The following is a 72,089-nucleotide window of genomic DNA, read 5'->3' as shown; positions in this document are numbered from 1 at the left end:
TAATAAATAGAATTTTTTTTAATTTATATATGATTTTGATATTTATTTCAGGAGAATGTTAAAAATTTGCATTCTAAAATAACACAATCAATTCAATATATAATTAATTTGCAGATATTGTGGGTTTTTTGTAATTATATATATGCATGCACTCTAATCTACCAAAACTTGTGGTTAATTTACAGGCATTCTAAACTATAAAGTTTGGCCATTTTTCAATCTGGATTAAGATTGATGAGGCACATGATGATCATCATGTCCTGTTTGTTTCGGTCAAACCTAGTTAATTTTAAGATACAAGCTGTGTCAGCCTTGATAGATTAGATCTTGAACATGTATGATGATGTAAAATACTTACTTTATCTTTTACGGTAGAAAATAAAATCTTATCTCGTCTTTGATTTTCAACCATTGCTACAGTAAATATATAGTACTGCTGAAGTTAATTTGCTACAAAGTTTCATCTGCCTCTATAGTACCACTACAGTAAAACTATCTATCACATTTTTAATATATACAATTATCTATTAGAATTTTTTTATTTTATTGTAATATATAATTAGAATATAATTTTATAAAATATAGTATAATAGATAGGCCATAATATAATAATATAAAAATATATTTTGAAAAATTCAAAATATTTATGAGTTTTTAAATTAATAATTGATATTACTTATTTTTAATATATTCATAATATTTTCTACCTAATAATTAAAAATAATTTTCAATAATTGGTAGGATCCACTATTTTATCAAATCTCTAAAAAATTAAAATTATTTTATCTCATCTTACTGTTTAAACACATACTTTTTTACAAAATATTTCATCTTATTTTAACTTAAAAATCTCAGTATTATTTAAAATATCACATCTTATTTCATGTGATCTTTATCGCACTACAAGAGAAGTGGGCTTTTGTGTCTAAGATTTAGTGACCAAAAGGACTATTTCCTACAAATCTTGGTCACAAAAGTCCACTTCTCTTGTAGTGTCGTATAGTCCAAGGCGCCCTTAATTGTGATGGCTACACGACATGGCCGGCAGTGTCAATAAGCAAACCAATTCAATAAATTAATTCAAAGAATGAGCTAGCTCCAGTACTTAGAGGTGGGGCTTACAAAATAGATGCACGATTTCATTGAATTGAGAACAAAAGAGTATGTCGTATGGTATGGTCTGTGCAAGCTGATCCATCCCATTAAATCCGACGACCCTACCTGGCCGGTCACTTCTCTTCTCAATCCTAGAAGTCGAAATATATAACAATAATTCTTAGCAACAGAGATGACATGATAAAGTGTAATTTTTACATGATTTTTATTATTCTTTTGTTTATTAAAATTGTTTGTTCACTTTTATTTCTTTTGATTTGATTTTATTTTATTTTATTATTTGCTTGTCTTTAAAGGGATGAGAATGTTTAATGCAAAATGAGAGCATTTTGATACATTCAAGAAAGGAAACAAAGGCACAATTGGAAAACTCAAAATTAAATCAAGATAAGGCTGAGATAGATTTTGAAATTTCTTAAATTGGGGTTAGTTTGGATACCCAAACTCAAACTATTTCATCTCATCTCATATAATCATTATAATTTTTATAAATTTTCACATAAAATATAATAAACAATTCAACTTTTTCAAATTTTAAAATAAAATTAATATTAAAAAATTATATTATAATAATATTTTATTTAACTTTTAATAAAATATCATATCTCATCTTATCTAAATTGTATAACCAAACGAGATTAAGATTCACATTGAGATTAGGCTAAAGATGGAGGAGATCGCTCAAAATTAATCCGCCACACAATTTGGGTAATGATACTCATCCTACCCCCTACTACTATTTTACTACCTAAGTACCCACGTGGCTTTATTTATTATTTTTCTCCTCCTTAGTCCTCGACCTTTTGCATTTCCTTTGCCTGAGATCCAAAAACTAGCAGAAGCTTTTGGTAGTAGTCTCTGATTCGCTCGCCCAAAATCCATGTCTCCCTCTCAGAAGCTTAGCTCAACCAAACGACCCTGAACTCCAACGGAAGCCCTCCCCTTAGACCAAAAGCCACCCAAATGGCATCGAAAAGGGTACTGGTCTAATCTCTCTCGCTCTCTCTCTCTCTCTCTCTCTCAAAAATCTCCATTGTCACGCGCCTCCCGCAGTGGTCAGCCATCGTTCAATGGCGGCTTCTCGAGACAGAGAGGCTTTAGTGGAAAAATTGGTGGCATGATAAAATTAAGAACTCTAAACTAAGTACTTGAGACTGTGTGTATCTTGTATCTTAAGATATGAGCATCATCTTTCTTGGAATTTGTCATTCTGCACTTAGAAATAGTAAGTGATGAGGGAATTTAATTTAATATTTCCAATATGATTCTAGTAGTTATTAAGGAAACTGTGAGTTAATACATTTGTTTAAGTGCGATCTGAATAGCACTTTTTACTCTCAGATATATTTGATTAAGATGGTATTGGTGAAAATTTCAAAATGCATTCATGGGAGTTTGGTTCCTTTATAGATTGCCATTCAGTTTTTCGTCAGCATTGCGACAAACCTATTTGGATATGTTGGTTCAACTACAATTCCATGCCCACTTGTATCTAGCCAAATTTCTGAAGATGGAAATGAGTTTAGGATTCTCCTTGAGAACAAAGTGATGGACACTTCTGAGCTGTTGTAGACATTTAGAAAGAAAGCTTCGCTACAAGAGATATGATTTTTTGAGACAAAAAATTTTGTCTCAAAAAATGGAAATTTCGTCCCTAAAAGTTTTGGGAGACGAAAAAATTTTGTCTCTATTTTGTCTCAAAAAGGCTGTCTCAGAAAGTTTTTGGACACGAAAATTGATTTTCGTCTCTGAAAAGTATTTTTAGGGACGAAATTGGACGGAACCGGTCGAAACCGTTCGAACGGGAAATTTTTTCTGAGAAAAAAATATCGTCTCAGAATCAAGTTTGAACGAGAATATTTTTGTTCAAACAACATGAAATGTTAATTCGAACCAATAACCATATCTGACCAAGTCCGTTCGAACAAAAAAGTTCGTAAGCGACTTTAGTTCGAAGAAAAATATTAACTGTTCGAACAAATAATCTATTTACAGAAATCTTCTGTTCGAACGGACTTTTAGAAATGAATTTATTCGAATGAGTATTTATTTGTTCGAACGAACGCAAGGATTGTATTTCCTGGTAAGTTCAAATGGGTATATTTTTGTTCGAATGGGAATTTATTGGTTCGAATGGATATGTTTTTGTTTGAATGTATGCAGAAATGGTAATTTACCATTCAAACGGCATTGATCAAACAAAATGAAATTGATACTAATACAAATTGTAATCTATATACATCAATTGTTCAAATGTTTACAAACATCGTAAATATTAAAGGCTATTAAAAAAACAAATGAATTATGATTGTGGTGGTGGTGGTATAGGGTTTTGGGACATCATTAATTGAAATTGTTCAAACATTTTTTGGTTATTTAATTGTAGCCTCTCTTCTAATCTTGCTTCTAAATCTGCTGCTTGATCTAATCGGGTCAACAACTCTTTTTCCTTCGATCTCAATCGTTCTATCTCAAGTGCAGCTTCCTCTAATTTTTTAGTGTTGTCGTCATTCAATCTGGCTTTAGAAGATGATGAAGATGTTGAGGATGGCTTCACGCAACGTCCTAAGCCCCTCAAATATCCAGAACATGATCCAAGAACTTGAGAAAAGATTTGAGCATCGTTGACAGATGATTCATCAGATGGATCCGCAACAGTGTTTTTAAGAGATATCATCTTGTCCTGGAAAAAGAAAAACATTAAAATTAGTATATGTAACAAAAATATATTTAGATAATGAAATTAAATAAACTTAAACTTACACTTGCATCCTCCCACAATGATCCAAAGTCTTCATTTCCCCTAAATGACTGGGTAGATGTTCCTTCTCCAACACTGGCACCAAATATGCCTGCGCCAAGATCTCCTAACATTTCAGTCATATCTTCTCCATTATCATAACCATCATCAGAAATATCAACATTTATGTCCTCTGTGTCGATCTCGTTACATTCATCCATCTGGTTGGTGTGACTGCCAAATATAACTCCTTGGGGAAATGGTTCTCCATGTAAAACCCAATGTGACTATTTACCATCAATTCCATTTACGAATAAATGATCCTTCACAGCCGTCATATTATAAGAACTAAGGTTTTTGCACTTCTTACATGGGCATCTTATAAATCCTCGACTATCAACACTCCCACAAGCAAATTCTAAGAAAGACTTCACCCCTTGTGCATATTGCTTATAGTCTCGACCAAGTCTATCTCCCAACAACATCCAACTTTTATCCATCTATAAAGAAAAACCACAATCATGGGATAAACACTATCATTCAACTATTACAATACATGTGTTTAATTACCCTGTACTTTTAAGGTAGTTGGTCCTATCCCATTCGAGAGACTATCATCTATATCGCATATATACTCAGTCTAAAACTCGTATGTTAGTAAAAATTTCGGCAGCATTTCCCTACAATTCTCCAAGTATGCTAGTCACGATAAGCCGTCGACCCTATTCATGAGCCGAGAAACTTATGAACTACATACTCGAAGAATGTAGAAAAATGCTAAACTAAAATTTAAATTGACTAACACAGGAGTTATAACTAAGTATATATGCCATATAGATGATAGAATCCCAAACTGTCCACTTTGGACAATTCAAGAGTTATACCCAAATATTATTTAAGAGAATATTTGGTCACAACTCTCGAACGGGTCTAAGGTTTAACTGCATGTAAAATAACTACAAAATCCAAACACTCAGTAGTAAACATAACAAGCATACATCACAAATACATGGGAAGATTACATTACAAGTATACATGATGGGCCATTAAAGATTTTGAAATATTTAATACTTGAGTACTTACTTATGTTCAAATATTTAATTATAATTTTTGCCATAAATATCTTATTATTATATTTGGAGTATTAAGCTATTTAATTAGTGTACTTAGATATAATTAATTATACATTATGTATTAATCATCTTATTACTTGAGTACTTAAATATCTTCACATATTCCATTATAATTTTTTAATTAAATATCTTATTATTATATTTGGAGTATTAAGCTATTTAATTAGTGTACTGCAAATAATAAGTATTTAATTCTGTGATACTGTTCGAACAAACACTCTATAAGTTCGAATGGAACGCTGGTCGAGTTATATTCTGTTCGAACAAATAAAAATTAATTCGAACGGTATTCAGAGCGTTCGAATTAAACCAACCCAGAAACCAATCATGAAACAGAGCACAAAACTGATAAACAAAACACAATTTCTGCATTCATGATGCCATATTTCAATACAACAAACTCAAAACTATATGAATATATCTAAATATGATTATTAAACAACTTAGAAAACTAACAAAACTTACCTCTTGTACTAGCAATTCAAACTTTAGTCAACCCACAATACCTATATATACATAAAACACATTAAACTGTTGTTCTATCCCAACAAATAAATGCAAAAACTCTATAGATATTTGTAAATGAAAATCGGAATGAAAAATACAAAAAAACACAACTTACCTCTTGTCCTTCTCCTTTCTCTCTCAAGAATCTCTTCTCTCTCAACGCTTTCAAGCTCTCTCTCTCCACAACACTCTCTCACAGCCTCTGCCACGCTCTCTCTCCTTTTCTCAATCTTCAATCCGAGTGAAAATGAAGTGAAAGGATCGGATTAATAATATGTGCATTTCAGTTCGAACTAAATTTTAATCAGTTCGAACGCGAAAATCCAAAATACCGCTAATTTTTTCCACAATTTTTTCCCGTTCGAATTAATATTTTTCCAGTTCGAACAGAAAAATGAATATTTTCCAGCATATACTGATAACTTGGCGCGAATTTTCCCTCCAAACATGAATTATCTCTATTCGAACTAACATTATATTAGTTCGAACAGATAATTAGATAAATATATAACTATACACATAATACACCCAATATTATTATGTGTATATGTAAAAATTATATAGACTATATAATACTAAGTGTCACTAATATCATAATACTAAGTTTCTTATCAATCTATAATATTATGTATTTAAAATAGTATAATATTTTATTTACAATCACTAATAGTGTTATACTTATAAGTTAGTATCACTATAAGTATAATACTAAGTATCACTAATAGTATAATACTAAGTGATATTAAAGTATAGATACCATCAAAATATGAAAACTAATAATACTGTAATACTTTATAATATAGTCCAAGTACTTGGTTTATTATTAATATACAAACTAAATATATTAGAAATATGTTTTTTATACATATAATTAATGCAATGTTTTACTATATACTTACTATATTTACTTTATAATGCAATGCTTTAGACAATACTATTTTATACTCATCTAATCCATAATATATATACTATTACATATATATACTAGATACTTACAATATATATAAGTAACTAGTATAAAACTCTATACTATCGATATATAATTATCTAATATATAGTATTATATATACTTGGAACTAAATTTTTTATTAGTACTAGTATACTCTGTATTATATACTATTATTACTAATACTTCTCAATTGTTTTACCTCTTGTACTTATATATATAAATATATATATATATATATTTTTATGAACTATTATATAATTCATTCGAACTTATACCCTTCTAATTCGAACTTATACCCTTTTAATTCGAACTAATTATACTTCCGTTCGAACAAAATCGCGATATTTAAGCCGCGAACCAGTTTCTTCTCCATTCATTTCGTGCCTCCTCTCATTCGAACTCTTCGATTCCTCCACCGTTAGCAACCACAACGCCGCCACCAACTCCGACCAACTCCTCAAATCTCCTAGAACAAGAGGTATGGGTTAAATGTGCTTTATTTTTATTAGTTTTTTAGTTAGTTTTGGGGGGGTTGGATTTTGAATCAATCCGGCCCCATTTTGTTGTTTTGGGGGCAAATGACACAACTATAATCGGTAGAAATGATAGGGATTTACTCCTAAATCATTTCTACCGATTAAAATATTGGATTCCTTCATAAAAATGAATGTGTTGGTTCGGTTCTAAGTCGACTCAGCCATGTCTGTTTGGCTCAAGTCCGTTCGAATGAATATAAATTCCATTCAAATTAAATTTATGTTCATTCGAATGGGATATAATTTTATTCGAATGGATTTTAGGCTAATTCGAATGGAGTTATCTAAGGTCATTCGAATTAATTTTATGTTCATTCGAGTGGCCTTTAATTTCATTCGAATGAATATAATTTAATTCGAATGGAATTAAAGGCCATTCGAATAAGCAGTTGTCAACCATGATAGCACAACATCATCATTCCTATAATTCAATTTAATTAGATCACATATATCTTTTATACATCAATAGTATACTAATGGCAAGTAGCAGCGGAAGAAAACGTTCCAGACCCCAGACAGTAGAAAGTACCTCCGCATCTCCTTCTCAGCCGGCCGTCAGGCCTATACTAGTTGAGCGGGAGATCATTCTAGGTGACTTCCGTGACCTCACTTGGGAGGGGCGGAGCATACATGACATCATCACCGATCGTGGATGGACCCCGATCTGTCGACAGAGGGGCACAGCATATCCTGAGATGGTCGGTGAGTTTTACCGTGCCATGGGTGAGCAGCCTGGTGATGCTCTATGCTATAACTTAGTGGTCCGGGGAGTGAGTATTATATTCTCTCCCCGCGTTATTGCTGAGTTTCTAGATTTGCGGCGAGAGCTTGGTGCCTATCCTGCAGCAGCAGCAGCGAGATCAGTGACTGCACCATCTGGAGAGGACACAACAGTCGCATCCTCATCGCCAGTGCTGGATGTACAGACCGCAGAGCTGGATGCTAGCTCGGATGATAGCGAGAGCGGTGATGAGGTACCTGATGATGGTCTCACAGACGATCAGGTTCGTAACCTAGTGCGAGACCCTGAGGCTCCTCCATATGATGGCAGTAAAGTGATCCGACAGGCCAACTGTATAGCATTTTTCAGAATCCTTAATTTGATTGTTGGGTATAACATTGATCCGAAAAAACACAAGACTGATTTCGGGATCGAGCGGGCCAGATTTTTGTTACGGTTAGCACGGGGGGAGCCGATTGATCTGGCATTATATTTCTTCCTCTGCATTCGCACAGAGTCACGCTATTCGGGTGGAGGTAGTCTACCATTTGGGCTTTTGATATCTAACCTCTTACTCCATTCAGGGGTTACAGTGACTTTGACTGAGCGGAGGTCGCCACAGATGGGGCCCGTTAACAAGATCACATTCAGTAAGAGCAAGGGTCACTTGTCGAAGACTCATCCAGTCCTACAGGATCAGCCTCCGCCTACTGATCTAGCTTCTACTGCTGCTGCCCCTATTGAGAGACACCCTGCTGGGGCTACTCTAGATGAGGTACGAGCTATATTGGCGGACCATCGCAACATTTTATTGAGGGACTTCATTCAGCCCATAATGGAGAAACTTAAGGACCTAGAAGGACGCTTGCAAACTTTACAGAAGGATTTTGATTTATATAATAAATAAATATTGTTAGTAATTTTTTTACTTTTTTATGTTGTATAGAACGTCTAACTCATTTTGGAATGTAATTAATGTAGTATAGTTTTTATTTTTAGTGTTTGCTAGCCTCTTTATTGTTAATAACACATTTCTTCTCATTATACTTAGTGTTCACGATAATTGAAAAAATGACACTATCTTTAAATTAATATTTAGTTAACTAAAATATTTTTAAATTAATTACATAAAATTAATTATTTATGAATTTGTAAATATTTTAATTCATTGTAAATCATAATATATAATATATAGAACTTTTTATTTACTTTGGAAATGATAAAAAAATTAATAGAAAAAATATGTATTCTTACAATTTTAACAATATATCTTTTCAATTAAATAATACCGTTCGAACACGTTAATACTAATTCGAATAAATAATATTGCATTCGAATTAATTAATTTTCTGTTCGAATTAAATTGAACGTTATAGATTTTTTGAGACGACCTAATTCGTCTCAGAATCTCAAGTTCAAACTAATTTGTTTTAGTTCGAACGGATTTATAAGGTTTTCCATGTTTTGAGACGAAATTAAAATTTCTTCTCAGAAAAGTACTTTTAGGGACGAAATTAATTTCGTCCCTAAGAAATTTCATCCCTAAAAATTAAATTTCTTGTAATGCTTAGATCATGAAGTTAAAGAAACTCAGGGTGATGAAGCTGTTCCATTTTCAATAGCCAGTGAGAACTCAGAGGGAGGGGGGGGGGGGAGAGAGAGTATGTGCCTTCTCTGTCTAAGGTGAGTGAATGGACCCAAAGGAGATGAAGACTTTTGCCACAAGTTTATGACAATTTTCGAATCTCGAGCAATGAAAATGTAGTAGCAAAGGAGGAGCAAAAAATAAATAAAGCCACGTGAGCGCATGGGTAGTAAAGGAATTGTAGTGAGTAGTAAGGGTATCATAACCCTCATAATTTATTTTGTGATTTGACCACTCAAAGACCGACACCCATTTTAATTTTCAAATTTGTTGCTGTTAATGCTTCGGTATTGAAGTTTAAAACCTTCGGTGATAGGACGGTGCTACTCCCACATCGTATGGGATAACTTTTTAACTTTGACTTTTCAATACCTACCTCTATTTTTCCTCTAAACAATAAAAAAGTGATGGAAAATGAAGGTGGCTGCTATCAAGTATCAATGAAGTGAGGTATTCAATAATTGTTTTTTTCCCAGCAAGTAAGACTTTATAGATAAATTAGCGGATACAAGATATAAATTTAATGGGATAAGAGTCCTATGATCTTTCCAAAATCAACACATTACAATATAAAAGAAAAAGAAAAAAAAAATGGTGATCGAAGCCAAAAGATTTGACTCCCACCCAATTCCCACAAAAGGGGATCGCTTGGTGACAGTTTTTAAATAGGCTAGTGAATAGACTATAAAGTTGAACCCAGAAGCCGCAATAAAGAAAAGTGTGCTGCAAGGTGTTGTTTTGGACTGGCTGGAAAAAACTTTCACTACCGCTTTCACTCAATCATTGGTTAGGGAAAGTGGGAAAATGATTGAGTGAAAGCGGGAACTTAACGTAGCAACCAAAAATTGTGACCAATCGCGGGTGAGGGATCGTTATTTGGAGTGGAAAGAACAGTCAAATCTAGAAGATCTTATGTCGCTAATCCCAAAACTGCCGCACGTGGCGGCAGAGAGTGCAGTAGCATACTAAGGTCACGCGCCGCATAAATGAGTAGATTTCTTCTGCCAGTTGAACAATTGGCACCTGGAGAAGCTGTAGGAGTGGCATGTGTTAGCCCTATGGCACCAAAAAGTAGCAGATTGGCAAAGTTAAACAATGCTAATAGCAAAACACAAGAAAAACTAGAAAAAAATAAGGTTAAACAGAAATATACAAGGTCATGGCTGATGAGGAGAGCAGGTGGGTAGAGCCGAAGCACCAGCCCCCCTCCCACTGGTGAATGAAAAAAAATTTCTGGTTGAGGCGATGAGAATTTGGAAAGAAAAAAAAAAATTGAGTGGTGGGTTTCAGCGCCTTATTCCATTTCTCAACTTTATGCATTTCTCAACTTTATCCCTTCCTCCATGTTCCACCGCCTTATTTGATTTCTAGAAGATCGATCCACCACCTTAGTGAGTTTCTCTAAATCATGTTTCTGGTCGCTGCTTTTCTCCGTCTGCATTTTGAATCTCACTGCATGTTCCTCTACTACTAGGCCTTTGGTAAGTACATCTCCTTACCATTAAAATTTATACATGTTAAATTCGACATATTATGGAGATATTCTTACACATTAAAATTAAACAAAGAAATCTTCATAAAATATGAGAGGCAGACACTAAGAAACAGAGCAACAAAGAACTTGAGAAACAACCGTATTGAACAGCCAAATCTTTGCAATACATCAAAGCCAAACACAGAGAAATAGAGGCATACACATTAGAATTGAAGAACTAGAGAAATAAAGGCATACACATTACAAGGAATCCAAAACATGATTAGGATTCTTTTTCAATTTCTTGATTAATTTAGTTGGTGACCGTGGCGGTGTGAGAAGCTAAGAAAGAGAGAGAAATGGAGAAATGGAGAGACAAAGAAGAAGAAGAAACGTTGAGAAAGAGAAAAGGAGAGAGAGCAGAGGAGACGAAGAAATCGAGGGGGGGGGGGGAGAAAGAGCATTTGAGAAATAGAAGATTTCAATGCAAGAGGTAAAGAAGAATGTAATGAACCCTAGCTAAGGAGGAGGACAGTGGTGCAGAAAACCCTAGTTGGGAAGACGATGGACTGAGAGGAAGATGTTGGAAGTGTTTGGAAGCAATGGAAGTGAAGTACTTTAATTTAAGTCCAATAACTCAGAACGGTGTTATTATGAGATTGAGTCCAGTGTGCATTTTGATGTCCATTCAAACGCCACGTTTAGTTTAGTTGGTTTAAACAGTGCGTCAGACATGGATGGAACGATGCATTTCACTTAACAGAAACGTCGCGTTTCGTGCTATCTTATTGGGTCTGTCAAACTACTCTCTCTTTTTTTATTTTTCTATTTTCATATGAATTTGGTTTTTTTTTTTTTAAAGGTACGAGTTTGTTAGAGAAGAGAATATATGTAAGAGGAAGGAAACAGAAAGGAAGGGTCTAGACTATTAAACTTTTGGAAATCCTTGAAGGTTGGGTTGCCTCGAAAACCCTAATAGTGAATGTATTTTTTCCCATTTTTATTTAATAATTTATTTAGGTATATCTTTTTGAACTGTAAATATTTTTTTATATTTGGATAAATTTATTCCTTTAATAAGAAATGTGATATTAATAACAACTTTCATATTTCCAAAATGTGATATTAATTGTTCAATAATAAATTTTATATTAATAACAAATTTGATATTCTTAATACTATTAATAGTACAGTTAAAAACACTGGTAATAAGATATTTCATTCGTTGCAATATTTTATTCCGTTCAATTTTGGATTCTATAAATATTGAGTTTATTTATTCGATCTATTATTATTCTTAGCATGTTCATATAGTTTTATTTAACAAATATGAGTATACAATTATTGTGTTCTCTTCTTCTAATGTATTCATTGTAACAGATTTGCTGCTTCTATTCTTATCTCACTCTTTTCCATCCGAATTTTGTTATGTATAAGTAAAGTCGCATACTAATCTGCATACTAATACTGATTCCTTTATATTTAAAATTTAAATTAGCACTATTTTTAATCAAATCTACTTTTTGATTAATCACATTAGATTAGTGCACAATTATATTTACAACTAGATTTTTTCTTCTCATCCCTCTTGTTGTCAATTTTCTCTACTTTCACTGTTCTTTTATTTCCTCTATTTTCTAGTACAATCTCTTTTTTCTCATATAAAAAATTCTATTCTATTTTTTTTTTTTATAACAATGTTATTATACATAGTAATCGTCCTTATTTTAGTTCTTTAAATATAATTTTTATAATACTGACAATAAAAATTTGATAAAACACATCTCTATCATGTTTTTCTTAAATATTTCTTCACAAGAAATTAGTAAAGTTGATCGTAAATCATATTTAAATATTTACAGTCAAAAAAACCCAACTATTAAAAAATTATTTTCTTTTATATTGATATAAATGCACTTGTATTTAGCATAGATGGTCGGCACCGTGCGTTTGATCTTCTGCCAATTATTTATCTCTCATAAAATTGAATTTTTTATAATATATTTATTTTATTCTTAGACAGTAATTAATTTAGATAAATCATGTGATATAGTCATTTCGTCGATCAAAAAAGTATATGAACTTCTAACTGATAGTTATAATAATTCTTTATTTTGTTATATGTCGAACGACTAAAGTTTTAGTTGTAAATAATTTAATGTTATATTAGTTCATTTAATGTATTCTGCATGAATTTATTTTGAATTAAATGTTTCTTTGTTCTACTTTGGATATTTTTCATATATATATATATATATATATATGCATGTCTAGTACTTATATGTTTGATATATTCTTAATTATTTTTTAGATTAACCTCCCAAATTCATGCATAATTTATAATCTTCCATAACTTTATGCTGATTGATAAGATAAAATTAATAGATGAAGAAATACATTTAAATATCATCAACATTGTCTCTTCTAAATTCTATCTAACTTTCTTTATAAATAAATGTTGAATAATCTGAAAAATATCCCATAAAAAAAAATGGCATGTTGCTCAATTAGAGGAAAAGAAGAAGAAGAAGAAATTCATAAGAAAATAAAAGAGAGATACGTTGAGTCGAAAAAATCTCGAAACAATAAAATTCGAAAACAAAGACAATCTCAGCATAGTTTCTCTTATACTTTGAAAGACAATAAAGTTCAATGTATAAGAGAAATTGGATCCTCTTTAAATGTCAGTTCCTCTAAAATTAACATACATAATGATTTATCTACTCTAGCGAGAATAACTCATGTTACTTTCAACAACATCGTCAAAACTTCAACGCATGATAAAAGAGATTCATGTATAGACAATATAACTACGTCTACTTCAGAGTTAAGTGATCAGGTTTATTCATTAAGATTTACTGTTACGAAATGTTTTCTTCCGATATTTTTCCCATCTTATTCAATAAATACTAAGAAAATGTCTTCCATAGGTTAATTATCTTGGTGAAGACAGAGCAACATGATAAGTGTTTGAAATCTCTTTTTGTCAAACTTTGCATTGTTGTAACTTTTTCCACGGGTCTGTTTGATTCCAATATTAATGCGTGTCGTGTATCGAGATCCTGAACACCTAGCTAAAAGCAACATGGTAGGTTTTAAGCTTGCGATTGATTTATTTCTTTATGAACAGGATCCTGCTATATGTACATATAAAAGTTATCAGCTTTGTTACATGCAGTCGTCACATACAGTCGGCGTGTAGTCGGCTGTATGGAATGAATAAAAAAAATTATAAAAAAAATTTTTTATATTTAAGGAGACCTACATGAATTATAAAAAGTTATAAAAATAATTTTTTTTTTCATGTTGGTCCCATATTAATTTTTTTTTACAACCGACTACACTCCGACTGCATCTCCCGACTGCAAAAAGTATTTCTCAAAAGTTATAGGTGGTGGCCAGGAATAGGCAATTCTATCTTTTTTATTTTTTTCATACATTTTTTTAAATCTTTAGAATTTTTTTTAAAAAAATCAGAATATCATTTAAAAATATTTCTTTAATTATTAAGTTAAAAATAAAAAAATCGGCAGCTTTTATACGTGGGAGTAGCATTATGCTCACTTGTTGATATGCACTTCCACGGTGGGAGTCTCATCGTGGAAGAGGGGAGAACATCGTTCGACGGTGAGCTAGGTCCAGCACAAATAGAGGCTTTGAGGAGGTGAGGCGTGGTGGAAAATTTGGGGAGCTTGTGCAAGGGCGGCAACGTACACTGGGATGCCGAAGGTTGCCATGTGGGTTGGAGGTTGGCTTCACTGTTAGGTGGTAGAGTGGTTCCGGGCTGTTGGGTTGGCTTGACTGATGGAGGCCAGGGAAGACTTGGTTGGGCAGTAGCTGTGGTTGCCGTGGCCTTGGGTAGAGTTTTGGCATGGAAGACGTTATGGTTTGCTGGTCTAGGTGATTCCATTTGCAACTTGAAGGAACACTGATAGAGATAGAGTTGATGAGAGAGAGAGAGAGAGAGAGAGAGAGAGAGAGAGAGAGAGAGAGACATAGAGTTGCTGAGGGAATTACAGAGAGAGTTTCAGTAGGGAAAAAAATAAAGGTGAAGGAGAATGCTTTGATCCATGCCTCAATCATCAAGAACTTTGAATTTTCAACCCCGAGAACCAATGATGCAAGAAGGCCGTGCGTGGTGAACTTGGGCTAAATAATAGAGAGAGGTCGTGCGTGGTGAACTTGGGTTGAATAATAGAGAGAGGGAAATATATAAGAGAGAGAGAGAGAGAGAGAGAGAGAGAGAGAGAGAGAGAGAGAGAGAGAGAGAGAGCAGACCAAGAGATGATCGATATGGAGAACGGAGAGTGAGAGAAACCAAGAGGAACTTACGGCTATTGAAAGCTGGCTACGATGTCAAGGGGCAGAGGTGAGCAACTATGTTCTAGACTGCATCGGTATTTTCTGTGCAACTGGAGGTGGAGTGGAGGCCTGGCAATGCTCAGTGGCTCACAAGCAATTGGAGTAGGTGCTCTGTTTTAATCAACAAAAACAGAGGTTGGTTGAGTATGGTTGCAACAAGTTGAGCATGGTGGCAGTGGTGAGTTTTCTTCGGCTGGCTTTCGGTAGTGAAGGCAGTGGGGGTCGCAGTGTGGATGTGGTTTGCAGAGATGGGTCATGGTGGTGCAAAGCAGTGACGTGGTGGTTTATTTGAAAGTTTGGCGATGAAGGTTTTCTGCATACTGGGTGTGAGATATGCTGCTGATATGTGCAAGGGAAGAAGAGAGAGAGAGAGAGAGAGAGAGAGAGAGAGAGAGGCGCATGTGAGAGTTTGATGAGTGAAAGATGGAGTGTTTCAACCCACTTGGGGAAAAGAACAAAAACTAAAGAATGCCAACTTGGAAAGATCCACGTCAAACGGGAAGAGAAAACGAGATCCCACAGCGGGATCCCTAGCATTTTCCCTAGGTTAAAATGGTGAGCATTGGCATGGGCGGGAGACGAAATATAAAGGGAAAAACTTGCAGGAAGATGGCTTTAAATGCAGCACATTTTGGGCACCCTTCTTTGGGAAATCATTCTTCAACAACGACCCTTCATTAACACTCGCATTAAGTGAAGACTAGATTACTCATAGATAAGCGTTGAGCAGCAAATCCATTGTCAAAGAACTTAGATGTGGTATGGTTGAAATTAAGATCATCATGAGCAAATGTTGAGCTTTGACTAAACTAAAACGTCTAATCAAGTGTTGTGTTGCTCATCTGAAGTGGAACAAAACTATTAAGGAGGGGAGGAAGTTGATTCGGCGGCGATGTGGGAAATGGGATCACGCATCCTTCACTAGAAATGGTATTGTTTGATGGAGTATATTGCTCATGATTTCTGTTTCCAACTTTTTGCACTTGCTCATACACCTTGCAGAGAATTCAATCATCCAACTCTACAAAAACAAAAGCATATCTTATTATTATAGCCTAGATTAATGGTTTTTTGCATTTCAATTTTCACCCGAGATGTTGCGCACTCCGATCTATCCAAAAATCACACAAGACGATATTTAAATGGTTCAGCAAATTACATACGTCTACTAGAGCCTCTTTTATAGAATTTGTACGAGATTTAAAAAAAACTCTACAAATTTCTATCTCTCTCTCATATACTCTCTTCCTCTCTATTTACTTCTCTCATTGCATTTTATGCACATTTAAGCTCTCCTATTTATAGAAGAGCAGGCCACTTACGGTGCAGCAATCTGCTGCAGAAATTATGGGGTGGGTGCCTAATAAAACAAAGCACCGAACGGTGCATGTGCAGAAGGCCACTTGGGTTGATTCAACAATCATCCCCTCTACCCAAGTGTGTCATACCAGGCTGCTTGCAAATTGATTCATTTTTCAAATGAATGCATATTTTTCTTTGACATGAGAGACTTCTGCTATCGAATACGCTCCAATGCACCCAAAGGTGCTTAGCAGTGTACAATACTTATCAAGTCCAAACAGTGTTGGAACTTGATCCCTGTGACGACTTTCGTCAACATATCTGTTGGATTATCTTCAGTACCAATCTTCTGAAGTTTGATATCATCTTCTTCCAATATTTCACGTACAAATTGAAATCGGACATCTATGTGTTTTGTTCAAGAGTGATATACTTGATTCTTGGCCAAATGAATTGCACTCTGACTGTCACAGTAAATGGTAACCTCTTGTTGCTTAAAACCCAAATCTGTTACCAATCCTTGTAACCAAATAGCTTCTTTCACGGTTTCTGTTACAGTCATGTATTCAGCTTCAGTTGATGATAGTGCAATTGTCGACAGCAAAGTTGATTGCCAACTAACTGGTCCTCCAGCCATAGTGAACACATATCTAGTTGTCGATCGGCGTTTGTCAAGATCAACTGTATAGTCTGAGTCAACATATCCAGTTACTAGACTATCTTCACTTTTCTCGAACTTCAAACCAACATCTACGGTCCCTGAAATATACCGTAGAAGCCACTTAGCCGCATGCCAATGAACCTTTCCAGGATTATGCATATAGCGACTAACTAAGCTAACAACCTAGGAAATATTAGGTCGTGTACACACTGTGACATACATTAAGCTTCCAACAATACTTGTATATGGGACATTCCTCATGTAGTCCCGCTCTTCATTAGTTTTAGGAGACTACAATGCACTGAGTTTGAAATATGGGGCCATAGGAGTACTCACCGGCTTCGTCTTCGAGTTGATGTTGAAGCGTTGCAGTATTCTCTTCAGATACTACATCTGAGTAAGGTGAACTGTACCTTTCACCCTATCTCTGTCGATCTCCATCCTCATTATTCTTTGTGCTTCTTTCAGATCTTTCATTTCAAACTCATGACTTAACTGAGTTTTTAAGCGATCTATCTCCCCCTTACTTTTACATGCAATTAACATATCATCTACATATAAAAACAAATAAATGAAAGATCCATTTGTAAGTTTTCTGAAATACACACAGTGATCGTATTAGCAATGAGTGTATTTCAGATCCATCATAAAACGGTCAAACCGTTTATACCATTGCCGATGTGACTGCTTCAAGACATAGAGAGACTTTTTCAGACTGCATACCCAATTTTCTTTTCCAGCTTCTTTAAACTCTTCTGGTTGAGACAAATAAATCTTCTCTTCCATATCATTATGTAAAAAAGCTGTCTTTACATCAAACTGTGCTAACTCAAGATCATACTGTGCAACCAAAGCTAGCAATATCCGAATGGATGAATGCTTCACAACATGAGAGAATACTTCACTGTAGTCAATTCCCTCTGTCTGAGAATAGCCCTTGGCTACCAACCTAATTTTGTATCGCACTCCATTTTTAGCAGCTTGATCATCTTTCTGGTTAAAGATCCACTTACAACCAATTGTCTTCTTTCATCTTGGAAGTGGCACAAGCTCCCAAGTCTGGTTCTGGTGAAGAGACTGCATCTCTTCATTCATCGCCTTTGTCCACTCAACTTGTTCACTGGACTGTATGGCTTCTCTATAAGTGGTTGGGATCTCACCCCCTTTAGCTGGTAATGCACATGTCACATAGTCTACAAAACGTGTCAGTACACGTTTCTCTCGTCTCGGTCTGTTGGTTGCTATTGATTTGGGTTGACATGGAGGTACTGTGACTGGATTATCAACCTTATCTTGTCCATGCTTTCCTAACTTCTTTGAAGTAATAAACTTCACACTCTGCGAATCATCTGATGTTTCGCCATCACTGCTGCCTTTACTGGAATCTTTATGCTTATGTGACTTAAGTATCTCAGATTAGTTGAATGTTACATATCTACTGATGATCAACTTTTTGGACTCTATGCACCAGAGTCTATACCCTAGGGGTGTAAAAAAAACCCAAAAAATCGGAAAATCGGACCGCTTGTGCCGGTTTTGTACCGGTCTGGTCTGGAACCAGTTTTTATAAATAGGAAACCGGTCGGGACCGGTCCGGTTCTGGTTTCGATTAATATTGGACCGGACCGGTACTGTTTATATATATATATATTTATTTATTAATATTATATATAATATGTTTAATATTGTATATACTTTTTATATAAAATAATATAAATTATAATTATATATAAGATAATGTTATTATAATTTATAAAATAAATGTTTAATTTTGAACATAAAAATTTAATTCATCATATGCTTTTAATATATAATATTATAAATATATATTATTAATAACATTTTATTATAAGAAGTAAGAACTAAGAAAAAAAAAATTACTCAAATAGTCAAATATTATTACTAAATTTTGAAATAATAACTAATACTAAATAGTCAAATATTATGACCTAATACTAAATACTAATAGGCTAATATTATATTACTAATTTACTATTAATATTATACTTTCAGTCTATGTATAAACTATAATAAACTAATACTAAAGTTTAAACTACTATACTAATTTTAGTAACTAAATCACTACACAAAATAATCACATATAAAATAATCACTATAGTCTATTAATAATATAGTTATAATAATCACTAATATTTATAATCACTATAATTAATACTAATATTTATAATGATACTAATAGTCTAATACTATAGTACTATTCGTAATATACTTTAAGTCTATATAATCATTAATTACATAAAAAATAATCACATATGTACTAATAGTCTAATGCTAATATTCTAATATAGGCTATAGTTATACTCATACTAATATAGTTATACTAAATCACCAAAACTAATACTAATATATAGCTATACTAACAGTCTAATATAGACTTATAGACTTATAGTATTAATACTATATTGTTATATTCTTTAATTTATTATGTATAACTATGTAGTCTATTATATATATATATAGTCTATTATATTAATACAATTTAAATTGTATGACCTAATATTAAATACTAATAATCTAAAACTATATTACTATTAGTATTATACTTTAAGTCTATGTATAATACTATAAATTAGTATATAAATCATTATACTAAATAATCATATATAAAATAATGATATAGTAACACTAATACTAAATTAATATACTAATACTATCAATATAGTCTATCAGTAATATAGTTATAATAAAACAAACTCACTATAACAATTAACAAATATTAATATCATTATATGGTAATTATAAGCACTATAATGAATACTAATATTTATAATGATACTAATAGTCTAATATAGACTATAGTTATACTCATACTGATATAGTTATACTAAATCACAAATTCACCATAAGGTCCATAACTAATACTAAGATATAACTATACTAATAGTTTACCAATAATACTATTATATTGTCTAATATATTATATAACTATAATTAAGACTAATATATATACACTAATACTAATAGTTTAATATAGACTTATAGTATTAATACTAATATCTTATTATATATATACTAATATTAATAGTCATTAATAATTATATTATTTAATGTATAACTATATAGCCTATATATAGACTTATAGTATTAATATCATTATATGTAGTAGTAACACTAATACTATAATAGTTTTAGTCATTGTTTTGTATTTAATAATATAATTGTTATAGTGTTTTTAATTGTCTTATATTTATTTTATTGTACTATTTTTATTTTATTGGACACTTATTTTAACCATTTAAGTGTATTTTTTCTCTATTTTAAACCCAGCCCATTGCAATGATTGTACTGCCACCACAGCCCAGCGACCCGGCCCGGCCTGGCCCAACCAGCAGCCCAGTTCAAATTAGGTTAAACTAAAGAGTAAAGACTAAAGTAGACTTTTTTTTTTGGCTTCCAGTTTTCTACTGCACCGACTCCTCTTCTTCTTCTTCTTCTTCTTCTTCTTCTTTTCTGCTTTGACGCTGGCGGCTGGACCAAGCACGCTACAAGGCTCTCTCTTGATAGTTGCCGTTGGTACGTTTATCATTTATTGCATCAATTATTTGTAGTTTTGTTAATTTGATGCAAATTGAAGCCTTGGGAAATGGTTACACAGGGACGCCTAAGAAGTCCCTCAATTGATTTCCAAATTTTCCGTTTAACCAAAATAGCTAGTTAGAGGCTTAGAGCACTTCATTAGCTGTAGTTAGACTAATCAACTTTTGTACATAATTACGTTGAGGGGCTTGTAGTTAGACTAATCAGAAAGCTTGTAGTTTTGTACATTTATTTAATTTATTATTTGTAGTTTTGTATATTTATCATTTATGGCCGTGTATGTTAACTGCTAGTTCACTAATATTTTTTTTTAGTTTATTTATTTGATGAATATTATTTTGGTAGTAACCGTAGTATATTCTTGGTTAGTGAAAAAAGAAATCTATTGGAATTTAACACGATCTGACAATATGATATATTTTTTCTTTGTTAGTTTATTTATTTGATGAACATTATTTTGGTAATTTGCTAAATTACTACTTGTACATGCGTGTGGCTTAAATAATATTAATATGTTTTTTAAATTGCTTGGTCTATTATTTTATAAAGCGTGTGATTGCTAAATTGCTTGATCTATTATTTTATAAAGTGTGTGATTGTAATCTAATATTAATGCTATTTATTGTTGTTACTATAGATGGATCAATCAATTGAAACACCCGGCGATGTAAGACCTTCAAAGGAAATGAGCCAAAAGACCATGGAATCAACGGCGACTAATAATCCACTTTCTCTACCCTCCAATGTAAGTAAGCCATCTAATGGTCCTGAGAGTGGTAGGAAAAGATCTGTAGTTTGGGACTATTTTAAAAAGATTAAATCTAAAGATAATTCAAGACCTAGAGCTGCATGTAATTTTTGCGGGACTACTTATGCTTGTGATCCTAATATAAATGGCACAAAATCAATGTTACAATACTTGGAAAAAACCTGTAAGAAGTCTCCACTTAGGAAAGTAGATAGAAATCAATCTGTATTAGGTTTCCAGTCTGGAGAAAGCAGTGGGGGGCTTGTATCTATTGCTTTTAGTGTTGAGACTTGTAGAACAGTCTTAGCTCAAATGTTGGTTATTGATGAGTTTCCTTTTAAATTTGTGGAAGGGGAAGGGTTTAAGAAATTTATGCTTGTTTTGCAACCTAGATGGAATGGGATTCCATCACGTGTAACGGTTACAAAAGATATTTTTAAACTTTATTTGAGAGAGAAAGACAAGTTGAAAAGTGCTCTTGAGGGGCAGCGCATTTGTTTAACCATGGATACATGGACATATATGCAAAATTTTAACTACATGTGTCTCACCGCACATTTTATTGATGAAGATTGGAAAATGAACAAAAGAATTATCAATTTTTGTAAGGTGGAAAACCATAAGGGTGAGATACTGGGAAAAAAATTGAAATGTGTTTGCTTGAATGGGAAAGGCCCAAAATATTTACAATTACACTTGATAATGCAAGTTCAAATAATGGGATAGTTTCGTATATCAAAAGAAAGACAAGGAATAAAAAAGATACGATTTTGGAACATGAGTTCTTGCATATGAGATGTTGTGCTCGTATCTTGAACTTAATTGTTCGGGATGGGTTGAAAGAATATGATCAATCAATTGCACGAATTCGAGCGGCTGTGAAGTATGTGAAATCATATCCACAAAGGTAGAACACATTTAAGCAATGTTGTGATAGTGAGGATATTACTTATAAAAGTAGTGTATGCTTAGATGTACCAACTCATTGGAACTCCACTTTTATGATGTTGGATAGGGCTGAAAAGTTTCAAAAAGCATTTCAACGGTTAGAGGATGAAGATTCAGGATATGTTAAGAGCCTTGGGGAGGATGACAGTGAGGATGACAGTGAGGATGATGATGTTGTTAGTGAGTTGGGTAAAGGAGGGGCATCCAAGTTAGGGCCTCCAACCATGGATGATTGGGATAAGAGTAGGTTGTTTGTAAAATTTCTAAAACTTTTTTATGATGCAACCTTACGTTTCTCTAGGGCCAATTATGTCACTTGCAACTGTTTTGCATTTGAGCTTGCGACAATTCATGCTGCAATTAATTTGGAGTGTATGGAAGGGGCTCATAAATTGAGGACAATGGCATTTAATATGAAATCTAAATTTGAAAAGTATTGGGAAAATATTGAAAAAATGAATTTTTTGTTGTATATTGCATTGATTCTTGATCCTCGATATAAAATGCGATGTCTAAATATTCTTTTTGAAGGATTCTATGAGGATAACACTTCAAAAGTTCTTATGTTGTTGGATTTGGTTAAAGATGCTTTGACTCATTTATATGATAGTTATTGTGTAAATGAGGAAAGTAATGTTGGGGCACAATATCAAACTATGAGCCAATCAAGTGAGGGATGGGCTACTACTACAAGTTCAAATCCTGAGGTAGGTGAAGGTAATTTTGGATCAATGGGATCATATATCCGTTTAAAAGTTCAGATGCGGTTGGAGTCGGAGAACTCTTTAGAGAGTAAATCTGAATTGGAGAGGTATTTAATTGAAAAATGTGAAAAGAGTGATCCAAAATTTGACTTGTTGAATTGGTGGAAGGTTAACAGCATTAGATACATTGTGCTTTTAAAAGTTGCGCGGGATGTTCTTGCAGTTCCGATATCTACAGTGACTTCTGAGTCGGCTTTTAGCATAGTAGGTCGAGTACTTGATCCTTTCTGCAGTAGCCTATTTCCACTTATGATTGAAGCCCTTATCTGTATACAAAATTGGCTTCGCTCATCTTCTACCCCGTTAAACATTCAAACTTTAATGGATGATGTTGAGGAGTTTGAGAAATTTGATACAGGTATGTAGCATCATTCACCTTTTCTTTAAGTGTTTTTAAAATGTATATCATATTAGTAATTTGTTTTAATTATTATGCTTTATTTTTTCCTTTTGGTGTAGAGCTTATGGAAGATTTAGGGAGTTCTTCAAGACCCACTTCTTTGGTTGGAGATAATTAAATTTAAGGTAGGACAACTTGTATAACATATTTCTTAAAGTTTTTTTTTTTTTATTTAATGTAATTACTAAATTTTTATTGAAATTAACTGCTTAATTTATTTTAATACAATTGCAAGGTTTGTTGAATGGACTATTGGATTTGGTGGTTACATGCGTAGCTATTATTATTAACTATTTGTTCTAGTTGTAAGGTTTTTTATTGGATATTCTTGTAATTTGAACTTCTAATTTAGATTTGTAATTTGGACTTATAATTTGTTGGATTTTTGGACTTGTAATTTGTTAGACTTTTTGATTTGTATTTTAGAATTTTGGTATTTGGATTTGTAATTTGTTAGACTTTTGGACTTGTAATTTAGACATTTGGAATTTAGACTCATAATTTATTGGACTTTTAGACTTGTAATTTAGACTTTTGGACTTATTTTATTTTATAGCAGAATTTTTTTTTTTTTATTGTAGATTTTATTTTTTTTGTAGCAGTTTTATTTAAAGGCTTATAAGTTTAGAACATATTTTTTTAACACTAGATTTCTTATTTCAGTTTTTGTGTTGTAACAGTTTTTTATATAGTAGAATTTTGTTTAGATAGCATATTAACAATTTATAAGGCAAATTTTTTGTAACAGATTTTTTTTATATAACAGATTTTTTTTATAAAGCAGATTTTTTTTTACATAGCAGATTTTTAAAACAGAATTTTTAAATCAGTTTTTTAAAAAAAAAATAGAATTTTTTAATGACAAATTTATATTTTATTAAAACTGAAAAACCGGACCAAACCGGACCGAAAATCGGTAAAACTGGAATACCGGTTTATAAGGAAAATAGGTGCGTAATCGGTTTTGAAAAATACAAAACTGGTACCTACCGGTTTGGTCCTAGATTTTGTTTAAAACCGGACCAAACTGGATCGGTTACACCCCTACTATACCCTTTTACACTAGTACTAAAGCCCAAAAATTTTGCTTTCTTGGCTTTAGGATCAAGCTTACTTTCTTTAGTATGATAGTAAGCAGGACATCTGAAAACGTGTAAAGAGTCATAATCAGTAACATGTGTACTTCTCCACATTTCAGTATGTGTCTTCCCTTTATTGGCAGCTGCGCGTAGTCAGTTGATGAGGTGGCAGACATATGTCATAGCTTCAGCCCAAAATTATTTACTGAATCCAGCATTCAGCAACATACATCGCACTTTCTCTAGTAAAGTACGATTTATTCGTTCTGCCACACCGTTCTGCTGCAGTGTACCTCGTATCTTAAAGTGTTTGACAATTCCCTCTCTCCAGCATACTTCCATGAAGGGGTCAAGTGTACTCACCTCCATTATCAGATCTGAGCCGCTTGATCTTTCTGCCGGTCTGAGTCTCAACCATTTTCTTCCAATCAAGAAAGATTTTCAGCACTTCATCTTTATTTTTCATCATATACACCCACACACGACGAGAATAATCATCAACAAAAGTTACATACCAATGCTTACCTCCCAAAGATGTATTTGGATAGGTCCCCAAACATCGGAGTGCACATAGTCAAGTATCCCCTGTGTATTGTGTACAACAGTTCTAAACTTGATCCGCCTCTGCTTCCCCAATACACAGTACTCACAGAAAGACAGTTTACCAATCTTGGCACCTTTGAGTAAGCCTTGCTTCACCAGTGTTTGTAAAACTTTTTCTCCTGCGTGTCTCATACGCATATGCCAAAGAATGGTGATGTCAGCATCAGTCTCATCTAGCTTCTCACAGCATGTGGAAGCTCTTCCATCAACAATACTACCTTGCAAGAAGTACAAGTTTCCTCGCCTCAAAGCATTCATTGCCACCTGAACTCCCATTAGTACTTTGAGAGTTCCATCTTCAATGGTGATTCTGAATCCCTTTGAATCTAGAGATCCTAGTGAGATGAGATTCTTCCGCAAGTCCAGAACTTACCGAACTTCTGTCAGAGTCTTGACGCTGTCATCGTAGCTTTAACCGAATGCTACCTATTCCCTGAGTCTTACAGGCACTGTCATTGCCCATAAGTACTATCCACCCTCAATTTTTGTGAAGTTAGTAAACCAATCCCTATTGGGACACATGTGATAGGTACATCCGGAATCATAATCCATTCATCGGAACGACAAATGGATGATGAACTTGTCAAGGCAAGGAAACTGTTGTCCCTTCAGCTTGGGACAATCTTTCTTCCAGTGTCCTTTGTTGCGACAAAAGGAACACTCGTCTCTGACGAGTTTTCTGCCGATTGATGAACCACGTGATGTGGCCCGGATTTTCTATTGAAAACCGTTCTTCTTTATGGGATTCCATAACTGTGGTCTCTCTCTTGCTGTTAACGCTTCACTTGATGTATCTTGCTGTACCTGCTTATCCTTTTTGCGGTACTCAATGCTAATTAAAGAACTAGATACATCTTCAAAACTAATCTTTTCCTTCCCATACAATAAATTAGTAATTAAATGCTCATATGTATCAGGCAAGGAATTTAACAAAAGTAAAACTTTATCTTCATCTTCGATTTCAACATCTAAGTTTATCAAATCAGCAAGAATTTGGTTGTAATTATTTAGATGTTCAGACATAGAAATACTTTCACGAAATTGGAATCTGAAGAGCTTCTTCTTCAAGTGCAAACGGCTCTCAATGCTCTTCTTCATGAACTTATCTTCCAATTTCTGCCAAAATTTCTTAGCATTTGTCTTTCTCATGACAAAATACTTCTGTTCTTTGGTAAGACATAACCGGATTGTATTACAAGCTTGGGTATTAAGCTTCCTCAATCCTGATCAGTCATATCATCTGACTTTCCGTCCAATGTAATATCAAACTCTTGTTGGATCAAAACATCCATGACTTCACACTGCCACATACCGAAGTTACTTGTTCTATCGAACTTCTCAACTTCAAACTTGGCATTTGACACTGTGGATCGACGTCCATAGCTACTGGTATTTTCAGAGCTCCTATCTCTTCCAAATCTTTCCATTTGAATTTAGAAAATTTAGATAGAAAATTTCAAAATTCTAACCATACGGATGAGTCTGGAATGATCCAAATAGTTGGAAAGCACTATTTGATCGTTGAAATCGGACTCCAAATGGCTTAGATCAAGCTTGACAAGAATCTAGAAAAATGGACGATCCTGATCGTCAGGCGCGTGAGATGCACGTGTGGTAGTGGCGTCTTTGGCACGTGTGGTACACGCGCTGCTGCTGTTGGGCGCGTGATGGACACGCGCATAGCACCTCTAGGGCGTGTGGGGTACGTGAGAGGCACGCGTCTTCAACCTCCGGGCGCATGGGGGCTCATGTCGACAAGTGGGGGGTGCGTGGAGCGTGAGTGGCACTCATTTTCAACCTCCAGATGCGCGTGGAGTGAGTAGATGCATGCGCCGATCTTCTAGGGGCGTGTGTGGATTCCTCCGACCTCCGTTTTTGATTCCGTTTGCGGCAACAGATTCGTCTTGATGTGAGGAACACCCTGGAGTTGTCAAAAATTGATTTCGATCAACTTCAATTTTCAGACAGCTCGAACCAGAGCTCTGATACCAATTGTTGCGCACTCCGGCCTGTCCAAAAATCACATAAGACGATATTTAAGTGGTTCAGCAAATTGTCTACGTCTACTGGAGCCTCTTTTATAGAATTTGTACGATATTTAAAAAAAACTCTACAAATTTCTATCTCTCTCTCACGTACTCTCTTCCTCTCTATTTACTTCTCCCACTCTATTTTCTGCACATTTAAGCTCTCCTACAAGCCACTTACAGTGTAGCAATCTGTTGCAGAAATTATGTGGTGGGTGCCTAATAAAACAAAGCACCAAACGGTGCATGTGCAGCAGGCCACTTGGGTTGATTCAACACGAGTTACCCAAAAAACTTCAAACCAGGAAATATATCATAAAGAGAGAAACTAATCTCAGAAATGGTTCCTTGAAAAGTAACTAGAGAACGGATATTTAAGGAGCTCATGGGAAACTCTCCTTTCTTGTGGTGGTGGATTTCAGTTTGTGTTTATCTAATCTCAAGTCCATTTGAGCGTGCTTAGAACTTCATGGGTGTCCACCGGAAATCACAAAGTGGAGAATATGAAAGTTCTCATATTTGAAAATCTTATGGATCGGGGGCTCAAATTGGCTTCATGAAGGAACGGAAAGATCGATATGGGGGGTACTCAAATGTCTTTTCAAACATCAACTTTTCCTTCTGTAGTTTTTTTTTTAAACTATAAAACAATCACGGTGTGGGTGAAATGGACTGTACCTAGAAAATTTGTTCTCGGTGATTACCCATGTATGTATATATGTATACATATATTGTGATTAGAGAATAGTTAGGATAAAAACAATAGAGCGATGTTACTCTACTGCTTGCAGCTGACTGCTACAAGTTACCGCTGGGCTAAAATCAGCTTTCTATTTTTTTATCATTTTAAAATATTTTTAAAAAGTATACGAAAAAAAAATATCAATACATTAGCTAATAGTCACTTTCTTAACTATTAAGTATAGAAGCCAATAGCCTAATAATCTAATAGCATATAAGTCGGTTCTTCAAATAAAAAACCTTGGTTTGAAACCCTCCACCCTTGTATTTAAATAAATAAACTATGAGATAAAGAAAAAAATAAAAATAAAATTAAATATAAGAGATGTCAGAATGAGGTATCAAAATAAGATATCAAAATAGTATTTTTTATTAGAATATGGGTGGTGCTACTCTCATTGCTGGGAGTTCTCATTGGAGACTCCTGTTAATATAATTTTTTATTTTATCCTTTTACATGTTTTGATTTATTTTTAAAAAACTATTCACAATATTATTAAAATGTATGTCCTTAATCTCAAAGTCAAAAAAATCTTTAAACCAAAAAAGTCTAGTGGGAGCTACGATCCCAACGAGAGCCCTTAGCGGTAGGACTAGCATTATTTTTATTATATATATATATATATAAAGGAGTGCTACTCATCATTATATATCACATATATTATGTATTTTAATTTTTTTTATTTTATTTTTATTAAATTGATTGACATGTTCTATTCATCATTAATGCACCACATACTTATTATAGGATAAAGAAAAAAATGTGTGATTTATATTATGTTAAATAAAATTATTCATGCCCCAAATGGGTACCTAGATTACCAATTATTATGAACAGGTGGTAAAATTCAAATCCTAATTAATCTTCCGTAGAAAAATTTGGTTATAAGTGATTATATAAATTAATATGCACATTTATTTAATATAATTGATCAGAAAGTTATATTTTAATAAAAAGAATATTAATTTAAATTTTAAATAAAAAAATCACAATATTAATATATAAATCAGAATACAAATTCGTACGTGACAAAACTCATCTCTCGTGAACCTACCCGACCTAGACCGCCTCAATGAGTACGTGTCTTGTCACTTGGGGAAATGTAACTGGAGCGCGCGGATTAATCATTTTCTCAAGGCTAAACTACAGTGCCGGGCGTGCAATTGAGTAATGGTTATGGATGCTGATGCAGAGTACGTACTACGTATAATACTTTCTTGGAAATATATAATAATTAAGCAAATAATAATGCAGCTTTCCCACCAAATAATCTGGACTCTTACATGAATACATTACACCGGCCATTATTATTCATTTATTCCTTCCCACCTAATTAAGTCGTAGGAAAATGCTTAGGTCACTGTTGGGGCTCCCGTTGGGGCCATCGCTGGCTGCCCCTTTTTTTTTTTTTTTTTTTTTTTTTAATGATTAAGAAAAATTTATTTAATATTATTATTTATATATTTTTATAATATTTAAAAATATTAAAAAAAAAAAATTTTAAAAAAATCTTAAGCCTAAGAGGCACCAGCGGTCACCGCTCTAGCATGATCCTTAAGTGGTAAAACCTTAACTATCCCGTACGTAGGTGAATTAATCCCCCGCAACCATTCCTGCATACAAGAGTACTACTATTAATTCGATATTTGCAGCTAAAGCAAAAGAGTGAGTTCATGCGCCATCTCCGACAAATTAAGATCAGAGAGAGAGAGAGAGAGAGAGGAGGAGGATTGAAACATGCAGTTGATAGGCCGTTGGGAATATTAACAGCACCTAAGCGGCGAGCATTTATTGCATGCATGTAGCTCTCTCTGGTTTACCACCACCTACAACTTGTCCAAGTCGTCCATACATGTTCTCATGCGCATAAGGTTTCCCATCCTCTGCACATGACCTTCTGTACCTTTCTCAGCTGACCAACGATAGATAATTCATTTAAATCTCTCTCTCTCTCTCTCTCTCTCTCTCTCTCTGTGTATATATATATATATGATCATGTTGAGGTTCTCGATCAGAGCAGTGGTGAGACAATAGGAGAAGTGTAGTTGAGGTTCTTGAGAGCACTAGTACTGTACTTTAAAAAGCGGGCCGGATTCAAGAAAATGGGCATATTATCATCGATGACAGGGTGGAGAGGACGGAGTGGGTTTGGATCAGCTTCAACTGCTGAAGAGGTTACTGAAGGGATTGATGCCAGAAACCTCACTGCTATTGTCACCGGTCAGCTACCTCTACATTTCTGTATTTTATTACCAAATTAATTCCTCTTACTCATTTTTCTTTTTCTCTTGTCTCCATTTACTTAATTCCTCATCTAATTCATTTAAAATCGCCCCTATTTCTTGCATTGCTGATCGATTATTGTGCTGACTAACATTTTTTAAGTTAACAAATATAACTTGCTAATTAATTAATGCCAAGAGTCTAATGCCTAAATATGGCATATGACCCGATTCTCCGAATTGAAAACTTGGATTTGAAACTCTCCCCCTTCTGTATTAAAAAACAAAACTTGCTGATTAATGGAGCTTTTTATAACATGCTAAAACAGGACATAGAACAATACCCATATATGCATTATGATAATATTATTGCTGTTTATAAATACAATATTATTGGGTGGTTTTTCTTAACAGGCCAAGGAATATTTCTAATTAAGTTAGATCTATGATCAAAAGATCAACTAATTTTTCAGCTCCGGCTACAGTATTATAAAATAATTTCTAATTTTTTTTAGTCGAATCCCCAATGTTTTACCATTTCATGAGGATTCGTCTCTTGTTATTTTATTTTTGAAAATTTGCCTCATGTGTTTTGATCTTTTGAGTATTCACTATTGATCAACCCTATGTTAATTACTATTTTCGGTTAATATAATGATGAGATAGATCACATGCTTGTGATCAATAACCCCACCATGTGGAAAATTTAAATTAATTTTTATAAATACCAAAAAGAAATTTAACATTTTCAAAATAAAAATTTCAATATTTAAAAAATTAAAGTAATTAGAAAATAGAGAGGGGGGGAGGGGAGATCGAATCCCCGTTGATATTCCAGGTTGGATTGCGATGGTGATTAATCAGGGATGCCGGCATGCACGAGACTAGCTATCTCTTGTCCCTCTCCCTGGAATTATTGGTGGCGACTATTCATACCATGCAACTCCCGCTCTCTTCTTTAATATTTTCATTTTTAATTGAAAATTATTTTCAAATTTGAAATTATGATTTTTTTATTAATTTTTAATCTTGGTTTTTTATGTGATAAAAGTTTTACACGTCGCAATATTATTGGCTATGATCGTTTCCATGTTTTCTATCATTACATTGGATATGTAGAATCACTACCAAATTAAGATAAGTAAATTTTACAAGGCCATAGTACTAGAAAGTGATGAAATATCCTAAAAGCATAAAACATGAGAACATGTTGATCTGAAGGCCGGACTTCACTGAGCGTGTGGATGTTCAGATCAACATATATATATCCAACTTCAAGGCTATTAAAGAGAGGGATAACGACAGAACAATTACCAACTAGCTAGCTAGTCATCATGTGTATTATTTACAACGCTACATGTAGGCCGTATGATAAACTAGATCGATTTTGCATAGGACTAGAACTTAAAGATCAGCATGCAGGCCGATCCACGTATATATACGATATGATATATGAAGATTGGCCGAAGTTTAACATGATACTCGGATTCAAAATATCTTGAAATTCATGCGCAAACTAATTAAAGTGTAGGAGAAACAGAGATTCAAATGAGCTTTAATTAATCCATGCATCAATAGTTATTGCATCTATGTTAATAGTTAGTTTTCAAGATGTACTTCGTTTGACTCGACTGAAGTTTTGGGTGAAAAGTAAGGATATTCAAATGAAGAATTCAATGATGTAGGGGGGGCAAGTGGAATTGGCTTGGAGACCGTAAGAGTCTTGGCTCTTCGAAAAGCTCATGTAATCATTGCTGCGAGGAACACAGAAGCTGCTAATGCAGCAAAAGAACTTGTTCTTGAAGACAACAAAACTGCGCGTGTGGATGTTCTGAAGCTCGATTTGTGCTCAGTGAAGTCCATTAGAGCATTTGTTGACAACTTCATTGCTCTTGACGTTCCCCTTAACATCTTGATGTGATCTCTCTCTCTCTCTCTCTCTCTCTCTCTCTCTCTCTCTCTCTCTCTTGTTTTTTACCAAACTAAAATAAATGGGTTCTATACAATTATTATATTTTCAGAAACAATGCCGGTGTGATGTTCTGCCCCTTCCAGCTTTCAGAAGATGGAATAGAGCTGCAATTCGCAACAAATCATCTTGGTAGGTAGAAAATTATGTTAATCCGGTCCATTTCAATCGTCCCAATGAGAGTGCTGGTTAGAGTTTTCTCACTTTTCACTTCTCAGGCCATTTCCTCTTAACAAATCTTCTGCTGGAGAAAATGAAGCAGACAGCAAGATCAACCGGAATCGAGGGCCGGATTGTCAACTTGTCATCAGTAGCACACCACCACTCTTACGGGCACGGGATTCGATTTGAGAGAATCAATGATAGCATTGGGTACGTATTTGATCATCGATCGAAAGCTTGTTTTGCTTTTATTATTTGACATTCTCTAACTATGATTTACTGCAACACACTTCAAGTCTTCATCTATAATCACTTGCGTTAGAATCCAAAGGTTAATAAGAAAGTTCTTGTTATGGGGGTCTGGGAATCGAATGATCTAGTAAAACAAACTAGTCATAAATTGCAAGTGAACTTCTAAAAGAATTTCGATTTCCAAATAAAAATATGTGGTGAATCTTATGGTATATTAGTAACATATGCAGCACGTACAATCTATATATATATAATTATGATATATATGTACGTATATGTACATAGACAAACTTAATTATGAGCGGCACTATGATTCTGCCCTTTTTCATATTTGTTCCAGTTATTCTAACAAAAAGGCATATGGACAATCCAAACTAGCAAACATATTGCATGCCAATGAGCTGTCTCGTCGTTTTCAGGTAATCATACTGTGATCTTTCATGTTTGAACAAAAGCTAGCTAGCAGTAACGTACGAAATCTTTATTATTATTTGTAACATCTTTAATTATTTACGAGACAAATATGTTGTTGATAGTTGTCAAATATGGAAATAATTAGTATAGCAGTAGGGTAGGCAAGTATGGCGCACTCCATTCGAAAGAGTTCTGTTATCCACACCCACACACCCGGTGAAGTGGCACTATTTTATTTAAAAGACAAAAAGACAAACATATCGGCATAGAAAGGAAGGAAGGAAAGTTCACCTCTCGACTCTCGCAGAGAAGGAAAGCAATTGATTTTGGAAAGAAAAAAACTACTTAACAGTCCTACACCAAACATCTACTCAATAGATGTGTGGTATAAGGCTACTGAGCAGAATAACTCTTTCGAAAATTGCTTGTGTCTATCCAATTATGGCTGCCCATAAGGAGTATTATCATTTGGATAATGATAAGCTTACTACCAACACTTCACCACTCCCTTTATTTTTTTTTTAAGTTTCTTTCTTTTCAGTCTACACGCTCAAAAGCTTCACCGCATCACTCCTCAACCTCTGCACCCATTTGTCAGAAATTTGCCTGTCAGAAACAGCTCACGTTTGGACCCATGTACTTAGATTCACACAGCTCACGTTTCTCAAGCTTTAGAGAAAGTAACACAGGTAGAGGTTTTGGTTGGTTTGCAAGATCGAGAATAATATTAATTGATACTCACTGCACTATCTCAAGTTCTGCCATTCATGATTGCCATTAATCATCTTCTCTAGCTTCTTCACATTCCCGTACAATGCCTTTGCCAAACAAATCTCACCCTTCGTTACCATATAATAGAAAAATGGGGGTTACAACATATTTATATGAAAACATTATAATTAAGTTCCCAACGGGGAAAAAATATATCGTGTCTTTGAAGCGCCCATTACTCATTGTCCTAATTCATTGACCATGTTTAATTTCAACGAAATGCAGGAAGAAGGTATAAACATTACAGCGAATTCAGTCCACCCAGGACTGATAATGACTCCTCTAATGAGGCACTCTGCACTTCTGATGAGTACGCTTCATTTCCATCACACTGAATGATGAGTAGCAGCACTCAACAAAAAAGAATAACATCAGATGATATTCTTTTGCCATAACTTGGTCATCTTAATTTGCATGCAGGAATCCTAAAGGTGTTCACCTATTTCCTATGGAAAGACGTACCCCAGGTAGATTGGCCAAGTTGTTCTTTTCTTCTTAACAAGTAGCAAAGGATGTTGAATGCTTTGGCTGATCATGATGAGAAAATTTTTTACTTCTGACTGGAATTGTGTGTTTATAACAGGGAGCAGCCACCAGCTGCTATGTGGCACTCCACCCAAGTTTGAAAGGTGTGACTGGAAACTACTACGTGGACTGCAATGAAATGGGGCCAAGTGCACTTGCAAGAGATCAAGTGTTGGCTACAAAACTCTGGGACTTCAGCGAAGACTTGATCAAGTCGGCTTCAAAACCTTGAATACATGAGGATCTGCAGCTTGTTATAAGTTTGATCGTTTATATTTGCTTTAAACTCTTTTGTTTCATACCCCAAAAACCAGCTTGATCGACTTGATAGTCGTTTACATCATATATAGTGTCACGAAGTGCCATTTAAGCAATATTACATCATTATTTGGTTATTGGTTTCGTATATGTGAAGAATTTGCACTTTCTTGCAGAAAAATTATATTTGTAAGTTCTTCCTTAATGATAAAGTAATGATTTGATTCAAAAGAGAATCTAATTCTGAATTTTTTTTTTTTTTTTTTTTTTTTTACTCTTTTTGAATGTCTCAAAAAAATATATATAAATCACATGATAAATAATAAATAAAATACATAATAAAAAGAAGTTGCTAATGGGGCTCGTCGTCCTCCCAAAGGCAGAGTGCCCTCACCAAGCAAGCAGACGCAGCCACCACGACGGCTGCAAAGACCGGAGGGACGATGAAGTCAATCTTGGACTTGCTGAGCAGGTGGGCCGGCAAGCAGAGGATCTCTCCCCTCGAGTCCAACGGCACTCTAACTGACCCTTCCGTCTCGTCGCACACTGTGGATGACGAGGATATCGCCGACACGAAAGCAACCTCCGGCGCCAAGGAGGCCAACGCCACCGTCACTGTCAGGATAGCTGTCCATGTTGCAGAGTAGACGATTAATGGCCACCGAGAGGTAAGGGGCGCGATTATGGAGGTGAAAACAAACACCATCGTCCTAAACGTTGGATTATTAGCTAGTGAGTTAGCCAGAGAGACACGATTGAGTATATATATACAGAGAGAGAGGGACCTAACTCACAACTGTTTGTTGGGAATTGGTAGTTTAGGTGTGGGTTCGGTTAGAAATTACGGAGAGCGACTCCATTGACAAGAATTTTTTGTACTTTCGGGAATATATAGTCGTGTGACGATCGAGAAAAGGACTCAGCACGGCAGGTCCGTATGTATGTTGTAAAGTCTAAGCAGGTACGCGGTCTCTTCTATTAAAAGGAAGAGGATACGTCTTGTACTCCTTTTTTTTACAAGAGTTACAGGAATTGAAAATTACAAATTAATGTGCTATTATTATATTATAAAATAATCAAATTACGTTAATTTATAAAATTAATTTTATATAATTTATTATAGCATTTCCTTTATCATAATCATTATCTTCTTTGACTTCTGCATTTCTATCTTATCCCCAAGTTGAATCACTATCTTCAGACTTCTTTTGCTTCTGCATTATCTTCGGACTATGATGGTGTTGAGTTGTCACCGTTTGGTGTAAGTCACATCTCTTAAGACAAATCATTACAGGAACATATTTTTCTTCGTCTGTAATCTCCACCATTCCTTGTCGCTTGTTTCGATTATTCTTTGCCATCATTTAGGTTAAGGTTGTTGATGGACTGGAAGTGGAAGCGGTGGATGGTGGTGGGACCAAAATCTATTATAGTGTTGACTTTTGTTTCTGAATAGATCTCTATGAATTAAAATGTAAAAATATCACCTTTTACTCTATTATCAGTTTTTAATTGAACGAGAAAAATCTTCATGTTCTTTGAATTCCCCCATTGTGTTTGATTCATTTTTATATTTTATACCCTCCACTGTGTGTGTGTGCAGTCTGACGCAATAAAGAAGGGAAAAAGCCCCAACAGAGGAGACCTGCCTGCATAGCCAGACATGCTTCAAGAATAAATAAATCTAAGAATTAAAAAATTAAACAAACAAAAATCCAAAAGTCTGAATAAACAACCCAGCATATGAAACCAAATCCAGAAAAGAAGCACAACCACGTTTCGGCAGGGAAGACCTAATTGCTAAACCTCCAAAACTGGCTGTTAAAATCAGCTGCTAAAACCTCCAAAGTTAGCTGTTAAATCAGCTGCAAAATCTCCAAAGCTGGCTGTTAAAATCAGCTGCTAAACCCCCCAAAGCTGGCTTCTTCAATTTAAAATCAGCGTTCAGATCCACGAGGGGGAATCCTGGATGATGACCATGTCGAAGTAGACCTTGAACTGCCACCCCCACCAAATGAAGACCCAACGAAGGATCTGCGGTCATCCCTACGCCACTTATCATCAGCTTGGGATATTCGGTCATCCTGTCTGCCTCCACCCCACCGATCAGATTCTGGAGGTGGAGCCTGCCCGAATCTCTCAGCTCTCTCCCGCATGACCCTTGGGACATATTTTCCAGGTGCTGGTGCTGGTGCAGCGACAGCAACAGCAACAGCTGGTGCAGCAGATACCAACTCCAATGGGTGGGCCACAGTGGGAGGCTCAGAAGGCTTTAAAGGCCCCTCAGTGGACCTCCTCAACAGCGCTTCTCTCCTTTGCCTCTCTTTTTCTTCCAGTTCTTGTTCTCTTTGCCTCTGCTTTTCTGCAATCTCATCCAATTTTGCTTTGCGTTCGGCCTCCTCCTTCCTTCGCCGCTCGGCTTCTGGAAGTCACAAAACCGCAAGAACTATACATTATGACATCTTAAGAAAGACAACCCATTTCTCTGATCCAATGGTAATTCACATCAGCAAATAACTGGGCAAGGAAAAAGTAAATACAGCACCAAAATGGAACAAGTTAATTATCAAAGCAATTCATGGTAACAGATGGTAAGAGGGATGAAGCATTTCCTTTATCCTTACAAGCTTATAACTGGACAGAAAACAAAAAGTTGTGTTGAACAGAAGTAATTTACCTTCACGCTTCCGTTCTTCCTCCTCCTCATGCAATTTTCTCTGCCTTTCCTCTTCTACACTCAAATAAAACTTCAACTTCCTCATCTTCTCTCTCTCTTGTCTCCTGGAATGCAAGATTTGTGAGATTCGGTCCTCTCTCTCCCCTCTCAATCTGGCATATTCTTCTTCCCGGCAACTGACAACCCTTTCTTGAAATATTTCCTGCACCCAAAAAAAGAAGGAAAAAAAAAAAAAAGAATTCATAGTTTGTCAGGGCACAGCCAAAGACTGTCAAAGTGACAACATTTTTACATTTGTGTGCTGTCATAAAACAGGATGTGTTAAGCCTGATGAGAAAATAGAACTCCAGGATAAATATGGGAGTACAACAGTATGAATTCTGGGAACCACTTCGGACGCACACTTTATAATCAATATAAGTTCAGCAGTTTTTGAATGTCTAAAGCTCCCTAGATATCCAGACATAAGTTAATGACAGACCAAATCAGGTACTAACCTTACTGTGCTTAATTCGAGCCACCCTCTCCTTCTCCTTTTTCTCTGTATCATGGCGCTGTTTGCTAAGTTCAATATCTTGCTGCAGAGTACCACGGGACAACCGATAAGCATAGTGATGAACTTAAGGGTCAGGAGGGGGAGGAGACGGGGGTAATGATTTGTGAACAAAAATCAATTTGCAGGACATGATATGAATGAAACTTTACCATATGCAAGAATGGAACTTCTCAAAAAAGGGATCTCCAAATTTGCAAGAAAGCAATCCTCAGGATGCAGCAATAATTTTAGAAATACCTGTTGCTCGTGTTCATGTAATAGCTTCTCCTCCACTAAACGCTGTTGATATGCAGCTTCAACCAGGGGAGCAGCCTCTTCTCTTTTTGCTCTCTCCAAATAATCCATGGTTTTGGCAAGTTTCTGCAATTTCTTTTCCATTTCCTGCCTTTCTCGGAGTTGCTCACTCAAAGTCAACTCCATCACACTTTGCTTCGTAAGTTTTTCCTGTATTAAGAAAATGTCAATACTTTCTGAACCTTTGCTAAGCAGATAAAAATAAAATAAAAACACTCTTCAACTCACTCCCTCTATGACCGGCTTCTTTCCTTTCCATTTAATACGTTGTGCAGCTTCCTGAAGAAGAGCTTGGGCTTCTGCAAGTTCCCGCTCCTCTATTTCCCTATGGATCCTTTCATTCTTCCTCTCCTCATACTCAGAAGCCAGTCTTTTTCTTTCTGCTTCCTCAGTTATCTTTTGTAGTTCCATCCTCTTTGACTCTTCCAGACGTTCCTTCAAAGACAAAAAAGATTCCTTAGGAAACAATTTAATCACAACTAAAGCTTAAAACATCAAGTTGTAAGGCACAGGCAAGAATATTAGTTTACAAAGAACCTTCTCCAGAAGTTTGCGCTCTTCTTCTTCTTTGCGTTTCTCAATGAGGGATTTTCGAGCAAGTAGTCTCTTATGTTCGTTATCCACAATCTCAGTTAAACTGGGAAGCAATTCACCAATTTTTGAGGCATTTCTAGCAGGAGGATAAATCATTACTCTAGCTTTATTTAAAGTTTCTGCAAGGGTGGCCAAGTGATCTCTTAAAATCTCTGACTCAACACACTGAAAAACAAGAACAGCCAAAGTAAGGCCACATCCACGCCATAAACTATAAACACCAACTTCCTTTAAGGAGGTGATAAAGCAGAAAATTAGAATTATCGCCTTAAGAGAGGCCCTTCAAACCATTAAATCTGCTGACTATGCAGCACACCATGTATGAATTTAGTACCTTAGCATGGCCAATCACAAATGTACATGGTAGTACATCCATAATCATCGGAGCAATATTACCTTTCTGCCTTTGGTGTTAGCTTATCTAATTTTCCTTTGTGAATGATTCAGTTAGAATGGTTATCATTCTAGATGGATGAAATAGATTATGTCAATACAAAATCTAGAATGAGAATTAAAACAGAAAAATTGATATTACTAAATACAAAGAATCACTTGTTGCTCAGGATAATCAAAGCCAGTAGGAATGTAGCTCAAGTGCAGATCAAATGCTTGTCGGGAAACAGATTGTAGAATAAAACCCCATCACAAAAAACAAACACCACAATTAGTGTATCTGGTGTAGCTCAGCTAAAGATGTAGGTATGCGGAAATGGAGTCTGAAAGTTGAGCAAGAACTCAGGCATGCAAAAGCATAGGATCCAACATCAGTTTTCTGGGTATTCCACACTGGTTGACCCACCACACCAATTATACAATTTTAAGTCCCATCTTGAACCCAATACTAAGGGCCTGGTGAGAGTACAGTCCCTATATATAGGAGAAACTCAGCTACATAAATGGGGCCTAAATAGATGCATTGATATGGCAATTACAAGTGACTTGAGGCATTTCATGACACAATCAATAATGAAAATAACCACGGCCAAAATACAACCTAAAAACAGACTCATACTTCGACAGTTTTTTTTCATACCCTATGAAAATAGTAAAACTACTTCTGAGTAATTATCCAACTTAAAATAGTTCAATTGAGGACAATCTGGTTTGTGCATAATTCCCAAACATGCACCCTTTAACACAAGTTACACTTGCACCCCTATAATGTGAATAAAAAATCCCCCCCTCCCTTGTTTAAAGTTTAAACAATAAAAACACTGTTCCTTTCTTAAAAGGAACATGGTCATACAAATATAGCAAATCCATCCAATCCAAAATGGTTCTCACAAAATCAAAGTTCCCAAATGAACCTAAACTGTTGGTGAACTAGTACAAGTAAAGCCCCCTCCAGCAAAGGTTTGCAGTCCTATCCAAGCCTGAAAACATTCATCTGCCACAATTTTTCTAGCAGAGTTGCAACTTAAAATGACTTGGAAAATTTAAAGAAAAATACTATTTTTACGTAGATTATCACCTATCAAACATGGTTATTTGTACCATTTCAAGAAATGGAAATGCTTGAGACACAGGATAAGTGCACAGAAATGCTTCGCACTGTTCACATGAACAGCAACTTATTTTTGTCCTCCGTTCCCCTCCCCCCCCCCCCCCCCCCCCCCCCCCCGGGGTGCACTTATCCCATGTATGTACATGGTGCTTCAAGAAATCCCAACCTAGCCATGTGGACCATTTATCATCACAATTTGGACACTTGTATTCAACAGGTTGGGGAGGCAACCAAAAGCACAAAGTTCGAAGGCACAAGCATAAGCTTACCGTGTTATCAAAAATAACAACACCCTTCATATGGTCCACTTTCAAGGCCACAAAATTATACTTGACTGCATCCACTGATATCTTTTCCACAACAGAAATATCAAAAAATGGAGTCATCCTAGATAAACTTTCAATCTTCATCATCTGGTACACCTGGGATGCCTGGAAAGTGAAAGGGCAGCTTATTGAAAATCAAGGTCAAATGCATGGAAAGCAATAAATTTATATCCGAAAAACTATAACCATCAAGACGGACACAAAAATGCACCTGCTGCAACAATCTCAAGGTGGTAAGCTTTTCCATTGCGGGAACATATTGAGACAATTGCACTTCCGGGACAGAAGGAGCCGACAAAAGCTTGCCCCCAAACTTTGAGATTTTGGTTAAAAAGGGCTGAACTTTTGAAGCAAGATCTAGAGGGAAAAATTCATGTTCTAAAAGATGATAAAGGTCCTTCACTTCTTGAATCACACAAGACATTACACCTTTGGCAACCTGCAATTATGCCCAGAATAACTAACTTATTGAGAAAAAAAAAATATTGTGAAAAATACTTGGAAAAAGGTTCAATATCAGTAAATTACAGCCTAGATTATTTCCCAAGTAAACAGATAATTAAGGATCTCTTCATAACTGGAGGGTTGTACTAGAGGCAAACGCATTTCAAGGAAAACTAGGTTGCCAAAGAAGTGATATTAGAGGCACGCAACTAATGAGAACATTATATCACAAAAAATTCAAGCATGCTTAAGTGGCCATATCAGCAACAAGCATTCCCAACCCACCGGAAAAGAAAATCATATAATAGGACCTCCAAATAGGATCAAGATGCATAAGGGACTTTGGAGGAATATTCCCTTATCAGGATGATTTAGCATTGCCTCATTACAAAAGTGAAGTCCAAAATTTCTTACTAACTTCATGATCAAGATCTCTATCGGCATGCTTACGTGGCCATATCAGTAACAAGCATTCCCAACCCGCTGAAAGAGAAAATCATATAATAGGACCTCCAAATAGGATCAAGATGCATAAGGGACTCTGGATGAATATTCCCAGATGATTTAGCATTGCCTCAATACAAAATTGAAGTCCAAAATTTCTTACTAACTTCGTGATCAAGATCTCTATCGGCATTTCATGGAGAGGAACTGCAGCCATGGCAGAAGGCTAAAAGAAAAGATAATTTGTTTAAGCTCAACGACAACCAAGTCATTCACCAATAACAAGGGGTACCAATTGCACCAACTAAACAGCATCCATAAAAAGGACATCATAAAGCCATATGTCAATAATCTCGAAAAATATTGTCTAGTCTACAATGTACAAGTATATACTGAAGGCCATCCACAAAATAATGTATGCAATATTCACCACAAGAATGAAACCAATAACTAAAAAGGAACAAAGAGAAGCATAGCCTAGAAAAGAAGAATTCTTACTAGTTCAGAAAGGAGGGATGACCTTGAGAGCTGGAAAAAACAAGGAACAGAGAGAAAGTAATCAGAACTGGAAAACTGTATGAATCAAGTAAAATGAGACAAAATCCAGTGAAACAATTTACAGTACCACATATTTGCTCTCAAGTTTAGACTCAAGATTAAATCCTATGAGATTAGCCATTCTCAAGTTCCTCTCTTTCTCATTCTCTACATCCAAATGAGATGCACCATGAGTGTGATCATAAGTATTTACTGAAAGGGCAGCCAATACTACAGATGATGCTATCAATTGCAAATCCTTCTGGCTTAGGTTCTTATTGAAGCTTTTCTGTAATAAGAAAAGCCTGAACCATGCATAAGCATGATATAAATGGCTAGAAGAGATCCAAAATATTTCAGTTAGCTTAGCATAATAAACAGCCATCAAGGATGATTTGGGCGTCTTCTTAACCATACACATCAGTCCGTGAATATCTTCAATAGATCGAAAGGCTTCCTGCAGAAATATGCAAAAAAATATTAACAAAAGAGATGTGGTTTTTAACATGACAAATAGGCAAATTGTGCTTTAACTCTTTTTTTACACTCAATCAACCTGTCTAAATGCACATAATAGTAAAAGGAAGATAGTAAACCTGCCAGAGTTCAAGTTCAGTGGCAACTTTTAGCTGCTCAAATCTTGTGTCAGCATACAGTTGCAAGCTTTCTGGAGCTGATAGATCAGGCCGGTCCCTCTGGTCTCGATACTTATTGAGATTTGCCAAATGATTCCTTATGATCTCACACAGCCTGCGAAATTCTGTTTTTCGTTTGTATTGCTTACAAAATTGGAAAGCTCGGTGTGCTGTCATCTACACAAAATTTGAAGTTTAATAAAGCTTCATTTGATCCATTGAAAGTGCAGGTTACTGAGTGCACCAATAAGATACACAAAAAAATACAAATAAAAACTCAAACACAGATTATAGTGGAAGATAAAAATGATGAAAAATGATGGATTTTTGTTCAAGCATTATATCTTATTGGATGTAACATGCACAAAAAAAAACCTTGGTTAATGAATAAACAATATAAACACAAGGGGCAAATAATGATGAAATAAATCAGAAAATGATGAAAAATGATGGATTTTTGTTCAAGCATTAAATCTTATTGGATGTAACATGCACAAAAAAACCTTGGTTAACGAATAAACAATATAAACACAAGGGGCAAATAAGTAATCACATTCCACTTATACTACCCCAGGCGGTAAAACTAATCATTTGAATAGCTTGCTCCTTAATGCCAAAGTTTTCTTTTTTTCTTTTTTTCTTTTTTTTTTTTTTTGATAAGTTTAATGCTAAAGTTTGTAAACAACACATCCTCATCCTTCCGCACCATATCATATCCCAGAGATGATGAAATAGGATGAATTGAGATGGAATTTTGTAAATAAGTACCTATCTTAAACATATTAACCATTTCTTTATTTTCTGATCATCTAACAGAGGAACAAAAGAAACATCTTGTTCTTTCTTCAACATTCTGATCTCCAGTGGACCTCTCAGTGGGACTCAATTTCTTCCCAGAAACAGATGATTACTCATCTGCTTCTTACATTTTATTTGTTCTTTCTTTTCTAACAGATGGTCAGAGATTCACTGGGGTTCAAATCCATTAATCTAATATACAGCAGATATTTTCTCCCAAAGTGTGCATCTGTTGCTTCTCTGGCTGCAGACTGGGGGTAGAATCACACTCTTTGTAATCAAATTTTCTTTCCCACACAAGCCAAAGGGAAAATTGGTTAATTCAGCAGGTTTATTAACCACTTTCCTCTATCTAGAATTTGAAAAAAAAAAATTCAAGATTACTGATACTATTATGCTATAGCAGTTTCTAAATTGCAGGCATTATTTATTAAAAAGGGCAGTCAACGTTCATGTTTTACTTACTATTTAACCAGCAATTACTTTTGAAGTGTTATAAGCCAAGTCCAGAAGACCTTCATTGTGACTAAAAGAAGTAACACGCATTTTTTTTATTGGTAAATAAGAATTTTATGGATGATAGAAAGTAGGCATGGCCCAAGTACATGGATTAAAGAGCAACATCTTGCCTAGGGATACAAGAAAGTCATGAATACACACAAGTAATTACCTTATTTAACACTTACACAATATAAACACAAGGGGCAAATAATTAATCACATTCCACTTATACAACACATCTTAATGTCAATGTAATAATAACATTGCCTATTCTTTTGATAATATAATTTATTTACTTATCAAAAAAAAACATGTAAAAATACAACACACAAGATCAGCCTTTGCGTGTACTGAAGATATAAAAAGTTCATTGTTATTATTATCTTCTATGGGCTGGAGATATAAACTATGTCATCAAATATCAAGAAAAAAACTGATAATTATTTTTAAAAAATAAAATATAGCAATAATAGTCCATGTAAGGTAGTTTTTTTTATAAGTAGTCCATGCAAGGCAGTTATAAACTTAATGAGCCGAAATGCAGCTCCACAGCAATAATACTGAAGGAAGGATTCTATTTACTAACCGCATATAGTGCTTCCAATTTTGAGTTGTTTCGTAATATTTCAAGCACTGTTCTATACGTTTCCCAAAGGAACTTAAACCATGGAGTCACAAGCTCCCGATCAGATCTATCTTTTCCTTTCTCTCCACTCACATAGCTTAGCATTAAGTCTTCCGGCCTTTTATCTGCTTCTAGATCTTCAACATCAAGAGCTTCTTCTAAGGCTTGTGCTTGGGTACGAGCTTGTTCGGCTCGCTCAGTTGATAGATGCATGAAATGCTTGATCACCTCCTCCAAAGAACCAACATTTACTTGTTGACATATGATACGATACTGAATGAGTCCATCCTTGGCAAACCGACCTCTGCGCAAGTCTACACATAGCTCTATATACTTAAACATGCTCCTTTCAAGTGGCTTTTGCCATGCTCTATGTCTCCTTGAGGTGAAAAGGTCATGAAGTGTTTGCAAAGCATCTTGCTTCTGTCCAACGTTAATCAACTCTGTGTCATATATATCCCAGTGTGTCAGTTCAAGAACATATGATCAAGCCAAAACTCAGGCAAAATAAGTAGATGTATCTTTAGTGAAGGCACTACATCAAGTGATAAATGCGTGAGGCTGAAGTATTCAAGCACTAGAGAAGGATAAAAGATGCGTATGTCCAATGTCAATCTCTAGGCACATTACAAAAGAGGCTGAAGAATCTAGTAACTAAATAAGAAAACCTGTCAACCCATGTGGTATTCACAACCACAAGAAGTGATTTTAAGCTTCAATCAACTCAAGAAAAAAAGTTGCTCATTCAAGGCAAAAGAAAGGTATATTGTTTGAGGGGGTAAAATGAGCTCCCATGTATAGCACCATAAGCAATAGCATTGCTAGTATTGTTTGTTTGAACTTAAGTATGAAACCATAGTTTCAAGCCATGCAGTAAAGATCCCAGATATAGATCTATCATTTGAAGCAACCTACTAGAAAGAAGGTTCACCAGTCAGAAAAGGCAGCATAAATATCTGCCACTTACCTTCAGCTCGTTTCAAAGCATTTTCTGGTTTAGCAAAACTCCCCATATCAATCAATTCGACCAAAATCAGATTCCTTGCCTCCTGCTCAAATACAGCATGGGATACCAAATTAATAAGAGATCCTGACTCTATGCAATAAATTAACACTATTCAAGACTAACAAACAATAGGAAAAAATAAAAGAAACTTCATTCTTTTACCCTGAGAAAGGAATGAAATGTTTATTTAAAAGGCCAATTTGATGCATATTTACATGAAAAAAAAAAAAAAAAAAAGTAAGAAAGCATTTTCAGTATCCAGTGAAACAAAATTCACTTGAGATGCTTCATTTTTGTGGGCCCATTTATCCCCTTTCTGACATGAATGGATAAAAGTATAACAAAGATCAATGAAGTAATGAGACTGATTCAATGTCATGGAAAAAACTCCTTGGTTGAGAAATTACTGTAATTGCCAACTGGAGTATATTTTTCTCATTGTTTTTTTTTTTTTTTAAATAATAAGAATCCAGGTTAAAAATAAAACTTCTTCAGCAATATGAACTCATGCAAAAATAATTCATTAAAAAGCAAAATCCTTGGTAAACGGCTAATATTAGGATAGGAAAAAATCATATGGAGGATTTTGGCACAAACCATTTCATGTAGCACATGACCAACATGGGAAAACTAAGGTTGCATTTGGATGCAAAGACTAATCTCAGATAGTTTCGTATGGATGAATATACTCTCCATCCAAACATACACAATTTATTTCATCTGAAATAATCTCACTTTTTCATCTTAACTCATTGCTCAGCTGAACAAAAATTCCCTGCAGGGCCCATATATATAATAGCATCTCATAATATTTGTTGTTTATGAAAAGTAACTACAGGACCCATCCATACGAAAACAATCCGTATGAAAAGTAATCCGTATGTTGGAGCATGTAAGGTTGCAGGACCCATAGTATTTGCTAAACAACAATTCCTTGCGGGACTCATCACTATCATCTGAAAAGTATCTCATAATATTTTTTATTTATTAGTATAACATATAAATAAAATAATTATTCTATCACTACAACAACAAACCAATCATTGATGGGACCCACCACTTTTTCAACTTCCCATAAAAAGTTAAATATATCTTAACTTACTTCATACATCCAAACACATCTCAATGGGACCCATACTCTTACACAAAACCCACTCAAACATCTTAACTCACTACTATTCACAGCTATTCTCAGAAATTTGGGATACTCTTAGCATTTAAACGGAGCCTAAGGGTTAATATAGCAGTAGACTATAGATAACTTGTAACCATCACAATGGTTTCTTAAAAATGTAAAATAACCCATTACTTATTTGGATTGTAATTTATTTAAAAAAACTACACATAAAATTGACTATGTCCTAGCCCCTGGGCCTCTGTATTAGCGATCATGCAGAATTGCATGAAAACCGGAGAGAGGCCATCCTTTTTTATAAGTAAGATAATTTTTATTCATAATCAATGGTAATTATCTTCAAAATTCTGATCATTTATTTCCCTCCATTGGCACCACATCAAGAAAATTGGGGTCATTTTCCATAGTGCTTTCTCAGGAGGACTCTCAAACAGCCCTTTCCAGCACAATAACAGATCTACCACCCTTCAAGGCACAGCCCATATTAGCTCATATCGGTTAAGCACCGGTCGCCACAAGGAGGCAGCTACCTCACAGTGAAGTAAGGCCACATTTTTAGAACCAGCATGGGGCATAATACATACAGTCCGTTGTGCAACAAACAGAAGTTACGTTTTGTAATCCACAAAGCACCACCACACAGAGTGTGTTGCCTGAGTCACAGTAGCTTATGAGTTTTGTGTCTCCTTTTTTCTTCATCAGAAGCTTATGAGTTAACTAATTAAGTCCACTAATTTATCAAAAAAAAAAAATTAAGTCCACTAAATAAAATTTTAAAGTCAACTTTTATTATGAGCGCACACATCGTATTCTTCGTTGAAATCAACTAAAAGCAGACATGTCTCTTCACTGCTATAGTCCATTAGTTGAATCAAGTGAAAAATGCAGATAATAGCGAACATTTAGAGTGAATATAATTAAAATTGGTAAAATTGGAATTTAACTGGCTAAAGACTTGGGAAGCACTTGTGAAGAAAATAAAGTTAGAGAGAGAGAGAGAGAGAGAGACCTTATCCCAAGAACTGTGACTTAATATCAAAATGAAACAGCAAACTTACATTGATAGTTAATAACTTGGAGTTTGCGTGGCTAAAAATTAAAATCAATAGCTCTTTCCTTATCAACTGGGACGAGAATACGTTAGGTCTTGCAATAAAACACCATCGTCTTAGTTGTATATTTATTTTGGACGTGGGAGAGATCAATACAGTGTAGAACACTTCCAAAGATCCAGTATTGTGAGTTCTATCGTGATAAAAAAACTCGACAAAGAAGCCAATGTTTTTATTTTCATGTTCTCCAACGGGTTCCGAAGAATCAATTCTCAATTCCTGGAAATTCGAGATTACGTATCGAATATAGAATCGGGATTCATAATCGAAGCTTGAAATTTCCCGCAACCAATTACATAGAAATCAAAATACACTCGCGAGTCTACGACTACTCATATTTTGCTGTAACCGCTCGCAGTTTTCGGGCATGCTTATCAGAACAGAAGTTCTTTAAAGACCCACCGGATCTGCTAGTTCTTCACACAAACACACACACACACACAGAGGGAGGAGGAGATACCTGGATTTAAGCTCTTCTTATCGCACAGGATCTGCAGCGAGGTTGCCCTAAGAACCGAAGACGAAGAAACGAAAGGAGATCGCGAGTCTACCTGTAATCACTCTGCCATCATTGCCGGACGATAGTTCGTAGCCACAACTTTACAATTTCAAATTATTATTATTTTTTTCGAACATGAGATTAGATGGACTGAAATGTTTTGAATCATAATTAATAAATTATTATTATAATATAATTTTTTAATATAATTTTTATATTAAGGTTTAAAAATATTAAATTATTTATTATATTTTATATAAAAATTTAAAAAAATTATAATGATGAATTGAAATGAGATGATATGAGATTTTTAATTTTGATTAATCAAGTGGGATTATTGTCTATTATTATTATTATTATTATGTAATTAATATACATGAGACTGACATCCCAATTAATATCTTCATATCTTTTGAGCTTTTTTTTTATATTTTTTATTTTTTTTCCCGCTTGACAATGCCTTATCCATTTTCTATATTTATCTTCATATTTATATAATATATCTCTAAATTGATCTATATTAAATTGTGTATTTTTAAAATTTTATATAGTTATAAATAATATTTCTTTAAGTTTGAAAAAGTACCATTCACTCTCTAAATATTATTTTACTGTTTTTCTCTCTCCTACCCATTAAAATCAACTTTGTGAAATTTATATTAAGATGATTGATATATATGAAATTTACATTAAGTTAATGATATAAAGTGTTTTTTAGTATATATTAATATTTATTGATAAAATTGGTCATTTTAATATATGAAATTGGTAATATTTAGATATATGGATATGGTATTTTTGAGCATATTGTGCTAATTGTTAAATATATAAAAATAATAATTTTTAAGAAAATAATAATAATATTTTTTTATTATTTGATTCAAAGTGCATAATCCAATATGAGAGTTTTTCTTTATATGCAAAAGTAATCTTTAAAAGATGTGATTTTGAAGATGCATATAGAGAAACCAATGCTAATACTTGCAAGCAAGTTTATAGATAAACTAGAGATTATATGATACAAGATTTAATGGGGTGGAAGTCCTCAACAATCATCCCAAGATAAACATATGCAACACCAATGCAAAACTTACAAGATTTATAGATATCTTTTGAGTGTTTACTAACAACCCATACGACACCACTTGAATTTCTAGCTTCATATATCTCAACCCAACCCCTCTCTACTCTGTTATTGTCGAACATGCTAGTATCACCACGTGATTATTTGGAATATAATTGTTTTCATACATTCTAAGACTACTTTATTACCATAGAGAAAAGAGAGAGAGATTGGCTTGGGGGGGGGGGGGCGGACAGATCAGAGGGGAGAAACCCTAGGCCAGCTTAGGCCTTGTACCCTGGCAGCCCCAAGCATGGGAATGAATGCCCACATGCCATCTATTTGCATATGGGGACCCCACCTTAGCAGGTGGGGGCAAACAAGCTAGATGAGATGGCCCGCTACTCACCCCTAATGTAAAGAGTCAATGTAAGCAATTTTCTCCTTGGTTTAGCTTAACTAAGAAACATGAGTTTAGGTCAATTTATATAGTTTATTGCTCATTCTTTAATTTTAGTTCTTGCACTACATCTCATATAATGGGTTTTTGTTGGGATCACATCCTCTCTTGTGTTCTTAATTTATATCAACTAATTGACAATTACAAAAATGAAAAGTGTTAAAATTTGTATGACCATGCGCACAACACAATAAATCAATTGTCCCGACTCCCAATAGCCACTGCTACAGTTAAGGCCCTATTTGGATTGCAAGATACTCTTATTTCATTTCATCTTGTCTTAATATCCAAACACCACAAACATAAATACTTTTCAGTTTCAAATATTTAACTTTTTCATCTAATCATTATCTAATTATTGCAATTTTTTCAATCTTCTAAACAAAACACAAAAAATAATTCAATTCTTCCAAATCTAAAAACAAAAATTATACTAAAAACTTATATTCTAACAATATTTTTATTCAATTTTTTCTCTCACATTTTTCAAAATCTAATAAAATATCTTGATTCGTACAATTTCATTATTATTCACAAATCATTTCACTATTATTTATAGATCATCTCATCTCATCTGACTATCCAAACGAGGTCTAAATATAAGTCTTAGATATTAAACTTGTTAAATGAAGTGAAAGATGTCAGATAATTGTGAGTTTCCTTAAATGCTTCTAGTAAAGCTATGGTTTTGGATGCAAGTCGCAAAGAATAAGGGGAAGTCCCATAGTGCACAATTTCTTTTTTTGTCATCCAAATAATGTGCATTGTTATCCCTGCAAAAAGAAGAGGAGTACTGCTACATTCACAAAAAAAATCTCACAAACTGATGTGGTTTCATCTAATCTATTAGACAATAAAAGTAATTTTACAATCTGACGAATCACATTAAACTATGTCAGTTTGTGATATTACTTTTGTATAATTCTTTTATGACTAGAGTATTTCTCAAAGAAAAAAGAAAAAATCATTTGATTTAGTTATGCATAAGAAGGTGGTAAAAAGTGCAACATTCTATCCAATTTATGTAGTTTGAAAGGAAGAGCACCATAAATTATAGAAAAAGTGACTTTCAAGAGATATAAAGAAAGTAGATTGCAAAATGGATGAAAAATGTTGATATTGATAGGTAGGATAAACCGTACAGACTTTACTTTATCAAATTTACTTTATCAAAACAAGGTGATTGATCATGTTCAATAATTTTGCCAACTGTGGATAATTAGAATATTTTGCATAGTTTCAATATAAGCATTACATCAAAAGATTGAGACAAGCAACACAATGAAGATAAAAACAACTACTTAGATGAAAATCTTTAGGTTTGAACGCTTAAAAAAATGGATATATTAATAATGGCAAAAGTACAAGAGGAGGGATTGGGAATTCCAACATAAATCTCATTGTAGGTGCTACAGCTATGCAAATAGAAGAATAATTGAAGAATTGAGAAAATGGTCTGGTCCCAAGCTTTCTTCACTACTATAAAAAAAGTTATCATGTAGGTGGTGAAGATAGCCGAATGAAGGAGATCAAGCAAGCTAGTATGTCACAAAGCATATGAAAGTCGAAGTGGATTATGTCAAGTTTCAGAAAAAGCTCTAAAGGTGGATTGCAGTTAGAAAAAAGGCTTATGTCGTTTGGGCTAAGCATACCAACAAGCCTCAATTTCGGTGGACAGAAGCATCAAATGGGCTGGAAGACCAATAATTATGTTTAGTTAAGTAGCTTATTTAGATAAATGGGCCTGGGGCTCGAGCCCAACCCGTTGTTATTTTAAATCCCATTATTTCTTTTCATGCAAGGGACACGTAATATATTAGGTAGTCTAAGATGGAATATTCTATAAGTTTGTTACAATCTGTTACCACTTTCTGCCTATATGGTTTGCAACAGTGACGAAATGAATATTGAATGCCTAAAATCTCTTCTCTAAAGGCTAATCACCCTCAAGGTGAGCCTACGTCTTCTCCTTCCCCTGTGCATGTAACAAAATTGGTATCAAAGATACCTCCATCCCCCACCTTCAAGAGTGTTTTAATGGCAGATGGTACAAGGCTTTCTTAACTGAGTTTTAATTCACTAAAAAATACATTTGATTCTCAATTCAAGATTTTGAAAACTGAGATGTTGGCTTTAAAAAGACAGCTGACCACCCTCACCCAGGAGTTGCAGAAGAAAAACGAGGATAGAGGAGAGTCTTCTCATAGCTCTAGAGGGTGGCAGTACATGGCCTTGGTACATATGGGATAGGTGCAAACTCGAGTGATGAGGCTGGACTTCCCAGTGTTTTGTGGTGAGGACCCAACAGGCTAGTTTAAGGTACAACAGTTCTTCAATTTCCATAATACCCTATCGCAACACAAGTTAAGGTTAGCTTCATTTCACATGCAGGGCAAGGCCCTAGTGTGGTTTCAAGACTTAGATGAGTCTGGGCAGTTAATTGATTTGGAATAATTTGTGAAAGCCTTGCTTGTTAGATTGGCCTTAATTGTTATGATAACCCCATGGAGGCCATAACTAGGTTGCGCTAAACTGGGTCTGTTGAAGGCTATAAGACCAATTTTTAGTCACTTTCAAATAGGCTCATGGGCCTATCAGATTATTATAAGCTAAGTTGCTTTTTGAGTGGTCTTAAGGATATAATTCGTCTTCTAGTATAAATGTTTAATCCATCCACCCTCATCTCAGCCTACAGCTTGGCGAAATTACAAGAAGAAGATTTGGGTGTCAACAAAAAGCTTGTTAAAAGTCTTGCTAACCTTTCTAATTCCATTGAAATTCCCCATCCCAAACACTTACTCCCTCTACCTAAAGACCAAAAATATCCCAACAAAGCCACACTTCCCATCCACAAAATCAACCAAACACAAATGAAAGACTGTAGAAAAAGAGGCATTTGCTATTACTATGAGGCCAAATGGATCCCAGGTCATAAGTGTCAAAAGCCCAAGCTATATCTCATTGAGGAGATTTATGACTCACCTGAGACAAAGGTGGTCAGGTTTGGGGAAAAGGATGGAGAAATGTTGGATGTCATAAACTTAAAGGAGACACTAAAAACCTCCTTACATGCAATTAATGGGTGTTTAAAACCTAAAACTATAAGGGTAAAATGAAGGATTGTGGACTTTTGGGTTGTCATACTCATAGATACAAGCAATACCCATAAATTTATTGACCTAGCTGTAGTAAGAAATGCTAGATTGAGGATGAATGTGACTGAGAAAGTATTGGTAAAAATTGTTAATGGTGAACAAATTTCTAGTGAGGGTAGAATTGAGTTGAATGTGTGCATCCATCACATCAAGTTCATATCAGAAGCCTATATGTTGATGCTTGCAGGCTGTGATTTGATCTTGGGAGTAGTTTGGCTCCAGACCTTGGGATCCATTCTATGGAATTTCAAGGATTTTCATGCACTTTGAGATGGCAGAAAAACCAATATATTTGAAGGGATTGTCCAATTCTAAATTGATTGAAGTGGGTAGGATACCTAAAACTAATTGTGGAGGAAATAAGGAAGTGTTGTTACACCTCTTGGAAGCTAAGAAGAATGACCTTGACACCTCACCCTCACTAAAAGACCAAATTAACCAATTTTCTAATGTCTTTGTTGATCCACCATGCCTACACCCTCATAGATCCCAAGATTATGCAATCCCAATGATACTTGGAACCAGACCAATATCAGTGTGACCCTATAGATACCCTTACCACCAAAAGGATGAAATAAAAAGGATTGTGAAGGAACTCCTTTCCATTGGGTGATTTAGCCAAGCCAAAGTCCCTACTCCTCATCAGTCCTACTAGTTAGGAAAGCTGATGGGACATAGCGCCTTTGTGTTGACTATAGAGCCTTAAACAAGGCCACTGTGCATGATAGGTATCTTGTACCGGTTTTAGAGGAACTCTTGGATGAGTTGTGTGGATCTAAAATATTTTCAAAACTAGACCCTAGATCTAGTTATCACCAGATTAGGGTAAAAACTAATGACATACCTAAAACTGGCTTCAGAACTCATGAAAGACATTATGAGTTTTTGGTCATGTCATTTGCCTTGACCAATGCACCATCTACCTTCCAAAGCCTAATGAACCATATTTTTAAACCCTTCATTAGAAAATTCATATTAAATTTTCTTACAACATCATAATATACATCAGATATGAAAATGAGTATGTACTGCACCTCAAAACATCACTGGCCACTCTTAGACAACACTAGTTGTGTACCAAGATGTCTAAGTGCAAATTTGACAGCCCTAAAATAACTTATCTAGGGCATTTTATCTCAGCCCAGGGAGTTAAAGCTGACCTAGAAAAATTGAGGGCTATGCAGGAGTGGCCTCAACCCACTTTTGTTAAATCATTGTAAGGATTCGTAGGCTTGACTAGGTATTATAGGAGGTTTATTAAGGGGTATAGAGGTGTGGCTGCCCCCCTCAAAGAATTATTAAAAAATGATGGCTTTAAGTGGTCTAAGGCAGCAAAAAAAGCCTTTACTAATCTCAAACAGGCTGTGGTACGTCCCCCAATTTTAGTATTACCTAACTTTACTCTTACCCTTTGAAATGAAGTGTGATGCATCAGGGAATGGTGTGGGAGCTATCCTCATGCAAAAAAAGACATCTTATTGCCTTTTATAGTCAAACATTATAAGGGAGGGCCCTAGGAATGTCTACATATGAAAAAAGAACTATTTGCATAGGTTTTAGCAGTGCAAAGGTAGAGACCTTACCTCCTAGGGAGGCCATTCATAGTGAAGGCAGACCATCAGAGCCTAAAGTTCCTACTGGACTAGAAAATAGGAAAAATAATGCAACAAAAATAGGTGAGCAAACTAATGGGCAATGATTTTGTGGCGGAGTATAAAAATGGTTCAGATAATAGGGCGGCATATGCCCTTTCTAGGACATGAGAGGAAGAGGAACCCTCTAGCATCCTAATTATGATTTTTATACCTACTCTAAAATTGTTAGAAGAAATAAAAGAGTAATACAAGGAGGATGCAGTGGCCCAACAGTTGTTGGAAAATGTGGCCAAGGGTATTGCCAATCCTAAATACTATGTAAAGGAAGATATTTTGTATTACAAGGACATATTGTATGTGCCTAGGAAGCTTGACTTCAGACTTAAAACGTCTCCATCTGTTGCACAACAGTCCTATTGGGGGTCACTCGGGTTCTAATAAAACCATCTAAAGGTGTTGGTGGTCCGGTCCGGTGATAGACCAGTCCATCATTTTCCCTAGACTAGACATTCATAGGGACTGGACTAGACTGGTAGCCATCATTCTAGTCAATCCGATCCAATTTTTTTTTCTTTTTTTTTTCTCGAAATAAATTAATAAAAAAATTTATTTAAATTACTAAATTAAATTTAAGTGAATTATTAATGTAAATAACTAACTCATTAAAAAAATATTTTATAGTCAATGATAATAAATTATATGAAAATTACATCATTAACTTATTAATTACTATATAAAATAATATATTAAATTATTAAAAATATTTTTTAAATATATATAGGAGTTCGGTCTGGTCCGATCCGGTCCAGTCCAAAATTTATAGACCCCGGAACATGACTAAATGGTTTCAATCCACATTTTTTAGGATTGAGACCGAACCAAATCCAATCCTGCCAGTCCGGTTAGTTTTTTTGGTCCAAACCGACCGATGATCACCCTTAGTAGGGTCAGTAGAGACTTCTATTGACCAGGGCTTAACACTGAAGTACGTAATTTTGTGAAGGGACGTGATTTTTGCCAAATGGTTAAATCTGAAAATTCTCTACCAGATGCCTCCTACAACCCCTATATATTCCTTCAAAACCTTGGACCCATATTACTGTGGGCTTCATAGATGTACTTCCCAACTCCTACTCATTCAATTGTCTTTGGGTTGTGGTTGACCGCCTCACCAAGTACAATCATTTCACCCCACTATCTCATCCCTATACAAGCTCCTCATTAGCACATTCATCCCTCGAAAATATATTCAAACACCATGGCATGCCTAATTCTATAGTATCAAACCGAGACAAAACCGTTACTAGTAGGTTCTAGACTGAATTGTTCAAACAACAATGGGTTGAATTGGCCTTCAGTATTGCATATCACCCTCAAACTGATGGCCAATCTAAAGCAGTAAATAAAACCCTTGAGACTTATGTTATTTTGTGGGTGAGAGGCCAAATGACTAGACCTTATGGATCCCTCGTGCAGAGTGGTGGTACAACAACACCACCCATTCCCCTACTTGGTTAACCCCTTTCAAAGCCTTATACGGCTGCCCCCTTCCTAGGTCATTGAATTACTCACTAGGGTCCTCGCTGGTTGAAGCAATAGACGCCTTTCTTCATTCCTGCGAGCATATTAAACAACTTTTGAAGCAAAACCTTCACAAGGCACAAAACAGAATGAAGAAATGCTTGGATCAGAAAAGGAAAGAGAGGAAATTCACGGTAGGGGACTTTGTGTACTTGAGGCTCCAACCATTAAGGCAGAACTCATTAGTACAGCACTGGGTGGAGGAACGAATTAGTATAGTGGCATGCCACCTGAATCTTCCTGAGACCTCCCTTATCCACCTAGTGTTCCATGTCTCCTTACTAAAAAAGAAATTGGGTCAATCAATTACTCTCATGCCACAACTATCTCCAGTGGACTCCAAGGGACTCTTCAAGCTAGAGCCAGAGGAGGTTCTCAATCGACGCCTTCAACAAGTCCATTGACACCCTTTGATTGAGATCTTGGTTTGATGGTAGAGATAAACGACAGAAGACGCTACCTGGGAGCCCTACCAACACCTAAGAGATTCTCGCCCACACCTTGTGGGTAAGGTGTTTTGGATGAAGGGGCAATGTCACGAAGCATTTGGAAGCTGAAGTGGACTCTAATGAATTTGGCAAAAAGCTCTGAATGTGGATTGTAGTTAGAAACAGGGCTTCTGTCGTTTGGGCTAAACATACTGGAGCAATGCTACATATAGTCCCCGTTTTGGAGACTGCAATATAGGCATATGCTATTTCATCTTTAAAAATTTTTAAAATTACTAAAATATCCTCTTAAAATGATGTTTTTTCTTTTTTAATAAAGGACCTGCACATATAGTCCTCAAGTGGGCACTGCAAATAGAATTTTTCTTTTGTAAATTTGCTATAGTTTGTTACCACTTTCTGCCTATATGGTTTACGACAATGATGAAAATGAATTATGAATATTGAATGCCTAAAATCTCTTCTTTTTCTCTCTCTTCTTTAGAGGTTGCTCACCTTCAAGGTGAGCCTACGTCTTCTCCTTCCCTGTGAGTGTAACCCAGTATTTGGTCAGCCTCCCTCACACAGGGATGAACAGCCATGACTATCAAGCATAAAATACTTTTAATACATATCCATGATTTAAAGCAACGAGAGTTGAATAAATTCGGTTTAAGTAATTCAACTTCCTTCCCATTGCTAACTTGGAATTTTCTGTTGCTGCTACACAAGGATAGAGATGCATTACTGTATAAATGAACACCTAGGAGAATGATATTTTTTTATTTGGTGCTCGACTCCAATCAAATAAAAGTTCAGTTTCAAAGATTCAGCCATTTTTTGTAATAAGCTAAAAGGACTTCTAAGGGCGGGCAAAGCTCTCACACACATGCACGCACGTGGCAAGCGTTCCTACAATAATGTGTATAAATATGTGTTTGTGTTTCTATTTATGAACCCGGCCGAATTTGGCGAACAAAGTATCTATTTTGTGATACTGTAAACCAAACATACAATTGGTAAATAATGAGTTATGCATTGAAAGAGAATGGACTGGCCTTCAACATGTAAAACGCATGCTTAAGAAGCAGAAGCTATCAGGATTGCTGGACTCATCCTGTTTTGTTCTCCACGTAATACAAATATAACACTTTATGGGGATAACAGGAAGCTCAACTATGCAGATGGGCAATTTGGTTGTAACCTAATACAAGTTAATTGCATAGCCTGAAGGCTTTATACGTCATTAATAGAAAACCAGAGCCAGGAACAATGGTATCTGCAAAGAAATGAGACACAGGCCAACTTAACACAACAAAAATACCAAATCTTCTTCTTCCGCAAATATTGACAATGAACTATGAAGTCGTAAGAGAGGGAATCTCCTCCAGAAGGCAAACCAAAAGACAATATTACTACTTGGTATTGACTCAATCCAGTATAAGTCAAACATCATCTTCTAAAATCCCTTCATAGTTTGCATTACCCTTACAGAGATGACCTATTGGACTGAAGGTAATCCACTGAAGTCCCTTCATAGTTTGCATTACCCTTACAGAGATGACCTGCTAGACTGAAGGGTAATCCAAAAGCTTCAGATTAGCAACCAGGAAGAGCTGCCTTTATCTTTATCTTCCTACCAATTACGGCAATAGCATTTTAATTTCATCTTCGCCTGTATGCTTTTTTGGGATATTGGCTATCTAGGATATCTCCAAGAGTTGCTAATGCATCTTGGAATTTACGGATTTTGAGAAACCCCCTTATCATAGAAACTTCACCGTCTGAGAAGCTGGCTTTCTCCATGACCATATCAACAAGCTTAAATAGTGTGTCCTCCATGGATAAAGCACAAAGTCCTTCAGCCAGATACATGAATGATGAGAATTCAGGGATAAATCCTTTCTCCATCATCTCAACCATAAAATCAACAGCTTCTCCAATTGGTCCTCCACCATTGCAAAGCCCACGACATACAATTTTATATGTTATAGCATCTGGAGGGTCCCCCTTCTCCACCATTTCTCTAAAAAGCATCATGCCCTCTTTTGTTCTCTTTCGTTTGAATAGTCCTTGAAGCACAGGATTATAAGCCGGAGGAGTCAGGACCATTCCTTTCATCTGAACAGTTCTGATAAGCCTATTTGCAACCTCAATTCGACCTGCCCTACACAGGCCCCCAATAAGAGTCCCATAGGTTACAATGTCTGGTTCACAGCCACTTGAGGTCATACTTTGAACTATATCTGCCGCCTTTTTAATATCGCCGGCCCTGCAGAAGTACGTGAGCAGGGAATTGTAAGTGAACTTGTCAGGCTTCAGTCCTTCCATTATCATCTGGTCCATAAGCTGAGCAGCCTCTTCCACCCTCCTGCTCTTACAAAGGCCATCAATAAGGCTGTTGTAGGTCAGTGAATTTCTTGAAACCCCTAGGAGTTCCATCTGATCAAACATCTCCTCTGCATCCTCAATTCTCTCGTTTTTGCAGAACCCATTGATCAAAGTGTTGTATATAACTACATTCCGTGCACAGCCACTTGACTCCATTTCTTTAAGCAGGCTCAAAGCTTTCTCAAGTTTCCCTAGAGAACAAAGGATGCCAATCAACATATTGTAAGTGTATTCATCAGGTTGGCACCCTTTATTCTTCATCTCCTCAAACACTTCCATTGCAGTTCTATGATTACTGGTCAAGCAAAGACCTTGTATCAGAGAGTTAAAAGTACAAACATCAGGTAACATTCCCTTGCTCATAAGAACACGAGCAAGTTCAGTCGCCTCTTTCACTCGGTTCTCCTTACATAATGTGCTAATTAGAGTGTTGTAGGTGACAGTGTTAGGGGAACAATCCCTCGAAACCATCTGATTGAGAATTTCCACAGCCTCTTCAGCTTCACCCAATTTACACAACCCAGAAATCAAAGAGTTATATGTAAATATATCTGGATCAAACCCCTCTTGAAGCATTACATCCATAACCTCTAAAGCATGTTTGGCGTGCCCTGCCCTGCACAAACCATTAACCAATGTATTGTATGTAAACTGATCCGGACGGAAGCCCTGACTGGACACCTCCTGAATAAAACTCAACGCTTCCCCAATCCTACCCTCTTTACAAAACCCATTAATTAAAACATTAACTGTCACACCGGTACATGGGCACCCAGATTCCACCATCTGTTGTCTAAGTCTCAATGCACCACTCATATTACCTTCCTCAATGTACCCCTGCATTATCGTAGTGAACGTCCTCTCATCGGGTGATAAACCATAGCTTGGCATCTCTTCCATCATCAAAATGGCCGGCCTAATCTGATGGGCTTTACAAAGCCCCTTTATCAATATATTAAATGTAGAAACGTCCGGCTTAATTCCTCTACGAACCACACTTGAATGCATGTTTTCAACCAGTTTAAGCTTGTTACCATCAACAAGAACATTCAACACGAAATTACAAAAACGCGTGTCGGGTTTTAACCCAAAATCATCTTCCATCATTTCCACAACGCCAAGAACTTGATCATATAATTCAAACTCGGCGTAACTTTCAATAAAAATCAAGAAAGTACCTGCGCTAATCTTACAGCCCGCGAGCTTCATTTCTTCCAAGATACTTGTCATGGATTCGAAAGACCCCGCCTTTCCAAGTTTACGAAGAATTTCTTCGTATACCGACGAGTCGGGTGTGAAATTGGGCTGCTTTGAGGCCCATTCGAATATGCGAAGTGCTGAAGACTCGTCGCTCTGGCGACGGAGGGTGTCGAGGAGTTGCTTTGGGGTGAAGTCTGGAAGGAGCTGAAGGGTTGGAGTTGAATTAGGGAGTGGAGAGGGGACCGTGAGTTGCTCGTGGTGTTGTGCGGAGGCGAAGGATATGAAGAAACAGGAGGTGGGTTTGCGAGATAAAAAGAGGGATGATGGGTGTTGGTGGTGGTGGTGGTGGTGGTTGTTTATGGTATGCGGGATAGGGAGAGACCATGGATAGGAAGACAAAGCCATTTGGGCAATTTGACAAAACATGTAACGGCGCCAGGAGAGTTTCAATTTTAAGTGCCAAGACGAAGCTGGGGACTTCCAGTAGATAGGATTTTATTTTTTATTTTTTAATGTAAAATCCGAAAAATACTCAGTTTGTAATTGTATGACGGAAACGGCCATAGCATTCGGTAACCTTCGGGTATCAAACACCTCGTCGTTTTTGTGTACGAGTAATAATACTGGTAAAAATCCCTAATATTATCAGTATTATTTGAATTATTTATGTGGTAATAATGAATAGATTGATTTATTAATGTGAAATAACAGAGTCTAGAATTTTCTCCCTTCAGTCTCTTCTCTCTCTGCGACAGTTCACTTCTTCTCCCAACTCCATTTTTTTTAGTTTGCTCTAGCAATTATATTTTATGGTCTAGGGTTCCCAAATCGTTTTCCTTAGAACCCGAAGTACTTTCTTCGTTTTTGGTTCTTTTTTTTTTTTTGGAAAATGGGGTGGATTGAGATTGAATTTTCCAAATAAATAAACCTTGATATGGCATAAGGAATTAACTCAAAGGAAAGAGAGTTTTGGTAGATATTCATGGTAAAGCTGGAAACTGCACCATTCCCACTTCCAAGCAGCAGGACAACCCTTCAGCCCACAGAAAGCCAGCAAAACACCGGTGAGCACTGAAAGTAGAATTGTACCAATTTTTACGGAATTAAAAGGAATATGTCATAATACCTAACGCTAGGCAGAAATCCCTCATCACAAACAAGACAAGGATTACAATTCTACTGACAATACAAACTTAGAAATCAAACTGGCTATTTACAAAGCAGCATCATCACACACAATATCTCAAACCAAGTCATTGAGGCTTATCAACATACCGTCAACAAAAATTTGCATGTGGCATCCACTTAGATTTTAGTCCATCAAAACTAACTAAACCAACAAGGCGAATACTTATTTATCCACACACTGTCACAAAAGATGGGATATATATCCAACAAGAATGTGACTCACGAAGCTTCTCCAACTGAATAGTGCACCTCAGCTCGTGATTTCTGACGGAAGCTACTTCCACAATAGGAGTTGGAGTTGCCAACTTCAAAATTCCCAAATTTATCATGAACTTTGGAGGCTTTGCGAGTTTGTTTCTTGTCTTTGCGACCGCCTCCTTGTGAACAGTTACCCTTCTGCCCCTTTTTCCCATTTCTCTTTTCATTTTTCTTGTTCTTAGACTTCTGCAAGCTCTTGCTTTTGACGGAGTGCGAGACTGATGTGGGCGTTGGGTCATACACATCAGGAGCCCATTTCACTGTCAGTTTCTCCCGCAGAACCCCTTCTTTCCCACGGCTACCTTTCAGAGCAGATACAAGCTTCAAAGGAGTCTATGATATTGAAAGATCCAAGGATAAAGTGCCAAAAGAAAGGGGAAAAATCAGTTTACAATGAAACCTGGGGAAGCTGAAAGCGTATCAAAATACGTACCCAATAAGCAATTTTTTTTTAAACGCACATGATTCTGCCACGTCTCACACATTTGCAATCTATCGCTAAAACAAAATGCAGCCAAAATAACAAGACAGCAAAGATTATTGGGATAGAAAATTGAGAGCAAAAAGAAAAAAGAAAAAAGAAAAGAAAAACACGAGGTGCTTGCATGTACACATGTACATATACACATGCTCACAACACAAAAGACGGCTCAGGGCAAGGGTCATCAAAAGTGACACCCACAACAGCAAATGTGCAGTCATATTTCATACTTCTAACTGATAACAACAGGGTATCCTACTAGTATGGCAAAGGTGAGAAACTTAGAGCTGGACGATCGAAAACACAGAGCTATACCAACAATGATAACTTACAGGCAAAGATATAGATCGTGAGTATGCTTGATCCTTGGTTTCCTCAGAAAAAAGGCCCTGTAACGCTCTTTCAGTTTCCTCATCTGAAGAACTAGCAAGCAACATCATATTTGATGATGGAAAGGTTTCACACTTGATTAAGTGCTTAGAGGAAGTAGCTTGGCATGTTTGAGCCTTTTCACAGAAGTCTTCCTCTCCCTCATGCCCATCAGATGCAGATTCTGTCTCCTGAGCACCTTGGATATTTAATGACTTATCAAGAGCATCTCCAAGGACATTTAAATCGCAAAACTGAGCGTCCATCGACAAAATGAGGTTCTACAAGCATAAAAGGCAGAACATGCACATTAGAAACAAAACATAGAGATATACCCCATTCCTGTAAAGGGACGAAAGTAGAAATCTTGAATCTCAAAACAATTTCTAGTAACAGCACGTACAAAAGTATGTTCTAAAGTGTGTTCTTAAATAAAAAGGGGGGGAGAAGTACTAAAGTTCTGCATGCGTATGGAAGAGAACAAAAAACTCATCATATAAAATAAATTAATTCAACCAACAGAAAATATTAAAATAAATTAGGATAAAATGCATTAATTCCCAGCGGCATGAATTGTTTTTAATGACAATCTCGATCTGTTTACAATTTCTATAATCACACACAATGTGACATTCGAACACTCTCTGTCCTTCCATTAAATTCACTAATAGGATTTGTCGTGTGAAAGAATTTATAGGCAAGTCACTCCATCCTCGCTATTAATTATTTTAATCACCACCACCCCTCCACGCCGCGATCTGCCAAATCTTGACCACCAATGTCAACAACAGCAACACACCAACAGCCACCCACAACAAGACATCAAAAAGAAACCACACAGTACCAATTAGCCCAATCCTAACATAAAACATATTAAAATTCAGAGAAAATCAGGAAAGAATAAAGAAAAAGAACCAAGCAGAGTGACCAAGTTGGGCAGAGCTCTGGCTAAAGCTTCTTAAGAAATAGCTCCAACCAAACGTGTACGTGAACCTTGACCTATAGTTGTTGGCAACCCATATCACCAACAGCGAGCAAGGAAACCATGTGTTTTGCAAGCAAATGGCAAGTGAATGAGTGGGAAGGCGTTTTCTGGGTTTTGACGGAAGTATAATGGTCGACTGCCCTCCTGGACAACGAGAGAGCTTTAACCGCTCTCCAAGAGATGCAGCTTGGTATCTGAATTGACTGAAGGCCAGTATTTAAGGTTTTAGTTAGAAAAATTGAAAAACCAAGATATCACATCACATTGGAAACAATACAAACTAAAGGAGTGGAGGTGCATCGTACCCAATAAGTTACCCCGAACAATCCCATTGTGGCACATAAAATGTAAAATTCATATCTACGCCCCAGGAAAAAAGTAATAGTGATGAGAAAATTAGTAATATTCCATCAGAAAAATTGATCGGTGTTCAAGATCGGATGATCTACAAGTAATGTTGACGGTACACGACAATCACGCTTAAGAAACATTTACATCACTCCCAATCTGCGGTTTTACATTTGATATAAAAAAAACACAGAATTCGTAAAAGTAAAAATAGAGACTTTCCAATGCACGCATTTAATAACATTCTCAGAACATCCCTTTTGATATAGGTAATAGCATTATCAGAACATAACATTAATAATTTTCGAAGTCATAAAATAAAACAATACAGAACAAGAGAATCGGATTATTATTATAAAGATTCCTTAATGTAAGGAGTTTAAAGGTTCTCATCAATGCTCACGGCGGTCAAAATCCTGGTCTTAACACATATCAGGTAAAAGCATCTGCGGACAAGAAACTAAATATGCATCGAAAATGAACTGAAGTTAACAAATAGAAGTACCTTATATGATTATATCAGAGCTACGGCAAACTTGGAACGCGTATTTAGAATTTTACCAAAAAGCTACAAACTTCCGCAATCGTTATCCCCCCAAAACCAGGGGAAGCAAACTCTCAAATCCTCTCTCGATCTGCGATTCACCGAAAAAGTAGATTGCAATCTCGTGCAGGCCACAAAGAGACGAGAAAACCCCAGGAAATATCACTAAAGAAGAGGAACTTTAAGCCGCGGGGGGGGGGGGGGGGGGGGGGGGGGGGGGGGGGGGGGGAAGGGGGGAAGAACCTAATGTTAACTAAGATTACCACGCCGATCACTCTTTTCGAGACGTTTCAGACGATGAGAAGACGATCCACCGTGGAAGGAAGTCAAGGAAGGAACGAAAGGACCCATCAAGAGTAGAAGGGGCACGGAAGGCATATTTGCTATGCTCTCCGAAACCCAAAACAAAAACCCTCAAATCTCTTAGCCACGATGGCGATGAATCAGAGACAAGAAGATCGATTTAGTTGCTGGGATACGGAGAAATTAAGAACGTGAAAAGGCCGGTGGTCTGAGTCAGCGAGTTAGCAGGCGATCCATGGCACACGTGAGGATTGTTTCATTCCGCGTTTTCGGAGAATGGATTTGCAGATTTGGATCAGATCAGAGAAACGGAAGATAAATAGCACGGTGTAGGAGGGGTGGATTTGTAAATTCAAGAAACATTTGGGTCAACTCTGTACACGTCTTCATCGCAGGGATCCCCTATTTGTCAGATGATGACCGAAAATTAATTGTGTTGAGATATTTTTAACACTTTTTAATATATTTTATTATTATTTATTATTTTATTATTAATTATTATTTATTTATTTATTATTTATTATTATTTTTACTTACTTTTCACTATTATTCAGGCTCGACCCAAAGGTCATCGTAACAGAGATTGATAGATAGATTAATCAAGAAACGGAGCTCCAGTGAAGGTCCAGGATTTGGTTTTAGTGGGGAGGAGCATAGACTGAAAGCTCCCACTCCCGGGTAACATTCTAGCCGGCCGGTCCATTTTAATTCGAACCTTATCCAAAACGACCCATCTTGTTTTTGTCTTTACAGCTCTTGCAAATTCCTCCTCTTTTTAATATGTCCATATTCTCACACTTTCTTTAACCAAAAAAAGTTGTCAGTGAATCTTTGTTCTTTTTAGAGATTTTTAAGATTTTTTGAGTAAATTATTTACACATATACGATCGTACTAGAATTACTCTTTTAATTATATATACCAAAATCTAGCTTTGCTATTTGATACCCTTTGAACATAAAAGTATTTCCAATGGGTTTTGTAAAACCTATTTTTTGTATAATTTGAAAGAAAATAGCCCAAAAGTGTATCTAATTTATCTAACCAATTATGCATTTTATATCTAGTTTCAATTTTAGTGTTACCGCTAGATATAGCGTGAACTGTATACAAATATAAACATTATTTATCTATTTTTTCTCTTTTTTTATACTTTTTTCTCCACAAAATATTAAAGAATATGATATTTAAATGATATAAAGAAAAAATAAATAAATTAATGTATGTTATATTGTAAAAGTTAATATGTAAAATAGAAAAAATAAGTTTTGACGATATATTTTAAATAAGAAGATAAATAATCTATTGTGAATGCTCTGATGCGATTTTAATATTTTGCTTGAGAGTTTTTGAAATTGTACTTTTATAGATTCTTTAGACTATTTGGATGAAAAACTATGGTGAACTTGTTCCTTAAGCTTTCTATAGATTCTTCTAAACAATCCTAAAGGTCTTTATGCGAAATGATGGGAACCTAAAAACTTAATGCGTTCTGGAAATTTCTCCAACACACATTCTTACCAACTTCTCCATTATGCTGTCTAATTTCATTGGTAGAAAGTGTCAAGACTTGGTAATCCATCTTGGAATCTACAACGACTATAAGAATTCTATAGTCTTTTGATGTTGTGCTTTAACTTGCCAACGTGTTAGACATCTTGCCACATGAGCGAAAACTACAGGTTAAGAAATCACAGGTCTTTTTACTTGCTTTTTTAGTTTTTTGTCAAAAAAAAAAAAAAAAAATTGAAATCTTCCATTCAACAAATAGAATTATAATCAGTAGCCACAAGTGGCTGAGTAAATCAGTAACTTCCTCAACGAGGGTAGTATCAACAGGTTTCAGAGCTTGCTTAGCAAGACAACGAGCAACTTGATTGCCCACACGTTTTACATGACGATTTCCAAGTTAGCATAGATGACAACAGTGTAGTGTCTTCCACAAACTAGCCCCAAGGACTCAATTCTCCAACATTCTTAATAGCATCTATGATCTGCTTAGCATCACCTTCCAATTCCATTCATGGAAGGCCAGTTCCAAAGTAGAGCATACGCTGTATATGCCCCCAAGCTTCTGCTATTGTAGGTAAAGGACAGAAAAATCTCGGTGGCATACTTGATGCAAGAACTTGACCATTAGGACCCCTTACAATAATTCCAATATCCATAATTTGTTTTGACATATCTAAAACTAAATCCCAATTAGTTTTGATTGAATACTCCTTTGGAGATTGCCAAGTAGATGGGATAACTGGGCTATGGCTAAAACTGTGCTTCTCAGCGCCTTGAAAATAACGAATTCCTGCATGTTAATGCATTAGGTTGTTGGAATTTGCCTTCATGAACTAGTTTATTACTGCAGAGCCAAATAAACCTTGCAACACATTACATGAGTTCCAAATCTAACTTCTTGAGTTTCCTTTAACATCAATGAAAAAAACTGCAGAAAAACTACCTCCAACATTCGAAAACTTCTGTAAGCCTCTAGAACTAACACTCCAAACATCTAAAAAAGATGGACATTCCCATAAACTATGAATAATAGTTTCTTCGGCTGAGTTGCAGATTGGACAGATGAAGTTTTTTTACTTGTGCCTTCTAGATAAAATACTTTGACTAGGTAGGATATCCCTAAGAGCCTTCCACACGAACTGTTTGAGTGTATTTGGAACATTTAGTTCCCAAATAGTTTGCCAATATAGACTACCTCTGTTAGTAGAAGAACTCCCCCTATCTTGATGTTGAATATTCTTTTGAAGATGGTATGCACTTCAAAAAAGAACCATTCCTAGTACCCTTCAACAACAGCTTATCATCTCCACCTAATGGACTCAAGGTAGTCAAAAGATCTCTTTGAACTCATAGGCAAATAGACCGGATATTATATTTAGTGTATGTTGATGTGCACAATTTCAATTATCTCTAAGAGAATCTCATTTTACTGTTGTTAAACATATTCTCATATATCTTGTTTGTATAAATGATTTAGGGTTATGGTATTCTAAGCACATATATTTTGATCTAATTGGTTATTCAAATACAAATTATATTGGCTGTAAAGTTGATCAAAGAAGTTATAGTGGAATATATTAATTTTTAGGTCATGCACTTATTTCACGATTTTAGTAAAACGAAAAATATATTGAATTATCTACTGCTGAGGTAGAATATGTTGTTGTAGGTAGTTGTTGTCCTCAAGTTATTTACACGAAGCATTAACTTGAAGATTTTTTAAACTCATGTATAGTTACATTCAAATTAAATGTGTTAATACTAGTGCTATATACCTTTCAAAGATCCCGATACAACATTCTAAGACTAATTGTATTGATATTAAATCATGTTCAAAAGAGTGACATTATACTAGATTTCACAAGCACACACAACCCAATTGGCGGATATTTACACAAACCTTTGTCAGAAGATAGATTATGCATAATTAGAAGATAATTAAGAATGATGCATGCTATGGATATTTGTTAACCACTTTTTGATTATCTCAAAATCACTTACAAAAACTTGAGGTTCTAAGCCTAATTTTTTAAGCTCTCTTGGTCTTCACATATTCGAATGCTATTTTTATCTTAAGGATTAGGCAATCGAAAAGAAGAATCCATCAAGAACTTCAAATTCTTATTTCCTCGTTTTAAGTTCCCTATCTTTATGTTAAACTGCTAAACAACCCATTAGATTACAAAACTCTTCTTGTTAAACTTTTCAACCCACTCGTTCTAGACTGTAATTGCCAAGAAAATGCGACAATGGATTGCAAATACCTAGTACCAAGAGAGACCAGTTCATAAATGACATCATCATCTAGCTTGTTAGCTAGAACTCTTTCCTACTACACCATGACACCTATGGTAGATGATAAGAAAACTGGTGATTGGGGTGTAAAATATCTCATATATTGATCAAAATGGTTATTGGAAGAAGATTGTTGAGGCATTTTGAAAATATAAAATATGTAGAGAAAGAAATAGATTGATTACATATAAACTAAGAAGAATGCAAATTAGATAAGCTGAAGTCTGCCTTTTAAAGATAAACAACAAGACAAAACAAAACATCATATCTCTTCATATCTTATTTGGTCAACACCACAAGATATGTTGGACTCATTTCATCAAAATTTCTCTTACAAGGCCAGTGGTATTAAATACAACTTGTCCCCAATTTTTTTTGGATCTTCCAAAAAAAATTATTTTTCTCCTAAATATTGAACCTCCGCCATTATCCTCGTGCTTTTGTTGGCCTAGGATTTGAGTTGTCTCTCTTTTTAGCTCCTCTACTCATGGTTAAAGGTCACAACCATACCAGTTTGTCAACTTTTTCAATTCATTGTTTTCTTGTTTTAACCTTTTATTCTTTCCGTCTTTATTAGCAAGCATTTGACACAATTAAGAAATTTGATTGTTAAGTTGATCAATCTCACTCACTCTCGCTCATAGTCTCTGAGACATGGTTGTAACAGAGATAACATATTGAGCATTAAGAGACCTTGATTTTGCAATGGTCTCAGAATTAGCCCTGCAAGTCAATCACATCTCTACTCCTACTGTAACACCTGAGCCCAACACTAAACTCGCTTTCTAAAAATTTTGACGTATATACGTATGAAAAACCCATTTGAGATTAATGAGTAATTTTTAGAAAAGACTACAGGCCCAAATTTTATTTTGACAAATATCGAATTTTTATTGGGCTTGTTTATTAAATTAAAACCATTAAATATTTTTGGAATAGGTGAAATCTTTTCATGGGCCAAGAAATTTGTGAGACAAATTAGATTCTTTTAGAGGTTGAATCAAGGCCCAAAACTCAGGAAAAGAGCCCAAACCTTAGGAAAAGAGCCCAAACCTTGTGCACCCAAGACTTAAGCCCGTGAGAACCAACTATCAGTTTCGGATCAGTTTCCACGCCATGCACGTCTTCTTCCCACTAGGGTTCGCGGCAACACTATATATTATAACACATGTTGAGGATACTCCCAAATCCTCTCCTGATACTTAGCAATTCTTTCCTTGTTTATAATAGTTGACCCATGCTGTGTTATTCTTGTATGATTTATTTCCTTATGTAATTTGTTTCCTTTCTCATGCATAGACATACGTGTATGTAATGTTCTATAAATGAAATACATCTACACCTCTCTACATGTGGTGGTTTCACAAACCTTCTCATGGTATCAGACGGTATTTTTTTTGGATTAACATCCCATTTTTTGGTCTATTCTTTCCTCTTTCTCATGGCTACCGAGTCTCTTTCTTTCAATACTATGGTCCATATGGTTACCATTAAACTCTCAGTCACAAATTATTTGCTTTGGAAAAGCCAGCTCATTCCTCTTCTTGACTGCCAAGACTATCTTGGTTTTGTTGATGGCTCGTTGCCTAAGCCTGCTACCACCATTGATGGTTCTTCAACCGTCAATCCAAAGTACCTGGAATGGAAAGCCAAAGACCAGTGTATCCTGAGCCTCCTTCTCTCATCTCCCTCTGAAGAAGCCATGGCTGCCTTGTTGGTCTCCCCCACCTCTCGTGATGTTTGGCTCGCTCTTGAGCGTGCTTTTAGTCATGGATCGAAGACTCGTGAGCTTTGTCTCAAAGATGAGTTGCAGTTGATAAAGAAAGAGTCCAAGTCTGTTGCTAAATTCTCCCAAGATTTCAAGTCTCTCTATGATCAGTTGCTGGCCATCGGACGTCATGTGGATGAAGTTGACAAATCCCACTGGTTTTTACGTGGTCTTGGCATGACTTTGCTGGCTTCTCCTTCACTCAGCTAGTGCTCTCCTTGCTGCCCCCCTTCCATGATCTGTTTTCATTGGCTGAAAGTTATGCTCTTTTTCAAACATCTTTAGCATCTAACTCCTTATCTTTTGTAGCCTTTACAGCCACCCGCTCGCCCTCTGGACATGGAAACCAGTCTCGCAACTGTCGCTCTCATGGTGGTTTTCATGAAACTTTGGGCACCACTGGAAATAGCCAATCCCATGGCTCTGGAAGCAACAAGCGTCCCTACAATCCAAGATGCTAGATTTGAAAAACTGAAGGTCATACAACTAATAAGTGCAGGAACCGTTATGACCACTTGGACCCATCGACACAGCTCACCGAGGCCTTCCAAAGCTCATGTTCTCTGTCCAATGGTTCTTCCTCTTATTGGTACCTTGACACTGGTGCCTTTGCTCACATGACAACAGATTTGGCCTCCCTGGACTCCTTTGAGCAATATGTTGGTAAGGATAGTGTTGTTGTGGGCAATGGGGCATCGTTACCCATCACCCACGTCAACAGTTCTCACTCCTTCTCTGGTTTACCTTTGCTTGACGTTTTAGTTGTCCCTCATCTCACTAAAAACCTTTTATCCATCAGTAAATTAACTATTGATTTTCCCTTGCAAGTTACTTTCACTAATTCTTCTTTTGTCATTTGGAACTGAACCACGAGCAAGGTGATAGCAATCGGAAAACGTGATGGTGGTCTCTACGTATTGGAACAAAGTAGCACTGCTTTTTTTTTTCCTGTCCTCAATAAATTTGCTCTTATGGCATTGTATGACTTATTGCATGCACGTCTTGGGCATGTAAACCCTTTTGTTATTTCCTTCTTGAATAAAAAAAGACAGCTTTATCTTACGTCTCTAGTGCCTAATCCCTATCTTTGTTCTACATGTCAACTTGCAAAGAGTCATAAACTTCCCTTTTCCACTAATGACACTCAATCTAATGTAATTTTAGGTCTTGTTCACTGTGATATTTGGGGTCCTGCTCCTTTTAAATCAACAATGGGTTTTTCATATTACATAATTTTTGTTGATGACCATTCTCATTTTACTTGGCTTTATCCCATGAAGTTGAAGTCTGATTTCTATGACATTTTTCTTCAATTTCAAACCTTTCTTGAAAATCAATTCTCTTGCAAAATTAAAAATTTTCAGAGTGACAGTGGTTTTGAATTTTGTAGTCTAACGGTTTCAGTCTCATCTTCGCTCCACTGGGATTCATCACCAGATGCCATGCCTCTATACACCATCCCAAAATGGTCATGCCAAACGCAAACATCGTCACGTGATTGAAATGGGCCTGGCTTTCTTATTTTATTCACATATTCCCATTCTTATTGGGTTGACGCTTTCAGTATTGCGACATAAATCATTAACCGGTTGCCTACACCACTTCTTGGTGGTACCTCTCCTTTTGAACTTTTGTATGGCAAGACCCCTCATTACATAAACTTTCATCCTTTTGGTTGTCGGGTTTTTCCTTGCTTACGTGACTATGCTCCAAATAAATTTTCCCGCTATAACCTACCTTGTATTTTTTTCGGGTATAGTCCCATCTACAAAGGCTTCCGTTGTTTAGATCCAACCACCACCAAAATTTATGTTACTCACCATGCTCGATTTGATGAAACTCATTTTTCCCTAATTCCTAACTCTCTCGTCCAGCCCATAACTGCCCTAGAC

The 72,089-nt window shown here is 35.7% G+C and overlaps 5 protein-coding genes across 5 annotated transcripts; 1 reads left to right on the top strand and 4 right to left on the bottom strand.

Moving 5' to 3' along the window:
- The first annotated feature begins 29,752 nt into the window (after positions 1 to 29,752).
- LOC122278902 (short-chain dehydrogenase TIC 32 B, chloroplastic-like) lies at positions 29,753 to 34,819 on the top strand. Its single transcript, XM_043089111.1, has 8 exons — positions 29,753 to 30,235; positions 31,923 to 32,154; positions 32,259 to 32,338; positions 32,425 to 32,578; positions 32,961 to 33,039; positions 34,031 to 34,115; positions 34,226 to 34,272; positions 34,389 to 34,819. Exons 1-8 carry the CDS (start codon positions 30,118 to 30,120, stop codon positions 34,560 to 34,562), a joined length of 969 nt encoding a protein of 322 aa, XP_042945045.1. The 5' UTR covers positions 29,753 to 30,117; the 3' UTR covers positions 34,563 to 34,819.
- Positions 34,820 to 34,873: 54 nt separating this feature from the next.
- On the bottom strand, positions 34,874 to 35,525 carry LOC122278903. The gene has a single exon (XM_043089112.1). It carries the CDS (start codon positions 35,292 to 35,294, stop codon positions 34,941 to 34,943), a length of 354 nt encoding a protein of 117 aa, XP_042945046.1. The 5' UTR covers positions 35,295 to 35,525; the 3' UTR covers positions 34,874 to 34,940.
- A 717-nt stretch (positions 35,526 to 36,242) lies between these two features.
- LOC122278901 (eukaryotic translation initiation factor 3 subunit A-like) lies at positions 36,243 to 48,395 on the bottom strand. Its single transcript, XM_043089110.1, has 14 exons — positions 48,237 to 48,395; positions 45,491 to 45,572; positions 44,485 to 44,966; positions 42,561 to 42,776; positions 42,053 to 42,421; positions 41,926 to 41,955; positions 40,751 to 40,978; positions 40,483 to 40,644; positions 38,653 to 38,874; positions 38,344 to 38,550; positions 38,059 to 38,265; positions 37,763 to 37,843; positions 37,266 to 37,467; positions 36,243 to 37,010 (listed from the first exon to the last, which is right to left on the bottom strand). The coding sequence occupies exons 2-14, from the start codon at positions 45,534 to 45,536 to the stop codon at positions 36,526 to 36,528; spliced, it is 2,937 nt and encodes a 978-aa protein (XP_042945044.1). The 5' UTR covers positions 45,537 to 45,572; positions 48,237 to 48,395; the 3' UTR covers positions 36,243 to 36,525.
- Positions 48,396 to 57,611: 9,216 nt separating this feature from the next.
- Positions 57,612 to 60,761, bottom strand: LOC122278948 (pentatricopeptide repeat-containing protein At3g53700, chloroplastic). The gene has a single exon (XM_043089173.1). The coding sequence runs from the start codon at positions 60,572 to 60,574 to the stop codon at positions 58,223 to 58,225; it is 2,352 nt and encodes a 783-aa protein (XP_042945107.1). The 5' UTR covers positions 60,575 to 60,761; the 3' UTR covers positions 57,612 to 58,222.
- A 555-nt stretch (positions 60,762 to 61,316) lies between these two features.
- On the bottom strand, positions 61,317 to 64,528 carry LOC122278949. Its single transcript, XM_043089174.1, has 3 exons — positions 64,283 to 64,528; positions 62,408 to 62,725; positions 61,317 to 61,927 (listed from the first exon to the last, which is right to left on the bottom strand). Exons 2-3 carry the CDS (start codon positions 62,708 to 62,710, stop codon positions 61,556 to 61,558), a joined length of 675 nt encoding a protein of 224 aa, XP_042945108.1. The 5' UTR covers positions 62,711 to 62,725; positions 64,283 to 64,528; the 3' UTR covers positions 61,317 to 61,555.
- Positions 64,529 to 72,089: the final 7,561 nt, after the last annotated feature.

Source organism: Carya illinoinensis, chromosome 10 (assembly GCF_018687715.1).
Source record: "Carya illinoinensis cultivar Pawnee chromosome 10, C.illinoinensisPawnee_v1, whole genome shotgun sequence".
Classification (NCBI taxonomy): domain Eukaryota; kingdom Viridiplantae; phylum Streptophyta; class Magnoliopsida; order Fagales; family Juglandaceae; genus Carya; species Carya illinoinensis.
The sequence above is the reverse complement of the archived record's forward strand: the minus strand, read 5'-3'. Positions and strand labels throughout refer to the sequence as shown.

Excerpts from the sequence above, each read along its gene's own strand:
- LOC122278902 (XM_043089111.1), top strand. The coding sequence starts at position 30,118 with ATGGGCATATTATCATCGATGACAGGGTGGAGAGGACGGAGTGGGTTT. Across the intron at positions 30,236-31,922 it reads CCTCACTGCTATTGTCACCG|GGGGGGCAAGTGGAATTGGC; the intron begins GTCAGCTACCTC and ends TCAATGATGTAG. Across the intron at positions 33,040-34,030 it reads AGCTGTCTCGTCGTTTTCAG|GAAGAAGGTATAAACATTAC; the intron begins GTAATCATACTG and ends AACGAAATGCAG.
- LOC122278903 (XM_043089112.1), bottom strand. The coding sequence starts at position 35,294 with ATGGTGTTTGTTTTCACCTCCATAATCGCGCCCCTTACCTCTCGGTGG.
- LOC122278901 (XM_043089110.1), bottom strand. The coding sequence starts at position 45,536 with ATGGGGAGTTTTGCTAAACCAGAAAATGCTTTGAAACGAGCTGAAG. Across the intron at positions 38,875-40,482 it reads TTGTTATTTTTGATAACACG|TGTGTTGAGTCAGAGATTTT; the intron begins GTAAGCTTATGC and ends CTTGTTTTTCAG. Across the intron at positions 38,266-38,343 it reads AGAAGCCGGTCATAGAGGGA|GAAAAACTTACGAAGCAAAG; the intron begins GTGAGTTGAAGA and ends TTCTTAATACAG.
- LOC122278948 (XM_043089173.1), bottom strand. The coding sequence starts at position 60,574 with ATGTTTTGTCAAATTGCCCAAATGGCTTTGTCTTCCTATCCATGGTCT.
- LOC122278949 (XM_043089174.1), bottom strand. The coding sequence starts at position 62,710 with ATGGACGCTCAGTTTTGCGATTTAAATGTCCTTGGAGATGCTCTTGAT. Across the intron at positions 61,928-62,407 it reads CACGATCTATATCTTTGCCT|ACTCCTTTGAAGCTTGTATC; the intron begins GTAAGTTATCAT and ends TCAATATCATAG.